We start from the raw sequence: 69,403 nt of genomic DNA, 5'->3' as shown, positions 1-69,403 counted from the left end.
AACTCCTGGCCCTGTGCAGGACAGCACAGCCATCCCACCGTGTGCCTGAGAGCGTTGTCCAAACGCTCCTTGAGCTCTGGCAGCCTTGGGGCCGTGACCACTGCCCTGGGCAGCCCGTTCCAGTGCCCGACCACCCTCCGGGGAAAGCACCAGGGCAGTTGAAGTCTCCACGAGAAGCAGGGACTGTGACCTGGAGGCTGCTTCAAGCTGCCTGTAGAGGTCTCCTCCCCATCTTGCTCCTGCTCAGGAGGCCTGGAGCAAACCCCCACAGCAGTGTGCCCATTCCCAGCCTGCCCGCCCTTTGATCCTGACCCATCAACTCCTGAGTGGCTCGCCATCCCCCCCAAGACAGAGGTCGAGACCTTCCGAGTGTCACCTCCCCGAGATCTACGGATGTCGTCTCCCTGGGCTCCTGTGAGGCCCCGCATGTGGTTGCCAGCGCATTCTTCCCTCTCCCTTATGGGCCCTGTCCAATGCAGCCCCAGGGCAGCCCGGAGGAACCCTGTCTGGGGCTGCGCTGGGGTGACCGGGGACACGGTGGGCTCACTGGGAGCAGCCTTCCAAAGCCCCAGAGCGGCAGGATGGTGCCCAGGCTCTGCTCAGGGCTGCTTTGGGCGTGGGGCCGTCTGCGCGAGTCCTGCACGGGACCCATGTGTCCTGGCTGCCACGCCAAAGGGCTGCTTCCCCAGGCGAAGGGGACAGGGGAGTGACCCTGCGTGAGAGCCTGCACCTCTGGCAGTGACTCAGGCCCGGGGTGCCCTTTGGGTGCCCTTGGTGCCCTTTGGGCCTTGCTGGATCTGCTTGCTGCCATTTGCTGGGGCCACCCTGCACTCCCTCCCCATTCCAGGCAGACACAGGCAGGTGTTGGAATAAAATCTTTTCTTCCGTAACCAGAAGAAAACTGTTAACTATATCTATGGAACGGCGGAGGGGGTCAGACAGAAATGCACACAAATCAACAGGATTGGCAAAAATGTCCGCTTTATTAGAGGACAGACAGCTCATATGCTGCCTGCGACACACAGACATGTGGTTCTTCCCCAGGTTACATTGGATACATAAGGCAAACATACTGTGGTGTACAGTACTAATTGGATATCAGCAGGTGTCCATAAGCCTTGTTTTCCTGCCAGAACAACTCCTCCTTCACCTTGGCACAAGGCCTGCGCCATAGAAGTGGCGCAGTATTTTTTACTCTCTGCACCCAGCCATGCCAAGGGGAAGGTCTCAGAAATGCAACTGAAATTGTTCACACAATTTCTGTCCACCGACATCTACGTCTACATCTATCTCTACATCTTCCCTACATCTCTATCTACATCTTCCCCACATAAACACCCTCCCTCCCTCCCGCTGGGATAGATCCCCAAACGATCTATCCCTCCAACTGGCATAGATCCCCAAACGATCTATGCCTCAACCTGGGATAGGTCCCCAAACGACCTATCCCTCAAACAGGGATAGGTCCCCAAACGACCTATCCCTTTAACAGGCCTAAGCCAATCTTCCTGCCCCAGCCCCGGCTGCGGGAGCCTTGATCTTGATGGCAGGCCCTGGCTCAGAGCCCCCCTTCCTCTTCGCCCCGCGCCTTTCCAGCTTGGTGTCTCCGCGGTCCGTGGGCGCGGGGACGCTGCTGCCACCATCCTGGCTGGTCCCTGCAGCCCCCGGGGAGGAAGCCAAGTGCCCCTGAGTCCCCTGCGGCAGGACCTTCCCACTCAGCAGAGCGCGGCTGGTTGGAGTCACCCCAGGCTCCCTGGTGGCTTGGAGCTGGGGTGCGGCTGAGGGGCTGGCGGTGGTGTGCCTGGGCGGGGAGGTGTCCTCCTCCATGGCGACATCGCTGGCCAGCGAGAGGTCGCAGCCTCGGGGGGCATCCTCCTCCATGGGGACGTCGGTGGCCAGTGAGAGGTCGCAGCTGCGGGGGGCGTCCTCCTCCATGGAGACGTCACTGGCCAGGCTGATGTTAAGTGCCGGGGTGACGTCCACATCCATGGGGGTACTCCCGTCTGGGGGGCTGCCACTGCCCAGGGGTGTCCCGGAGGGGTTGGCTGAGCTGGCAGGGCTGCGCTGGCTGTGCCGCGCTGCTGGGACCGGGGCTACTGCTCTCCCCTGATGGTGGTAGGGCTGCAGTTGACCCTGGGGGGCACGTTGGTCTGCCCCAGCCAGGGGCTTCCCACTGCCCTGGGGCCCCCCCCGGGCAGTGTTGGATGTTACAGCAACGCCAGGGCTGCTTGCCAGTGGGGCTGGTGGAGGCAGGTTGGCTGAGCCTGTGAGAAAGAGCAAAGCCTGGAAGTCACATCCCGAGCTGGGGCCGTCAGGCGCTTGGAGGACTGAGGAGGAGGAGGAGGAGGAGGGCGAGGTGCAGGGGAGGAAGGGCTGTGAATGTCCCCACCGTGCACTGCGGGGCTTTCGGGGTCAGGCTCTGTCCTCACCTTTGGTGCCGGAGCTTTGGGGGGAGCGGAAGAGCTGCACGAGCCGGGTCAGGGCTGATCTCCAGCTCACAGAGCGGCGCCACAGAGCTGACAGGGCCATGGTCCGTCACGCTCGGTGGCCGGTCGCTTCTGTTGACTGGACACAGGTCTGGATGCTCCTCTTGGAGCGTCTCCAGGGATGGAATGTCGGGCCTCCCATTGTGTCATAGAGACAGCAGTAATGCTGGGGCTTCCCTGAGGTGCTGTTCAAGGCACGAACCCCACTCTGACACGAACAAGTGCCAGAGCAGAATTACCGTTTATTCAAACTGCCCAGGTTTAAATACCACGCCTGAACATGTCACGTGACCCTCTAACCAATGACAATCAAATATTGTCTGAGAACCCGGGAGACCACAACTCCCATGGTTCATTGCTACATTCTTCCTGCCACATCTCCCTCCTCTTTTTATTAACAAGTTGAGAAACACTATGTTTTTAACATTCTTATTAGAACCAATCTTATTTCAACTAATTATAAAAAACAGGGCCTATCGTCACAAGGCCTTTATTGAACTGTTGACAACTTTATTGGTTCGTGCAATATTCAAGCAATCTCAAATTACCCAGGGTTTGTAGGTGTGGATAACCTTTTATCTGAGGGTGACTTTGTGTAATGGCATCATCTTTATTTAAAAGGGAAATGCGTTGGGTTGTAGATGTTGTGTCTGAGGTGGTGTTGTCTGAAGTAGTGTTTAAGATGTCTTGCTATAAAGTGTACTTGCTTTCACACACATATACATGCTTCCACTCAACTTTCTCATTCATACTCCGGTGGCCACCGTTTCATTCTCTCCTTACACATGCACTCTTAAACCCTTTATTGTGTTTGACTCATGGAGTTTTGGTTCTGTATTGGTTACTGTTTATGTGTTTCTTTTGGTTCTGCCTTGGTTACTGTTTATATGTTTCTTTTGGTTCTGTTGTATCATTTACTGCTTCTTTGTGATTATCCCTGTTTTAAGGAAATGTTAATGTAGATTTACACACATAGGGAACAGACCCATATCTCTTTTCCCCCTTTTTTTTTTTTTTTTTCTCCCCACTGTGTGATGTGTTTACTATTGTTGGTCGTGTTTCTTCTAATCCAAATCCTTCACTTATTTCTTCTGGTGGTTGCTCCTGTTGTGGTGGAGGGCTAATATAAGGCCTGACACATCTAGAAGGGACCCATTGTAATTTGGTACCCTTGGATACACAGGCATATCCCCTTCCCCATGTTATGAGATCTACTGGTCCTGACCATTGCCCAGATATTAGATCTTTGATCATAACTGGTGGTTTGGAAGATGAAAGTATTTGAGTTTTCTGTTGGCGTTCATACCTGCTATGGTCTGTATCATCACAGTTTAAGAAATTTAGAACATATGACGCTTTCCGTAAGCGTTCCTGGGGGCTATATACCGACTCCCCTCTTTTTTGTCTTTGAAGCATTTCTTTTAGTGTACGGTGAGCTCTTTCTACAATCGCTTGTCCTGTGGGTGAATGCGGTATACCTATGGAATGGAGTATTCCCCAATCTGTGAGAAATGTTTTGATTTTTTCAGAACAATAAGCAGGGCCATTGTCGGTTTTTATGGTTTTTGGAATTCCTAGGATTGCGAAACAACTGAGCCAGTGTCTGATAACGTCTTTGGCTTTTTCTCCCGTGTGTGCTGTTGCATTAATGTATCTGGAATACATGTCTACTGTAACATGGACATATTTTAGTTTACCGAATTCAGCTATATGTGTAAGGTCTGTCTGCCAGATTTCATTGGCTGTTATGCCCCTGGGATTAACCCCTTCCTTAGCTGGCATGGGGGTAATTCGCTGGCAGTCAGAGCATGACATAATTATGTCTCTGGTCTGGTTTATTGTAATTTGGAATTGTCTCTTTAATGAACGTGCATTTTGGTGGAAGAACTGGTGTGAGACTTTAGCCTGTTCCAGAATTTTGGGAACTGTAGTTGCCATAGCAGTTGCATCAGCTTTTTGATTGCCCTCTGCTATGGGTCCTGGAAGTTCTGTGTGTGACCGAGTGTGCATTATGTAAAAATCAAATTTTCTGTGGTTGATAAGAAACCATATGGTACGAATTTCTGTAAATAAGTGAGGATTAGTGACATCTCGAAGGAAGGAGGCTTCGAGACGTGAGACCAACCCTGCTGCATAGTGAGAATCTGTGACAACATTCATAGGTTGATCATGGAACAATTCAAATGCCATGCGGATAGCTGCTAGTTCTAAAACCTGTACAGAACCTTGGTCCAAGGTTTGTACCTTATTGTCCCATTGTCCTGTGGCAGGGTTCTTCCATGTCACGATGGCTTTTTTCGATCGTCCAGATGCATCAGTGAAGACTGTGACTCCATTTACTGGTCGTAGTTTGCAGCGACGCGTGGCCATCAGGGGTAGATTTCCTATTTCCGCCCAGAGTTTATGTTTCGGGAAGTGAATGGAAATATTACCGTGGAAGTCCGCTAATGCAGTCTGAAACCCAGCGTCCTCTGCAAGAAGCCAGTCTAAGTTGTCTTTTGTGGCTGGAATGTAGATCGTCTCAGGATCCCTTCCATCCATCTCCTGCAGATGTCCTCTACCTTTCATAATGAGCTTAGCAAGCATGTCATTAACGGTCCAAACAGTCTTAGGTGGAGAGTGGGGAAGAAATAACCATTCTAGAATTCTCAAAGGGTCAGATTCTGCCTGATCCCATTGGAAAAGGACAGCAAAAGGTTGGAACTTGCTGGATATGATGGCGAGGCGAATGTGCAGGTCAGGGGGTTGTCGTCTGCTTTGCCTGTTTTCGACAGCTTGGGAGCATACTTCCAGAGCTTGTTTTGCTTCTGGGGTGTACAAGTTTCGAGCTGGCTTCCTGCCAAGTCCCCCGAAACTCGACAACAAGGACCCGCCTCCCAGAGAGGGAAAAGAAGAAAAACCAAGCAGCCAAGGCTATAGCAAAAAATATGTATATATATATATGTATATTTATATATAAGACAGATACACGAAAGGGGAATACCACACACCTGGGGGGGGGGAAAGGGGGGGGAGGGGGAAAAGGGAGAAGGACAAAAAGGGGCAAGGACCGAACAAGTCAAACAGCCAGTCGAAGGCAAGCTAGCAAAAATCTCACCACTTCCCTTCGAACAGGCAGGATGGCCAGACACGGTCCTTGGCTCTCCCCTCACGCGTGGCTGATAACGGCAGTCACTGTAGGCCTCGGCTCCAGATAAGCCCAACCGAAACAGGGACCCACCGTTCTCGAACCTCGCCGGAGAGGAAAGAGGGCGAACTCTCTTATCAATGCCTTATTTATACCCTGGGTTACGTAAAGGAATAGCATGGAATACTTTCTTGGTCACCCTCCTAGTTCCTTCCTGGTTACAAGCTGGTTTCCAGGAAGGCCTAGACTGAAACCATCACATTCTCCACCCCTTATTCCATACTATTTCTTTACGTAACACCTGTATATTGTGTTTGTCTCTATCCCGCACATATACAAACATATATATATAATCCATGTTTATTTTTTTTCTCGAAGGCTGTCGTCTGTCATTGAAGATCAGCACCACCAGCAACTCGATTTGTGTTCTTGGCCCTTTCGTCATAATCACAGTTCCGGTTTAGGGCTGGCTCATTGGTTTGGGCTGTGTCATCATCGGCCATCCTTAGATTCTCGTATCAGCTTTGTTCGGGTCTTTTTTCCGTCTGGTGTCTGGTCTCCTGTAAAATACAACTCAAGGCACAGAATTAGTTTTTTCCCAGGCTTAGGTTTCCTTGAGGCACACATTGGACCTCTCCATCTTTCCTCATAACCCACCAAGTATATCCAGGCCCTTGAGCAAAGACAATCCCACGAATGGGTTTGTCTTGGCCTGAGGGAGGAGTGATCCAAACGGCCTTACCTAACATACCTTTTAGATGGATCGCTGGAACTTTGTCTCCATCTACAGTGTGGAGGGACTCTGCTTGGGCAGGACCAGCTCGGTTTACAGAGCCTCGAGTGTTGACTAGCCAGGTGGCCTTGGCTAAATTCTTGTCCCAATTTTTGTAAGTTCCCCCACCTAGTGCCTTTAGAGTCGTCTTCAACAGTCCATTACACCTTTCTACTTTTCCTGCAGCAGGTGCATGATATGGAATGTGATATACCCATTCAATACCATGCTCCTGTGCCCAAGTGGCCACTAGACTGTTTTTGAAATGAGTCCCGTTGTCTGACTCAATTCGCTCTGGAGTGCCATGTCTCCACAGGACCTGCTTCTCAAGGCCTAGGATGGTGTTTCGGGCTGTTGCATGCGGTACCGAATATGTTTCTAACCATCCGGTGGTTGCTTCCACCATGGTAAGCACATAGCGTTTACCTTGGTGGGTCTGTGGCAATGTGATGTAATCAATCTGCCAGGCCTCTCCATACTTATACTTCTCCCAACGTCCACCATACCACAGGGGCTTCAGTCTTTTCGCCTGCTTAATAGCGGCACAGGTCTCACAATCATGGATAACTTCAGAAATTATATCCATGGTTAAATCCACCCCTCGGTCTCGTGCCCATCTGTGGGTGGCATCTCGGCCTTGATGACCGGAAGCATCATGGGCCCATCGAGCCAGAAACAGCTCTCCCTTCTGCTGCCAGTCTAGGTCTACTTGTGACACCCCTATCTGTGCAGCTCGGTCCGCTTCTCTGTTGTTATTATGTTCTTCATTAGCTCGCTTCTTGGACACATGGGCATCTACATGGTGGACTCTCACATTCAGACTCTTCGCTCTGGCAGCGATGTCCTGCCACAAGTCAGCAGCCCAGATGGGTTTTCCTCCACGCCTCCAGTTCATCTTCTTCCATCGGTCTAACCATCCCCATAGAGCATTGGCTATCATCCACGAGTCTGTGTAGAGGTAGAGTCTCGGCCATCCTTCTCGTTCGGCGATGTCCAGGGCCAATTGGACGGCTTTGAGCTCTGCAAATTGACTCGACTCGCCTTGACCCTCAGTAGCTTCTGCCACTCGTCGGGTGGGACTCCAAGCGGCTGCTTTCCACTTCCGGTTCCTTCCTACAATACGGCAAGAACCATCAGTGAAAAGGGCATAACACCTTTCTTCATCTGGCAGCTGATCAAATGGCGGAGCTTCTTCAGCTCGGCTCACTGGCTCTTCTTCTTCTTCTGCCAGACTGAAGTTCCCACCTTCAGGCCAATTTGTGATAACCTCCAGAATTCCAGGGCGATTTGAGCTTCCCAATCGTACACGCTGCGTAATCAAGGCTATCCACTTGCTCCATGTGGCATCAGTGGCATGATGCGTAGGGGGCACCTTCCCTTTGAACATCCAGCTCAAGACTGGTAATCGGGGTGCCAGGAAGAGCTGTGCTTCAGTACCAATTACCTCTGAAGCTGCTCGTATACCTTCATACGCCGCTAAGATTTCCTTCTCCACAGGGGTGTAATTAGCCTCAGAACCTCTGTAGCTTCGGCTCCAGAAACCCAGTGGTCGCCCTCGCGTCTCACCAGGCACCTTTTGCCAGAGGCTCCAGGAGGGACCTTTATCTCCAGCTGCAGAGTAGAGTACATTCTTTACATCTGGTCCCGTTCTAACTGGTCCAAGAGCCACGGCATGTGCAATTTCTTGCTTGATCTGCCTGAAAGCTTGTTGTTGCTCAGGACCCCACTGGAAATTGTTCTTTTTACGGGTCACAAAGTAAAGAGGGCTCACAATCTGACTGTATTCTGGGATATGCATCCTCCAGAAACCTATTGCTCCCAGAAAAGCTTGGGTTTCTTTCTTGTTTGTGGGGGGAGCCATTGCTACAATCTTGTTGATTATGTCTGTTGGTATCTGGCGTCGTCCATCTTGCCATTTCACCCCTAGGAATTGGATCTCTCGGGCAGGTCCCTTGACTTTGCTCTTCTTGATAGCGAAACCGGCCTCGAGGAGAATCTGGATGATCGTCTGTCCTTTTTTGAAAACTTCTTCTGCTGTATCCCCCCATACAATGATGTCATCGATGTACTGGATGTGTTCGGGAGCCTTACCCTTCTCTAGTGTGGCCTGGATCAGTCCATGGCAGATGGTTGGACTGTGTTTCCACCCCTGGGGCAGTCGATTCCAGGTGTATTGAATGCCCCTCCAGGTGAAAGCAAACTGTGGCCTGCACTCTACCGCTAAAGGAATGGAGAAAAACGCATTGGCTATGTCGATGGTGGCGTACCACTTTGCTGTCTTGGACTCCAACTCGTATTGGAGCTCCAACATATCTGGCACGGCAGCACTCAACGGTGGCGTAACTTCATTTAAGCCACGATAGTCCACAGTCAGTCTCCACTCTCCATCGGATTTACGCACAGGCCAGATGGGGCTGTTGAAGGGTGAATGGGTTCTGCTGACCACCCCTTGGCTCTCCAACTTCCGGATCATTTTGTGGATAGGGATCACAGCATCTCGGTTTGTCCGATACTGTCGTCTGTGCACAGTTGTTGTGGCTATTGGCACTTCTTGATCTTTAACTTGGAGTAATCCTACAATGGAAGGGTCTTCTGAGAGGCCAGGAAGGGCAGACAATTGCTTGGACTCCTCTTCAATCACCGAGGCTATACCAAAAGCCCATCGGTACCCTTTTGGGTCCTTGAAGTATCCTCTCCTTAGGTAGTCCATACCAAGGATGCAAGGGGCTTCTGGCCCCGTCACAATGGGACGCTTTTCCCATTGGTCTCCCGTCAAGCTCATGTCTGCCTCTACTACTGACAGTTCTTGAGACCCTCCGGTCACTCCAGAAATAGTAACAGTCTCGGTACTCTTATACTCCGAAGGCATTACAGTACACTGGGCTCCAGTATCTATCAAGGCCTGGTATCTCTGAGGATCCGATGTGCCAGGCCATCGAACCCACACAGCCCAGTAAACTCGGTTATCCTCTTGGTCCCTCTCCTTCTCCTGGCAGAAGGCAGGGCCCCTCTACTGGTCTTGATCAGAGCATTCGTCATCAGAGTTTGACTTTGACTTCTTAGACTTTTTACCGTTGTCGAAGTGGACCTCCATCTTCTTGTGTTTCGGCGATCGCAGTTTCTCTTCTAAGAAATCTCCGTCTACTACATAGACAACTTTCTTGTCAGTCTTCTTTCGCTTCAACTCCCTCACTCTAGCTTCAAGCTTAAAAGTGGGTTCACCATCCCACTTCTTCATGTTTTCTCCTTTACTACGAAGGTATGCCCATAGTTGGTTACGTGGCCAACGCTTAGAGTTCTCTTTCCTTTGACTTGTGAATGACAGGGACCGTGAGCGAGATCGAGACCAGGATCGAGGTCTAGGCCGAGGTCGTCTTTGTCGGTCCCGCCATGATCTTCCCATTGGCCTTTCCTGGTAATCTCTATACCTTCTGTCCTCTCTGTCTCTAAGGTCGTCCTCATATCTGGAATATTCATAATCTCTCTCCATTCTTTCCCTATCATAGGGGTGTCGGTATAGAGGGTCGAAGGGGTCTTCCAGATTTTCCTCTATGCTCCTCATCCAAGCGCACATGGTGTCCACACTTGGTTCATCCATCTTTGGATGATATGCGGTTATCAAGCAATACCTGTACGGTTTAGGGGCACCTTGAATTACCTTCTTCCACATTGGTTGTGTGCAAGGAACACTCTCGGGAACTTGGATGTCATAATATTCTGGATCAGAATAGATGATCTCCAGCATGGCCAATTCCCGTAGGTATTGGATGCCTTCTTCCGCAGTCCTCCACCTTCTCGAAGAACTCTTCAGGGACTCCTTAAACGGGTATTTCGCCCTCACAGCATGAAGAATTCGGAGCCAAAGACTGGATGCTGTTTTCTCCCTTCCCATTTCTTGTTCTATCTTAGGGTCTCGGGCAATGGATCCCAGTTGTCGTGCTTCGTCACCTTCAATTATGTGACTATCAGCTCCCTTGTCCCAGCATCGCACCAGCCAGGCGAGGATTTGTTCACCAGGCAAGCGCATATAATCTCTCCGTAAATCTCTAAGCTCTCTTGTGGTCAGTGATTGTATAATTTCGCTTTCTCGCATTATTTCTTGTCCATCTCTCCCACGTAGAATCTTTTCTACCTCCCTCTTTACTCTTCCGCTCTTACGTGGAACCGCTCCTGCCTCCTCTCTGTATCTCTCACGTGGAGGTGGAGACTGGGCATGCCATGGGGATAAGCTTCTATGTTGTTCATGGCGTGGAGATGGACTTCTACGCCGTTCATACCGTGGAGATGGACTTCTACGCCTTTCATACCGTGGGGACGGACTCCTAAGTCGTTCACGCCGCGGAGATGAACTTCTACGTCGTTCACGCCGTGGAGATGGACTTCTACGTCGTTCACGCCGTGGAGATGGACTTCTACGTCGTTCACGATACCCAGCCGGTGGAGGTAGCGAGTAGTCTCTCGGGTGCCAAGATAAGGGCTTCTTCCAATCATCCACACCTCCAAGAGAAGGTTGGGTCTGGAGGGGTAGAGATAATTCCCCCTCCAATTGAGGGGGATGCTTTGGCTCCTTCTTTGCGTCCTTTGTAACACTGAATTTGTAGTCAGGATATAAATCATCAAGCGACAATATACCACCGGCCGTTTGTACTGTTGCTTTCTTTCCTCTTGGTGCTGTTCTGTATTCCTTTGGGCGTGCCCCTAGTTCTCTTGGACGTGCTCCTTCCCGTGTAGCCATTTCTTCCTTCTCTGTTAGCTTCTTCTCTTCCAATCGCTCCTTCCTCAGTCACAACCACTTCTTCCTCTCTCGCAGTCGCGCCTTCATCACTTGCTGTTGCTCCTTCTCCCATTGCTGCCGCTCCTTCGTTCACTACGTCCTCTGTTCCTTCTTCTTCTTCTTCTTCTTCTCTTTCTTCTGTGCGTTCTGGTTGTGGAGATGGGTCCGTAAGTTCCTCGATCTCCCTTACCCACGTCTTCTTCTTCTTTATAGGGGCAATGATGATCTTCCGGTTCTTAGCTTGAGTCCCGGTTCTAGTGGACTTAGTAGAAATGTCATTGACTTCAAGTTGTGTTTGGACCCCAACTTCTGTGGACCTAATAGGGACATCACTGGTTTCAAGTGGCGTGGTTTGGGTCTCTGTGTCGACCTTAGCCCTCTGAAGGTGGTCTATGGCAGCTCGATAAGCATTAGCCAGGCCCCAGCACAAAGCGGAGAATTGCATATTCGGATCTTTGTAGGAAAAACACCCTTCTGCCAAACAGTGGGCCATCTCACCAGAATCAAACATTTGTTCTGGTGTGAACTCCCAATTAATGGGGGGTGACACATGTCCTACTAATCTACCGAAATCTCCCCAAGCTCCATGCCACCCGGGGACTGGCCTGTCTGCAGCCCTTTCCAAAGTTCCAGCGAGTCCCTTTGAGGTGTGATCTTTCCTACAAGAGGGAGAACAACGGAACCCCATTCTTCCAAGTTTAAGGAGCATTTCCAGTACCTTTATCAATGACAGTACTGTTGCAATAAGATTTATATAGTAATTAGAGCCGATTTTAACCATGGGGATCTCCTTTACCAAACCTTCGATGTCAAAATTAAAGGATGGAAGCAATTCGTTCCATCCATCCTCAAGGTCTGGACGTCTCCCTATAGAGTAGCCTAACGCAAGTGTAAAGACAGCTAGAATTATAAGACAAATTAATGAAATAGCCATTGCTTTTTGTTATTATTTCTTCTTGATCCCAAAACAAACTTTTGTTTTATATAAACAAAGTTTCCTTTGCTGCTTTCCCAGACTCTGGCAGTGTTCCCAGACCTGTTCCCAAAACAATAGATTGGCTTGCAAAACAACACCGAGCTTAGCTGTCTTCCTGGAAAATGTTTATCAAAACAAGCCAAACTTAACCAAAATATCCCACTTCTGACACCAAAAATGTTGTACAAGTTTCGAGCTGGCTTCCTGCCAAGTCCCCCGAAACTCGACAACAAGGACCCGCCTCCCAGAGAGGGAAAAGAAGAAAAACCAAGCAGTCAAGGCTATAGCAAAAAATATGTATATATATATATGTATATTTATATATAAGACAGATACACGAAAGGGGAATACCACACACCGGGGGGGGGGGGAAGGGGGGGGAGGGGGAAAAGGGAGAAGGACAAAAAGGGGCAAGGACCGAACAAGTCAAACAGCCAGTCGAAGGCAAGCTAGCAAAAATCTCACCACTTCCCTTCGAACAGGCAGGATGGCCAGACACGGTCCTTGGCTCTCCCCTCACGCGTGGCAGATAACGGCAGTCACTGTAGGCCTCGGCTCCAGATAAGCCCAACCGAAACAGGGACCCACCGTTCTCGAACCTCGTCGGAGAGGAAAGAGGGCGAACTCTCTTATCAATGCCTTATTTATACCCTGGGTTACGTAAAGGAATAGCATGGAATACTTCCTTGGTCACCCTCCTAGTTCCTTCCTGGTTACAAGCTGATTTCCAGGAAGGCCTAGACTGAAACCATCACATGGGGTTAGGGATCGAATAGATGTGAGAGTTGGGTCACCTTTAAGTAGCTCGAAGAGGGGGTGCAATTCCTCTGTTGTGATGCCCAAGACAGGCCTCAGCCAGTTAATGGCTCCTAAAAGCCCTTGCAAATCATTCAGGGTCATAGTGTCCGTTACTTTGAAAGTCACTGGTTGTGGCATGATTTCCTGTTGAGTGATCCTCCATCCGAGGTAGGTCCAAGGTTGGGTGCGTTGAATTTTTTCTGGGGCAAGCTGCAGACCTGCTTTTTGGATGGCGTCAGTTAAGGCAGTCAAGGTGGATTGTAGTTCAGTCCCGTGTTTTGCTGCTATCAGGATGTTTGATATTCCTGTCTTTGCCTCCCATTCTAATTGTTCAATTTGGGTATAGGTCAATTTATGCATGTTTGTGTTTTGAGTAGATCTAGAGGTGTGTATTGCTGTATGTTGCAACTTTGTGGAGCATCTTTGGGCTTGTGTTGTATGAAGGTTTTGTTTGTTTTGCTTTCTCAAGGCTCTTGCAGTGACTGTGTATAAAGAGTTATGTGTTTCTGCAGTTGAAATTGTAACTGGTTGTTTGTTTGCTACTTGTTTAAGTTTGGCTTTCCATGTTGTGTATGGCATCTTGTCTAACAGCATTTTAAAATAGTGAGAAGTAAATACTTGATTTGGGGCCCCTCTTATTATTATTCTTACCCTCTGTAACACAAAAGAACTTTTTATAATAGCAGATCATCTGTCAATTAGTAAAGTTGCCCTTCTGTGACTTAGAAAATTAAACATGGTAGTTGATAGCTGTATGTCTGCTGTGTTTTGCAATGCTACCTCTAGGTTGTTGGTTCTGTCAGGAGGTGGATGGTGTTGTCCCAGCTGAAATTCTCGCAGTACAAAACCAACCACTGTCATTGCCAGCAACGCCGTCAGTACACGTGCTGTCCACTTCAATGTTGGTAGCTTTGACTTTGCTGATGGTCTGGGCTTGGGTAGGCAGATGTTCTGTGTGCTTTCCCAGTCTACATCTTCTTCCTCGAGCTGAAGTAGTAGCCGTAGCCATGTTTGCTGTTCTTCCTCTTTTGCAGGATTCAAAACTGCTTGTCCTTTTTCTGGTTCTCTTGTCTCACTGAATTCAGTTTGCCACAGCTCAGCTAAGCTTTCTAGGGAGTCAATATCTCTTCTTCCTCCTCCATCAGGCCATCTTCGGCATAGAAGCTGTTCTGAGGCTGGTGAGGGCTGTGGGTTGGTTTCTGGGTAGGAGAGCCACAGTGATGCTTTAACTGTTGTGCATTTGTTGTGAGTTGGTTGAACTGGTGGTGACGGAAGAGGCACTTTCACTTCCGCCTCACGGCCGGAGTAAGCTTGCTGCATCCATGTTGCTGCGTGGTTGTTCTGCAGCGGTCTCATGGCCACTGCGCAGCCAAAGGGTGTTAGTGGAGCGCCCTGGCTAAAGGGAGCTAGCAGATTCTCTTCTGTGTCCTCTATAGACTCGCTGTCTATTTGTCCGTCACAGTCATCCTCCCCCCTTCCCGGCGAAATGCCTGAACCTGGGGGTGGCGGCTTCACTTCCGGCACACGGCAGGGGCAACATGGCGGTGCCTCCGGTGCCACTCTCCTTCAAGGGGGTGCCAGTGCCCAGCCTGCCCGGGCCCTTTGCTGTGCCCTGCCAGCAGCAGCCTCCCCGTGCTGTGCCCAGGCTGCTCCTTTCAGCTGCGGGCACAGACAGGGCCCAGCTGTGCCTGCTGCTGTCCCATCCTGCGCTCAGCACGAGGGACGGGGCAGCCCAAAGAGAAGCCCCGTTGCTGGAGGGAGCCCAGGCCCTCAGGCACAGGGGATCTCCCAGGGCCTGTGCCAGCCAGGGGCCTTGTGCTGGGCTGTCACAGGCCAGGGCAGGGGCAGCTGGAGAGCCCCTGGCCCAGCCCTGAGTCACGGGCTGAGCCATCAGCTCCTGCAGAGAGAAGGGACCTCACAGGCCCTTCCCCAGCTTGAGGGCAGAAATGTTCCTCACAGGAACTGCTGTGTTTATCCTGCTGCATTTGACAGCTGCACTTCTGCCTCTCTCTCACTTGGGCCTTCAAAGAGCTCTCCACGGAAAAGCTTCATTGAGTCCCAGAATACCAGAGGCTGGCAGAGCCCCCTGAGCAGCCCTGCCCTGGCTGTGGCTGGGCTGCAGTTCCCTTTGCCCAGAGCAGCCCCTGTCCTGCTGGGTTGGTGCTCGTGGCTGCAGCGCTGTTGGTCCCAGCCCAAGGTTTTGGCTGTCCCTGGGCAGTGCTGGCCCCGCAGGAAGCGTCTCTGCAACCACCCCCACCCAATGGGCTCTGCTGGGCAAGTGTTTCACAGGGGACATGGCTGGGACGGCTGGGCTGGACTGACCCAAGGGATATTCCATTCCATGGGATGGCATGATCAGCAATAAACTGAGAGAAAGGAAGGCAGAAAGGAAGGTGGGCAGGGGGCAGACGTGGATGTCCTTCATTAATACATTTGTCTTCCAAAGAAACCTCTCCATGGACTGAATTCTTGCCTCCCAGGGGTTTTCTTGGTTTCTGCATGTGGCCTTTGCTTTTTGCTTTCCTCTCTCCAGTTAATCTCCCTTTCTGTTGACCAAGGATTTCTTCACCTGCTTTTCTCCTGTTGTCTGACTGAGGAGGGGAAGGGAGAGAGCAACTTGGCTGTCCCTGGATGGCCAGACAGGTTTAACCACAGTCACCTTGCCCAAAGCTTCTCTTCTAGGCACCCCCAGAAATGTCAGGTGTCCACACCTGAGCTTGGTTATGCCCTGCTCACCCCCTCCCCCAGGGCGGTCAAGTGCAGAACCCACGTGGATCTCTGCAGTGACAGGGGGATGCCAGGAATTATCAGGGTTGGAGGTTGAAGGGAGTTGAACAGGGGACAATTGGGAAAAGCCCCCCATGGGGACTGGCCCAGAGCATGCGCAGTCCCTCAGCACCTTCCCGGCCACAGCTCCTCATTGGCTGCCCGTCCGCTCGGGGTCCCATTGGCTGGCTATTGGCTACACTTGGCTCCATCGCACTCTCCCATTGGCTGGCCCTTCGCGCCACCACGCAGCTTCCCCATTGGTTGCCTCTGGGCAGCTCCCCATTGGCTGCTCCCCGGCAACAGGGCTGCTCTCTTAGCAACAGCACCGACCCTTCAACCTGCACTTTAATTCAACTGGACCAGTTCCAGGGCAACTCCACATCCTCCCCATCCACCGCAGCTTCACATTTTCCCTTAGCAATAGCAGTGGAACATTGGCCCAACAGCAACTTCACCTTTTCCCTTAGCAGAGTTCCAAAGCCTTGGTGCCACAGCCGGGCTGCTGCAGGAGCCGAGCTCCTTGCAAAAGCTCCAGGAGGCACCCATCAAGCCAGCAGAGGCAGGCAGAGGAGCAAACAAGAGAAAAACTTGTTACAATCAAAAAATGGGAGAAGGTGTACCAGGCGGATCTCGCTTGGAGACCGGGGAACCAGCCAAGGGACACTCGGGGCCCATCTCGGTGCCAGGAGACCTTTGCTTGGATCCTGGTGAACGGGCCAGGGGGCATCCAGGGGTCCCACGGCGAGGGGATTTAAGGCCGTGCCCGGGGACTGTGGGGAGCTGTTGCAGGACTGCTGCGGGAGCTGCTGCCACCCCCTTCCCCTGCGGGTTGGGTTTGTTCCTCGGAGGCTACAAGGCGACCAGGGCAGAAGCCCAGCAGAGATCTACCAGCTTGCAAGGCAGCGGCACTTCCTGGTGCTGCTAACTCCTGTCCTGTGCTTTTAACAGTTCCCCTTAGCTTGTCCCACTGCCCTATCTCCCTTCTTTCTCTCTGCTCTTTTGTGTTCCAAAACAAAGTGGAATTCTCGTTTTGGGATCCAGCATCTGGCCTCGTTTGTGCCTTAACCTGGCTTATGGGAGTGTTTTAGAACCTGGTTCCCCTCTGCATCGAAGCGGATCGGAACAGCTGGGGTCCCCAAATGGAGAAGGAGGGGGGTGGGACCCACAAAACTGAGAGAAAGGGGGAGGTAGGACTCCCAGATTTAGTGGGAGCAACTGGGGCAGCTGGAGTTTGGGGGTCTGATGGGAAAGGGGTGGGAGAGGGGGGAAAAGGGACGAGCTTTGCATCGTCAAAGTGAGTGAGAAGGGGCTGAGACCTTGAACTGAGCAGGGGGGGGAGGGGGCCACCCCCAAACCGAGCTGTGGGGGGAGTAGAGGATTGCAGGGAGGGTGGGAAACAGGTGGGACAGTGAGGGAAAGGGTGAGAAAGGGCATAGGGGGTCCCATGGGGGTCCTGTAGCAGGATGCTCTGCCTGGAACGGGGTAAAACAACTCCAACAAGGCCCTGTTTGCAAAACCCCCGGCAGGAAATGAAGAAGGGGAGTCACGCTGCTTTTGGGTTGAATAATGCTGAAACCAGCCTGACTCCTCAATTCCAAAGGGAAACATCCTGAGAGAGAGGGGAAGATGTGGCAGAGCTGGGAAAATCCCCGGGCAAAGGAACAAACAGGTGACACCCCTGAGAACTTCTCCAAGGCTGCTGGGCTGGCACAGCCTGGACACACCTGACTGACAGTCCAGCACTTTATACGAGAAAAGCCCCACATTTTAAGGACAGGGTCTTGTGACGTGTCCCATCAGACCCCCAGGGATGGACAGGGACTCCCCCAGTGTGGATCCAACCCCCCTGAGCTCCAGGGAATCCCTCCAAGCCTCATGTGATGGGGGACACAAAGGGACCCCTCGACCTTCTGTCCCACCTCCCTCTTCCCCCCTCTCCTTCCTCTTTCCCAACGTCCCCCCAATCTCCAGACCCTCCGTGCTCAACCGGGGGCTCCCAACCCCTCCCACTTAGGCTGGGGGTCGCAACCCCCCTCACACTCAGTTTTGGGGATCCCACCCCTTTTCCCTTCTCTCCCACCCCTTTCTGATCATCCCGTCAAACCACAGCTTCCCCGTGCTCTGCTCTGGGGGTCCCACCCCCTCAACCGCTCAGCTGAAGGGGTCTCACCCCCTTTTCCCACCTTTTCTCCCCTTTCCCCTCCCTTTTCCCTGTCACCCCCTGTTGCCGGTGGCAGTGGAAGGCTTAGACAAAGTTCATTAAAGAAGTCCTGCCCTTGAGTCCCGAGGTGCAGAAAGGACTCCCTGGCTCTCTAAACTCCTGCTCAGAGAGGAGCCTGGGGGCAGCTGGATCCAATCTCAGCCCCGGATTATGCCAAGGGTTGGAATTTAAGGAATTACAGAGCTGTGATTGAACCACTTTTGTCCTGCAGGTTTTAATGATGGAAAATCAGATATACTGATATAAAATGAACTATTCATTATCACAGATGAACAGACAAAAGATTTTAATCAGAATTATTTACTACACAATCTAAACACTAAAACTACCAGTAGTACAGGATAAGTACAACATAATTGAAGGAATTATACTAAAGCTGGCAAAAAATGAATAACTATTAAGTTGACATTTGATGTAACTCCCCCAGACCAAGGCTCCTGGGGAGATCTCTTTTGCTCACCCTCGAGGACTGACCTTGGGGGGGGTTCCCCAGCCAAGGGGGGAATCTCCAACCATACACCCCAAGAAGGGTTATGTTGGAAGAACCTGCCCCTGGGAAAGGGGACTGGAACTTTATAGTATAAAGTGATGGACTGACAGCCCTTGGACTCCAGGGGTTGCCTCACCATCAGGATGTTAATTCAGGGTTGAACCCAGACTGGTTCCAACATCTCCTGGCCTGGCCTGGGCCCCTCTCAGCCCAGCACTGATACATTTGCAAATAGGGCATTGTCTTGGTCCCATTCCAGGGGGGAATGTCCTGCCACAGTGTCCCAGTGTGCCTGTAATTCCATCAGGCCCTGCAGTGTCACAATGGTCCCTTGATTCCACAACTTCCCAAATGTTTCCAGGTTCCTTTGGTTCCATGAGGCCCCCATGTCACAAAGGCCCCTGGATTCCAGGAGTTTCCACAGTGTCTCAGGGTCCCTTTTTTCCAGGAGGCCCTGCAGGCTCCCAATTGTCCCTTGATTGCAGGAGGTTCCCAAATGTCTCAGGGTTCTTTGGTTCCAGGAGGCCCTGCAGTGTCACCTTGGCCCCTTCATTCCATGCAGGCCCAGGCAGAGGAACCCCAGCACGGAGCCCCCGACCCCCGTCAGCATCTTGGGGGGCGGCGTCCGACGGCAGCTCAGGGTGGGGGGGCAGCTGGGGGCAACTGGGATATACTGGGAGAGACCAGGGCTGACTGGGGTCATCCTGGGACTGACTGGGATCATCCTGGGACTGACTGGGATCATCCTGGGACTGACTGGGCCCTGTGGAACACCCTGAAAGTTCTGGAGGGGCTGTTTTAAGTGAGCTCTGGAAAACTGTCCTGGCTGTGCAGGGCAGGAAATGCTGATGTTCTGCAGGCCCCCAGCTCTGCTCTCTGGCTCCTGGTTTCCCTCGTGCTGGGCAGTTGGAGCCCAGGCAGGGGCAGCCCTACAGGAGGTTGTGGTGCTGCAGGGCCCAGGGGCTGCACCCCGAGGAGCTCCTGCCCCAGGGGCTCAGGGACCTGGCAGTCTGTGCTGCTGGGGGCAGGATCGTGCCCCGGGCTGTGGCTCCTGGGTGCAGAGGAGGAAGGAGAAGCACAGCTTTGGTCCCCACTCTTGTGGCCGGAGGTGCAATAGGCTGGGCTGGGGGTGGTGGCCTGGCTGGTCTCTCTTTGGCCTCGGTTGTGGGGTCTGCAGGGCCAAGTTTTGCCCTGCCCTGTTTGCAGCCTGGTGCTGACCCACTGCTGGGGCCCCCGGGCAGGTGGGTGTTTCTGCCCTGGGCTGTTCTCACTCACACCACATGTATGTGAGGGGGCACTAAGGTGTGTTCTCCTGCCCTGGGACAAATAGCTCTCATTAAAATTTCGGAGATGGCCAAATAAGTGAAACAAAGAACTTTATTAACAGCGTTGGGTGCACCCAACTCGTGACCAGGTTCCAGCACCCCCAGGATGGGAGGGACGAGCCCTTTTAAGAGCCTTCGATTTGCAGAACCACTCCCTCGCTCCTCCCATGCCAGGCCTCGCTCTTTTCTTCCTTCACAGGCCATCTTTGCTTGCTGCTGCAGTCCCTTGGTTGTCCCCATCCCCCTGTCAGGTTGTTTCCCTGCCCCGGCCGCACGGTCCCTTGGCAGTGAGCCCAGGCTGCTCCCACCACCTCACGTTCTTCCCGGCTCACCTTGGCACTGCAGCAGTGAGGAAGCAGAACTGTCAGGAGCAGTAGGCAACAATGAGCAGCAATGGGCAACCCCAACAGAGCTGTGTGGAGCAGCAGGTAGGCAGGACTGTAAGCAGCAGCAATCAGGAACTTTAAGCAGAACCACAAGCAGCCCACCAGTCCCTGACCACAAAATGGCTCCTCAGCTTTCCAAACAAAATGGCCCCCAAGTGTCTGCGCACGAGGCAGCCCTGGAAACCCCTGCTTGTGATAAAACCTCCTCCCTGGAGCACAAACTGGGCCATTTGCAGTGGGACCTGCTGGGGGACCTGCCCTGGTCCCCGTGGCTCTGCTCTCTGGGGACAGGGAGCCTTTGGGGACTCTCTCACAAGCCACCCCCACTCATGTCCCGCTGGTCACCCAGGTGGCCCTGGCAGTGCTTGGGAACATGACTGGGATGGGGGGTGTGCCCACCCGTGCCAGCAGGGAAGGGCACAAGTTCCAGGGGGGATGTCCAGGGAGACAGGACACTGCAGAGGAAGGGCCTGGGGGGTGCAGAGTGACAATAGAGAGGGGAGGGCGGATCTTTGGCATCCCCTCCTCTGCTTGCTTCAGGCTTCAAGAAGACACCACAAGGAGAAATCACATGGAGAAATATTTATTGATCAAAGACTATTAAAAGCCTCAGAAACAGGGGGGAAAACGTCCTTCCTGGGGGACACCAGTCCAAGGAAACTCCTGGTTTCTGTCCAGGCAGGAGCAGGTGCCCGTGGGCTCCAGGGGGTCAATGCAGATAAAATCACTGGGGGGGCTCCTTCAGCAGCAGCATTTAATGCATTTGGACAGGCCAGGGACCATCTCCATGTCCTGCACAGAAGGGCTTCACCCTCCTCAGGATCCCTGAGTGACACAATGACACCAAAACCCAGGAATGACAGAGCAGCTGCACCGAAAAACTTGGATTTTTCCTTTTTCAAATGTCATTTAACTCACTAAATACATCTCTTGCCTAGGAATGGTACAGCACAGTCAGGCACATAAAGAATTTGAAGGGCCAACACCCATTTACCAATTCCAAATTTTAACGGTTGAAAGAAAGGCCCATTTTCCTTTTGCCCTGTGCCACCAACAACAGGAATCGTTTCTGACTAAATTGTCCTTTCCTCCTCTTTCAAACCCAACACGCCACTCCAGGATCTCCCAAGAAATCCATGTTCTCCCTCCCCAGTGTCCATGGAGCAGAGGTTCAGCTGGGGATGACACCTCTGGGCCCCCACACACCTTCCAAGGGCAGGAGCCTTCCTGCCTGGCCGGGAGCCCTGGGGGGAGTCCAGGCTGTGGCAGCTCCTGTTTGTCCCTTCCCCACGCACATTCCAAATCCCTGCTCTCACACTAAACCCTCCAAAGCTTTCCAAACCCAAATCCTTTCCTCTGCTCCTCTCTCACTGGGACCATTTCTGCCTCCTTCCCCTGCAGCTGGAGGAACCTCCCCAGCTGCTGCTGCTCCCTGGCATCAAACCACACCTTCCCAAACCCTGACTATTGCTCAGTTCAAAGAACAAATCTAGAGATTTCAGTTCACTTCTCTTTTCTCTGACAAAACAACAGCAACTGAAAAACCGTATTATAATCCACAAACTGAATCTCTAATTCACTAATCACTAATTGAATATCGGCACAATTAACACAAATCCAACCCTTACAAACACCAAAGCTGACACTAAAGAATGCTCTGAACACACAATCCCAGCTTAACAGCTGCTGTGGCAATTTACCTTCCTTCAAATATTTAATGTGCACCAAATGCTTTAAAATGCACACAGGAACAAACTATTGCATTTAACACTCTACAGCAAGTGAATTTTCCTTTTTTATATCTATTATGGGCATCCCCGAGTCAGACAGGATTCTAATACTATAACACACACTCCCAGTAACACACACTCCCCAAACACTTCACTTTCTCCAGCACTGACCATTGGGTTTGACAAACACAGTTCCCTGAGCAAAGCCCTCCCCAAAGCAGCTCTATGGGCAAGAGCTCTGTGTGTGACTGATCTGTGGGCAAAGCACACGTGGGGCCTGGAACCCACCCCCTGACCCACACCTGGGGCCTGGAACCCACCCCCTGACCCACACCTGGGGCCTGGAACCCACCCCCTGACCCACACCTGGGGCCTGGAACCCACCCCCTGAACCACACCTGGGGCCTGGAACCCACCCCCTGACCCACACCTGGGGCCTGGAACCCACCCCCTGACCCACACCTGGGGCCTGGAACCCACCCCCTGAACCACACCTGGGGCCTGGAACCCACCCCCTGACCCACACCTGGGGCCTGGAACCCACCCCTTTCACTCAGTCAGTAGGGATTTCTTCTCATAAGCCAAATATCACACTCCTCCTTTTACAGTTTTATCATCACTTTCACAACACAATTCTATTCTATTCTGTTCTAGAGCTCCATTTCTAGGATGCTTAGGTATACCTTTTATACGCTCAGCAATGCCTTAATAAAATTCCAGGGATCTTGCTTTGAACTCACCAGATCCAGGGACTGAGATCTCCCAGAAGAATATTTTCACTGCTCGCTGGAGTCCTCAGGGTCCCGGAATCCCTGGAGGGTCGACAGCATTGTCCCACCTGGCTCACCAAGAATTGTCCCTGAAAAGCGTTGGGAAGAAATGAAACCCTCCAACGCCCCTGGGAAGTGTTGGTGAGCCAGGCACTGCTTTGTTCTGGCTCCCAGAGACAGGGAGCCAATCATTCCAGCCCCACCTGTCCCTTTCCAGACTTTTCACACATTTCTACATTTGAACAAACAAACAAATTCATGTTCATTGCTTCTAATTTACCCCAATTAATGAACTAATGAATTCTCTTCATTAATTAAGACTCTAATTAGTAGTCTATCCTTAACTGGCTAATTTGGTCCACGTTCTTTGGTCCTCTTAGCACTCCTCCTCAGACACAGAGTCTCCAACTCTCAGGCTGCAATGTCTTTGTTAATCCCCTCTGGACCTTCTGGTTCCTCCAACAGGTCCTTGAAGGACCAGGAATTTAAGATCCCAGATGTCCAATCTTCAGCTCCCTCAGGCTTTGTTTATGGAAGCTCATCAGAGCCAGTGCAGAGAAACTCCAAGTTTGGGTGCTTTAAAGATCAAAGCGACAAGAGCCCGTGAAAAGAAACCCGGTCAGCTGCTGCCACTGACGAAAATTTGAGGCAAGTTGGATCATTTCCAACAAGACCAACCCCCACCGCGGGGGGGACCCCGCATCCCCCCGCCCACCGCCGGGGCTCTGCCGGGAACCGCCACCGGGACACCCCCAAAACCAAATCCCCTCCCGCGGACCCCCCACGATCCCCCCCAGGGGCATTTGCGGCTCAGCTTTGGAGTCCTTCCAGCTCCAAATATCTTCCCTGCAAAGAACCCCCTTTCCTGCAGCCCCACCCCCAAAGCAGTGCTCAGCCAATCCGAGCGCGCAGCGCTGATGACTCATCAGTTGCCAGCCAGACCCGCAGCGCCCAGCGCTCCCCGGACCCCCCCAGGGTCCCCCCTCGGCCCCAGCGCCCCCCGGGACGGGAATTTGGGCAAAGGGGAGGTGGGGGGTGCCCAGGCCGGGCCCCCCCGCGCCGTCCCGGCCGTGGCGGCTGCGGCGGGGGCCGAGTGCGGGCGGGAGCGGCCAAGAGCCCAGCGCTGCCCCATCCCGACCTGCCCCAGCTCCCACGGGAATGGGAGGAGTGGGAATAGGAGGGGAGGAGAAAGAGAAGGAGGGAGAGGAGGAGGGAGAGGGGGAGGAGGGGAAGGAGGAGGAGGAGAAAGAACGCACGTGGATGCACCGCCCGCTGTATCCGCAGCCCCCGCGTCCCGGGAGCATCGCCCCCCGCATCCCGCAGGTGACCGGGGAGGGGGAGCTCGCCCCAAATATCTTGAGGGGGATGTTTGGATCTTGCAGGACCCCAAAGCTGAGCCGCAAATGCCCCTTGGGGGGATATTGGGGATCCCCGGGAGGTGTTTTTTGGGGTCCCGGGGTGGGTTCCCGGCACAGCCCCGACGATGAGCAGGGGGATGTTGGGTCCCCGGAGCCACGTGGCGATCGCCGGATACCGGCGGGGAGTGGGGGGGACACGGGACAAACCCACCGGCTTTGGGGACCCCTGGGACAGGCGGGGGTTGGAATCTGAAACGGGGGCCCGGAGAGGGGGAACTCCCGGCAGTCTGGAGAGGAGGGGGGGAGCAGCGAGGGCGGTGGGGGGAGCCGGGACCCCCGGCAGCCTGGAGAGAGGGCTGGACACCTTGGGATCGCCAGCACCTCGAAGGCGAGAGTCAGGGGAGAAGGGACCCTGGGACCCCGAAAGCCCCCGACCACCCTAAAAGGGACCCCGGAGAGGGGAGCCCCCGGGACCCCCGGGACCCCCAGCAGCCCAGAGAAGGGGGATCCCCAGAATGGCAAAGTGAGGAGCCCATAAAGGAAGGACCCCTGGGATTCCCGGGATCTCCGGCAGCCCAGAGAGGGCGGGAACCCTGGAGAGGGGGTTCCCCAATACATGTGAGACCTCCAGCAGCCCACCAAGGAGGGACCCCAGAACCCCAAAGTGGATGGACCAGCGAGGGGGAACTCCACTGCTGAGAGGGTTGTTTTGGGCTGAATCTTGGTGGTTTGGAGGTGATTCCTGGTGATTCCAGGTGACTTCTAGAGATGGAGCTGGGCAGGAGGGTGTCAGAGACTGGAACAGTTAAGGACTTCTGCATTCTAAGAGACTTCTGCAGGCTTTTGACTTTCTGATGGGCAACTGGGCCCATCCCCCCTCCTCCAGTGCAGAAGATGTCAAGCCCCGAAAAGAAAAGGTGGGAAGAGACCACGAACTCCGCGCCAAAAAGGGAGACAGCACCCTATGGAAACAACTCCCCGCCTTGGGGGAGCTGCAAAGGATATAGATACTGACTGGTGACTTTGGGGGTTTTGGCGGGGTTTTTCTTCTTCTTCTCCCCCCACCGCCTGCGGATCAAGACGTCGCTGGATCCAGTGGGTGGTGATTATACCACTCTCACCTTTCCTTTTTTTTCTCTTGCTCTCCCTTACTCTTACCCTGTCTTTCTCTGCCCTAGGCATTTGTTTTCCTCCTCCCCCGAAAGGTTATGACAGCACCCAAAATGTTAACATCCCTATTGATACAAAATTGTGAAAATAAATCTTGTCAATATATGTTTTCAGACACCGATTATTTAGTGTCGTTTCGCTTTAATCCACCCCAAAGGAATTATTGATAAAACCTGGGTTACCCCCCCTCTTTTCCTGGGGTGGGTTGTAACAGAGGGACCGCCAACCCAATGCACCCACACCTTGTTTTCCCTCCTAAACCAGGAAAAATTCATCCCTTTGGGAAGTCTGTCTCTAAACTCTATGGCATGAGCCTGTAAGTCTGATATATGTGTATTAGTTTGAGTTACTCTGGGCAGAAGGGAATGAGTTTACATAGAATAATTCCTTCCCAAAGCTTGGCCAGATGGAGGAGGAGGCTGCGAGGAAGAGGAAGATGCCCCAGGACCCCCAGGCAGGTGAGGAGGAAGTCAGTGCCCCTTTGCCCTGTCTTGTCCTGTATCTCCCAGCTGAGCATCGCCCCCGGCTGCAGGACAACCCCGCTGCCGCCGCCGTCCTGCCGGGGCCGGAGTTGGGGGGATGTCCTTGGCCTTCCCTCTGGGCCGGAGGCAAATCCCCTCCCTGTCCTTCTTCCCTCCTGCCCCAGGCCCCGAGCTGAGGACGGAGAGCCCGGAGGACAAATCCCCCCGGCAGAGCCTGGTGGGAGAGGCCGTTTTGAAGGGCTCCACGGCGCAGGAAGGCAGCAGGGAGGGAAAGCCACGAAGGTACCCCAGGAGGAGGGTCTCCAAAGCCAGCCCAGGATGCTCTGAGGAGGAAAGACCCACCCTGTGCCGGGAAGGGGACGAGAGCTTGAGCCAGAGCCCTGACCTGGACGTCCATGAGCAGCTTCACACTAGGAAAAAGCCCTTCAAGTGCTTGGACTGTTGGAAGAGCTTCAGCCAGAGCTCCCACCTGATCTGCCACCAGCGCATCCACACTGGAGAACGGCCCTACAGGTGCTTGGAATGCAAGAAGAGGTTTCAGACCAGCGGGAATCTCCTCCTGCATGAGCGGACACACACAGGGGAGAGGCCCTTCCTCTGCACCCACTGTGGGAAGGGCTTCATCCAGAACTCCCACCTCGTCAGCCACCGGCACATCCACAGCGGGGAGAGGCCCTACAAGTGTGGGGAGTGTGGGAAGAGCTTCAGCCAGAGCTCTGCCTTGACCTCACACCAACGGACCCACCAGTAAGGGAAGCACTAAAGGTGCCTTGACTGTGGGAAGAGCTTTGTCTGCTGCTCCAACTCCATCACCCACTGGAGAAGTGATGTCTTCCCACATTGGGAAGACACCTGGCTGGTGGTCTCCACATCCTCCTGGTTCCCCACAGGCACCTGGGTGAACACAGTGGGAGAAACATCCATGGGGTCACAAACTGACCTGGGAAATTCAGTGGGAAGAGCTGATTTGTTGAATTTAAAACAAAGACATTCAACAAAGACATCTAAAGCCCCACCATTTTACTGGGATTTGGGGTCATTTGGAGATCCAGGGGAATATTTGGGAGGATTTGTTGTTTCTGGTGGGATGTGGGGGAGATTACCCCAAAATGGGGGGTTCCCAGGCCGGGCAAACGGGGCCACATTGTCGTAGTTGTGCCAGCAGTTCATGTCCCCTGATCCTGTCTGTTCTCCAGGAACTCCCCTTGGCTGTTCCAGTGCCTGGCCTGGATCTCCCCACACGGGGTGTCCCCCCCAGGTGCCCAAATCTCTGCTGAAGTGCCTGAGCTGCTCCCAGTTGGAGATGTACCCGGGCAGGAACCTCTCCCGGTCGGGGCCGTTCACTCGGCTTTTCCCAGGACCTGGAACAGCCCTGGGTGTGCAGGGACACAGGGCAGGGGGTGCCCCCCCAGCAGCCCTCAGCCCCCACAGCAGGTTGGGAGATCAGGGGGCCACCCCGGACCCCCCTTTCCCACCCCCCTCTGCCCCACAGCTGCTGCAGCACCAGTTACTGGGTGGGGGAGTCCCCCCATCAGCCCCCCAGGGACGGACAGGGGGCTTGGGCACCTGTGCACAATCGTCACCAGAGCAAGCACACAAAGGGTTACAGAAGCAGTGGACATTCCCAGGGCGGATCGGCCCCCTCCCAGAGCCCCAGGGAACCGCTCCAGGGCTCAAGTGATGGGGGGCAGGGGAGACCCATGTGGGAACCCCCTGCCCTCTGTCCCCCTGCCCACTGTCCAACACCCCTTTTCTCCCCTCTCTCACCCCTTTCCCACCATCCCCACCGTCCCCAGCTCCCCCCCAGCTCGGTTTGGGGGTGTTTCTTCCCCGTGCCCTGCTCGGTTTCACAGTCTCAGCCCCCTCCTCGCTCACTTTGGAGGTCCCAGCCCCCCTTTTCTCCCGTTCTCCCCCCTTTTCCCATTGTCCCCTGAAAGGCAGCTGTTAAATATTGGGTGCTGAAAAAGCTGCTCCATCGTGTCCATTCCAAATTAAGCCTGCATTTCTTAGGAGGGACTGGCATCCAAAGGGCAGCAAGAAGAGTCTTCTAATTCTCTTCTGCTTAATCCTCTGTGCAGCTGCCCATTTTCCCTCAAACCAGGCGGGAAAACAGGAAGAGCCCTGGTGTGGTCGGGGAGCAGCGCTGACCCCAAAGGGCTGCATTTCCCCTGCCGATGCTCCTGCTCTGCCCTCCCCCGGGGCTGGCTCTGCCTGGCGCTGGCCGGACGTGCCGGGGCTCCTCACTGAGCAAAGCCCTTGCCAAAGTTGAGGGGCAAGTGCCGAGCCCGGCTGGCCTGGGAGGAAGCGACAGCAGCGCAGGCCGAGCGGGCGGGATGGGGTCCGAGCAGCGGCGGGAAGTTGCAAACTTGGCAGCCAAGAAGTTGAACTAAAGTGAAGCAGCTCCAAAAGGCCGTGGTCTTGGCGTGGGGCGGGAGGAAGGGGAGCTCCGTGACTGCGGCCGGGGCTGGTTGGGAGCGGAGCGGCCGGGGCTGCCCCCGGGGCTCGCGGGGGCCAACGGGGAACGGACAAACGGACCAACGGACCAACGGCCCCTGCGCTTCGGCAGCAGCAGCGGCAGCAGCAGCGACTGTAGCGACGCGCTCTCGCTCTGACTCTTGTTCGGGCTCTCCTTGCTCGAGCTCTTCGTCCTCCTCTCCCTCTCCCGGTGTCCCGCTGTCCCAGTGTCCCTGTGCCGGTGTCCCATTGCCGGTGTCCCTGTGCCAGTGTCCCACTCCCGCTGTCCCTGTCCCATTGCCGGTGTCCCCCTCCCCTTGCCGGCCCGGGCCATGGCCCCGGCCGTTCCCCTGTGCCGGGCGGGGCCGCCCCGTCCCCGGCCCTGGGCGGCCCGGCGCGGTCTCGCCCTCGCCCGGCTCCCGGCGCGCCGGCTGTGGCGCTGCTGGGCGCTCCTGTGGGGCTGGCTGTGGGACGGGCTCGGCCTCGCCGCCCCTTGGCTCCGCCTGGCTCGAGCCCGGCGCCTGCCGGGGCCGGCGGGGGCCGCGGGCGCCGCGGCCGCTGCCGCCTCCTCGGCGGCTTCCCCGGCCAGAGCTCCGCCGCTCGCCAGCCCGGCCGCCGGCAGCGAGCCGCCGCTGCCCGCTGCGGCTGGGGAAGCCCGGCCCGGGCCGCTTGAGGGGCGCTCGGGGGCCGTGCCGGGCCCCGGCCCCAACGCTGACGGCCACGTCTCGCCCGCACCGAAGGCCAAGGAGCCGCTGCACGAGCGCTACCGGCTGCATTCGCTGCTGGGCAGCGGCGGCTTCGGCCGCGTCTACGCGGGGACCTGCCTGGCGGACGGAGCCCCGGTGAGTGCAGCAGGAGGAGGAGGAGGAGGAGGAGGAGGAGGAGGAGGAGGAGGAGGAGGAGGAGGAGGAGGAGGAGGAGGGCGGGACGGGAGAGCTCAACCCGCCCTTCCCCTTGGCTTGCAGGTGGCCATCAAAGCCGTGTCCCGGGATGGCATCCGGCGCTGGGGCGAGCTGGTGAGCGAGCGGGGCCAGCGGCAGAAAGCGGGGCGGGACGGGCGGGGACGAGCCGAGGCCCGGCAGGGTGGAAGCCGCCGGGACACCTGGAGGGAGAGTGGCCGTGGGCTCGGTGGGGGACGGGGAGCATCCAGGGCTGGCCGAGGGGGAGCAGGCAGACAGGCACGGCATCAGCCCCACTGACGACCCCGTGGTCCCCCCGCAGCCCGACGGCACCCGGGCCCCCCTGGAGATCGTGCTGCTGGACAAGGTGTCCAATGGCTTCCCTGGGGTCATCCAGCTGCTGGAGTGGTTCGAGCTCCCCAACGGGTTCCTGTTGGTGATGGAGCATCCGGAGCCGTCTCAGGACCTCTCTCGCTTACTGAGGGCGTGGGGGTTCCTGCCGGAGGAGATGGCGTGGGGGCTGTTCCGCCAGGTGCTGCAGGCCGTGCGGCACTGCACCAGCTGCGGCGTCCTGCACCGGGACATCAAGCCCCAGAACATCCTCCTCCACCTGGCCACCGGCGAGGCCAAGCTCCTCGACTTTGGATGTGGCACCTTCCTTAAGGACACGGTCTACACCCAGTTTGCAGGTGAGCCCACAGCCGGGGGATGCTCCTGGTGCCGGGCATCGCATGGCCATGCCCGGGTGTGGCAGTGGAGATTGCCCCTTTGGCCGAGGGGGAACAGGATTAGTTCTTCAGCCAAGTTGCTTTTGGATGGGGCTGGGGGGTTACTGTGAGACAGGCCCCGGCCTTGGCGACAGCCTGTGCCACCCACCCTGTCCCGGGCTGGGTCTGGGGCAGGGGGGAGCCAGCCTGACCAAAACCCCCGTGAGGGTAGCAGAGAAGGGGGTCAGAACTGTGCACCAGCTGGCTTGGTGTGCAGGCGAGGAAGGGCTTGGGCTGCTCCGCTCGCCTTGTTTGCCTTGGCTTATGATGAATTGTTGGGGGCAGTGCAGTGGGGCGGGGAGAAGGCACGGCTTTTCCCCACCACTGGGTTGGTTTTTCCCTTGCATGAAATGGTTGGGCCTTGCCAGGGCTTCCGCTGCCCTCTTGGACACCAGCGGCTTCTTCTCCAACCCAGAGTTTGTAACCAAGAGTCAGGGGCCGGCGAGAAGGCAGTGGGTCACAGCGTGTGCCACTGGGGCAGGCCCCACATTGCCAGGGCTGCTGGGGTGAGGCTCTGGGAGCAGGCAGCATCCACCTGCTGAACTGCGTCTGTATTCCGTAGGAACACTGTCATACAGCCCGCCAGAGTGGATCTACCTCAAGCGCTACCACGGCGAGGAGGCGACCATCTGGTCCCTGGGCATCCTGCTCTACCAGATGGTCTGCGGGAAGCACCCTTTCCGCAAAGGCCCCAACACCATCTGGGCCCAGCTCCCGTTCCCAGCACGGGTCTCTCCAGGTGGATACCAATCTTTGTGGCACGGGGGGAATAACGGTGTTGGGAGAGGGCAGCGGGCTCACGAGGACGCCGCTCTTGAAGCTGTTTGTGTCCCATGGGTGGCTGGAGGAGGTGGCCTGTGTCCTGCCATCCTGCTCTCCTCCAAAAGGGAGAATCGATGGAGAAGTTTGGGCACAGCTCTGAGCACAGCCAGCACAGCCTGGGCACGTGGACAGTGGGACAGAGGGGACAGGATCCTTCTCCAACTGACCGGCCATTTTCCCCCCAGGCTGCCAGCACCTTATCAGGTGGTGTTTGTCCATCCGCCCCTCGGACAGGCCAGCACTGGAAGACCTGTTGTGCCATCCTTGGGTGCAGGGCATTCCCCTGCCCTAGAAGACGGGAGAGATCCACGTGCTCCCTTTGATCCCGGGGCCTGGCAGGTAACACCTCCACACATCTCTTGGCAATAAGAAGCAAAGGAAACCAGACTTTTTTGTCAGCCTGTAGCACTGGGGGAGGGTCATCCCATGGGAACACGCCCCTCTTTGTGCTGGAGCTGGGCTGCAGACCCGGTCTCCCAAGTGCTGGTGGCCACCATCCAACCTGGTTTTGCTCGTCCCGCTTCACAGACAGCTGGGCCCTCGGCAGAACGCTGACAGCCTGGTCTGGCCCCCAGGGAAGGAGAAGGGGCCTCTGCAGAAGCTGTGCCGGGTGGGCCTGCTGCTGGAGACATCGAGGACGACGTCAGGGATGACAAGCTCTCAGTTGACCTGGACGCCGGCGAGCTGAAGAGGATGGACTTTGATTCTGGCCCCTTCCTCCAAGCCGTGCTCCACACGCCGTTTGCAGATGAGTCCACACCCAGGGGGTGCTCCCGGACACGGGCATTGCTCAGCCTGGCTGGGCACCGAAGGTTCCCCCTTTGCTGATGGGGAACCTGAGGAATTCTTCAGCCGGCTGCCAAGCTGCTTCTTGGCAGGAGGGCGGGCGGGTGCTCTGGGCTGGGTGTGAAATGGGAGCCCGGCTCTGCCCCCAGCCTCTGCCACTGCCCCTTTGCTGGGCGGGGCTGGGGCAGGGGCAGCCAGCCTGCCAAAAACAAACCCCCGTGGGGGGAGCAAAGGCGGGGCTGCAGAACACCAGCTGCTTTGGGCTGCAGGCCAGGAAAGGCTTGGGCTGCCTGCCTTGGCTTAGGAGCCTTTCTTTGGGCCAGTGCTGCAGGGCAGGGAGAAGGCCTGGGTTTTCCTCAGCTGGAGGAGGTGGGGTTTTCCTTTGGCCTGCAGGGCTTGGGCCTTCCTCAGAACCCTGACAGAAGGTTAACATTTTACCTTTTTTTCTTGTTTCCACTTTTGGTTTGTAATCTCTGTTCATGAATTTGTTGTTTGTTTTCCAGGGAAGAGTTGGAGCTGGTGCCCAGTCCGGGTTGGGAAGGGCTGGGACCATCCCTGGAGAGGATCTGACGTCCCCTCTGAGAAGGCTGAGGACATCCTTTGGGACACGCTCTTCTTGCGGCAGCAGATCTTGGGAGGTAGATGCTCATCTTGCCCATCTTGTCAGCAGCAGTGGGATAATGGCTTTGGGGAGATGGCAGCAGGTACATGAACATCCCGCTCTTGCAGCTGCTGAGGAGGTTGATCTCCTGGGCTTGGCTGGAGGAGGTGGCACCTGTGTTGAGTAATTGCTGAAATCCAATCGATCTGGGATGACCCCAAATGACAGTTTAGTTTTCAGCTTGCTCGAGCTGTATCTCAGCTGTTCTCTGAACACTTCTCTCCCCCACCTGCCTAGTACTTCCCAACTGCTCCCTCCTGTCCCTGCAATGAGTTCCCAGCTCCTCATGGTCTCCATCAAACCACTGAGAGAAGAAATAGAAACTCACAGTCCCCCGAGTGCCCAAATGAGGAACAATGTAATCCTGGAGAAGTCCTAGAGAATTAGATAAGGGATGTCCCAAACCAGCAGGATGCAAACTAAGCTCTGGGTACCCAGATAATGAAAGAACAAACTTTATTTTTGGTGGTGAAACACAATGGTGCTGTGCTGCTCAAGAACTGAGGTCAGGATGACAGAGAAGGCCCGGAAGGCCCAGAAAAGGACTTCCAATAGGGGTGTGGCTGTGTAAAGCAAAGTACTGAATCTGTATTAAGTAAGCCAGACTATTGAATGCACATGTAAACAGTGTGTGTAATAAACAGCCCTGTCTGTCCTTTGGCACGGTGCATTAGAGGAGCTCTCCTCTGAACGCCCAGCATGCTGAATAAAGAAGAATGCTCTTTTTAACATCTCCAAATTGGGGTGAAGAAGTTTGTTTCTGCTGCTTTTCAGTGTCATTTTTGGCCCCCAGACAGGACACCTCTGCCTGATCTCCCGCGGATCCGAGGGATCTCTGGATCTTCACGCCAGCACCAGGACTTTGCTGCAGAAGAGCACAGATCCCCAGCCCAGTCTGGGACACAGGTAAGATCCCAGTGGATAACAAGGCATTCTTTTGGGGAATCCTGCCCATGTCAAACGTATGGATCTTTCAGCGCACTGGGGGGTTCTTTGGTATTTTGGGAATCCTGCTCATCTGAGACCTGTGGATCTTCGAGCCCTTTGGGTGGGTCCTTTGGTATTCTGGAATTTGGTCTTTGGCTTTGTTTTATTGATCACTATTGTTCTGTACTTGTATTTGTTTCTGTATTGTACCATTTTGGGTCTACTGTTTAGAGCTGGGAAGTGGGCAATCTGAAGGGGGAATTTGGAAGAAGTCCCCCCTTGGTTGCATTTTGCAATATTGGATGAAGATTGGCGGCCCCCCCGGAGGAACAGCTCCCAGGGAGAATTTAATGGAGTGTTGGAATCAATGGATGGCTGTTCTGGAACACTGAATTAGAATCCATTGTTCCAGTTGATGCTGTTTGAGAAGGGGAACAGAAGTGGAAGGAGGTTATGTCTGGTGCTGTGTTTTTCCCTTTGCAGAACCTGTGAAAGGGCAGAAAGATTGTGGTGTGAATGCAGCGCCCTCAGAGCCCTTGGTGTGAGCCCGGAAAGGAAAATCAAGCTGAGGGACAAGATCAGTCTAATTTGGGGACATTGTTGGAGGTTGGAGTTGCAGTTCTGGAAGAAATCCCTGAGGAAATGGTGCCCCCGGGGAGAGGAAGAGGACGAGAGCGTGGGCAGCCTGCTTCAAACATCCCCCCAGGAGACTTGGGAGCAGTCCCTGTGCATCCTGTAAGAAAGATGGACACTGGAAATGGGATTGTCCGCAACTGAAACTTCAGAACCCTCCGAACCCTCTCGTGGCATCACTGATGACAACTGAGGGGGCACCAGAGGATTCTTCCCCATCAGAACATCTGGTTCCAGCCAAGCTAAGCACAATTGTTTGTGGCTGTGGGAACTTGTTCCTCTGTGTTAAATCCAGGGAAATGAAACTCAAGGGACAATTCTAGAACAATTGTCTGGTGTGCCAGGGAATTGGGAAACTGGGCCATTTTTAATGCTGTGGCTTTGAAATTGGGAAAACAGTGGTTGGCTCCCCAGTTTTTGTATTTCCCCAATTCCCCAAAGCCTCTGCTTGGGAGGGATCTCTTGGCAAAATGAAATGCCACAATCCAATTGAAAAATGGTCCAATATAGGTTATTATTGCAGAGCCTAATTCTGTGCAAGTTTCTAGTTTTGCATGAGAGTCTCCCAAAGCAGAAGTAATCCATCTGCCACCATCACTTGGGGATGCAGTGGTTCCAACAGGATGGGCTGGAGAGGTGCCTCCATGATCCAAGAGAGCAGAACCCGTGAGAATTCCAGAGAAACCTGGAGTGGGGTTGGTGGGGCCAAAGCAATGTCCTTTGCAAATAGAAAGTTGTAAGGGATTCTCACCCTTTGTAGAACAATTGATGAAATTTTGCTTGTGAAAAGAATGTGAATCTAAATGGAATGCTCCAGTTTTGCCAGTCAAGCAGGCAAATGGAAGGCTATGCCAGTTAGTCCAAGACCTTAGAGCTGTAAAGAACAGAGTAGAAGATATACAAGCAGTCATAGTGAATCCTTACACTTTGCTAACTCCCCTAAATGAAAGTTTAATATGTTTCACAGGATTAGATTGGAAAGCTGCCTTTTTGTGTCTCCCTTTGAGTTGGGAAAGTCAAGAGCTTTTTGCTTTCCAATGGGAAAATGCAAAGCTGGGGAGGAAAACCCATCTGACTTTGGTGGTCCTCTTGCAGGGGTTTAAAAATAGCCCCCCAATATCTGGAACTCAATTGGCAAAGGGACTGGAGGAATGGAGAAGTCCAAACCCACCCTCTTGGAGCCTTATTGCAGTGTGGGGATGATCTTTTGATGCCACTGATGCTGAGCAGCAACGTTGGGGTCAGACTGTGGCCCTGTGGAATTTCCTTGGGCTGAGTGGATATGGGGTATCCCAAACACAAAGTGCAAGTAGTCCAGAGCCCAGGAGCCTCCGTGGGCTTTGGAATTCTCCAAGGACAAGGGAGGCTGGGCCAGGAAGGAAAGAAGCAACCTGTCAACTGCCCCAGCCCCAGCAAAGGAAGCCCAGAGCGGGATTGCTTCCAGACTAGAGGAGAAGTGTATTGGGGCAGAGCTGACTTAGGAGACAGCCCCTTGGAAAGTCCTGGTTGGGAATTGTTTCCCAGTGGGGGCAGCTTTGTCCGGCATGGAAAACAATTCTCTGGATGCACAGAACTCCCCACCACCAGGTCAGAGATCCTGACAGAGATCCTTCTCCCAGTAGAAGAAAATGAGTCTAGTGCTAAGGATTGTCAACTCCTTGAAACCTTAGAGCAAACTTTGCTCCAGGAGGCTGGGCAGTTCCCCCAAGTGGGCAAATAATAGTCCCTGAGCCAATCTCCTGTGACCTGGTGGATGGGGAACATGAGGGGATTCCTTGGAGTGAAGCAAATTATTGAAACATTTGCCCAAGTGGGTTCTTGGTCCAAAACTGACCCCAGTTGTACAAGCAGTGAGTCAGCAGTGTGGTGTGTGGAAGAGAAATAATCCAAACCCTGCCACTGGAGTGGGAACAGGTGATGGAAAATGCAGAAATGCTGCAGGTGAATGTTGGCAGATGGATGTGACTGAATTGCCCAGACAAGGGGGGTGTAAAGATCTCCTGGTCTTGGGGGATACCTTCTCTGGGTGGCCAGAGGCTGTTCCTTGTTGCACTAAGCAGGTTGGGAAAGAGACTGCAATCCTGTTCAGTGCAATCCTCCCTGTATTTGGGATGCCTTTGGGAATGTCATCAGACAGAGGTTCCCACTTGACTGCAGAAACAAAATGCTTCACTCTTGTTTTGCTCTTCTGACAACAGTTCAAACACTGTTGACGTGGGAGGAAAATTTACATGTCTTTTTAGTGCCAAAGGTGATCCAAGTGTTGCCCACAAGTGTCTGTATTAAGTAAGCAAGACTCTGTAAGGAATCTGGAAACTGTGTGTGTAATGTAAAGCCCTGTGTGGCTGTCACTGAAGTGCTGAGGCTGAACAACAGCCCCTGAGCCAAAGCTGAGCTCTAGATGAACCTTCCAACCTAATGGGCTGTGTCTCCATGTATCTGCTCCTGAGCTAAAACTGGGTCTATTTGTTGGTACAAATGTGGTGGGATGGGACTCCACCTGTGTATCTGCTCCTGAACCAAACAGGTGTGCTTCTTAGGAAGATCTGTTAGTCTGGGCTCATCAGTGAATCCTGTTTGTATCTGTTCCTTAACAAAAGATGTCTGATTGTGAGCAAAATCTGATCTTTCTCTTTCTGTATCTGGAGAGTGGTGGAGGCCATGGCAGTCGATGTCTGGCCTTGTTTGGCAGTGGCTGGTGCAGGGGGAGCCTTGGTTTGGGAGAAGTAGAACATTGCTCCCAAGATTCTGCTCTGGCCAAATAAGGAACAACAGAATCTTAGAGAAGTCCTGGAGAATTGGATCAGGGCTGGAACTCAAGCAAACAGGATGTGAGCTGAGCTCTGGGGACCCAGAGAAGATCAAACCAAACATGACGGTCTCTGTGGGGAAAAGCAGTGATGCTGAGAACCGAGGTCAAGAAGCAGACACCTGAGCTTTGGGGGGCACCAGATGCCAAAAAACCCACCAGAGACCCCCAGAGAAGACCCCAAATGACCAAGTAGGGACTTGCAATAGGGGTGTGACTGTGTAAAGCACAGTAATGGACATGTGTTCAGTAAGGGGGAATATCCAATGCCTCTGGAATCAGTGGGTGTAATCCCAAGCCCTGCCTGTGTCCCTGAGCAGGCTGGATTAGAAGAACTCTCCTGCAGGCGTCCAGCACGCTGCCCTAAAGAATGCCTGCTTCTTAACACCTCCCAGCTGGGGTTAAGGACTTGCTTTCTGCTGCTTTGGGGCACCATTTCTGGCCCCAGATGGGACCCTCTGCCTGATCTCCCGTGGATCCGAGGGATCTCTGGATCTTCACGCCGGCCCCAGGACTTTCCTGGAGAAGACTACAGATCCCCGGACTGGTCTGGGATGGGGGAAGATCCCACTGGCTAATAAGGCATTCTTTTGGGGAATCCTGTCCCTCTAAGACGTGTGGATCTTCCAGCTCTTTGGGTGGGTTATTTGGTGTTCCCCCATTTGGTCTCTGGCTTTGTTTTCTCCACTGATCCTTGTTTTGTGTTTGTATTTGTTTCTGCACTGTAACATTTGTCCAAGTGGGTTCTTGGTCCAAAACTGACCCCAGCTGTACAAGCAGTGAGTCAGCAGTGTGGTGTGTGGTAGAGAAATAATCCAAACCCTGCCACTGGAGTGGGAACAGGTGATGGAAAATGTAGAAATGCTGCAGGTGAATGTTGGCAGATGGATGTGACTGAATTGCCCAGAAAAGGAGGGTGTAAAGATCTCCTAGTCTTGGGGGATACCTTCTCTGGGTGGCCAGAGGCTGTTCCTTGTCACACCAACCGGGCTGGGGAAGTGAGTGGAATACTGTTGAATCCAAGAATCCCTGGATTCGAGGTACATTTGGGAATGTCATCAGACAGAGGTGCCCACTTGATTGTAGAAGTGGTACAACAAGTCAAATCAGGGATGCATTATTGCAGAATTCCAAAGGCCAGAGCCCCTTGGGTAATTGAGAGGTTGTCTGAGAAGAAACCAAATGCTTAAGTCTGCTTTGGCTCTCCTGACAATAGTTAATTGGGTCTTGACTTGGGAGCAAAATTTACATCTCCTTTTAGTCTCAAACGTGACCCAAGTGTTGCCTCCAAGGGATTGCTGGGTGTGCACTCCTTTACCTGAAAAGACAAGGAAGCCATTCACCATTTCTGCCTTCCCTGTTCTGGCAGAAATGATTCCTGGTCACTGGGTGAGCACTTGTGTTCCCCAAAAAGTAGACCAGCAGTCAGTGTGCAAGTACCCCCCACCACCTCTGACAATCCTGCCTGTGTCCAAAGCTGTGACCCCCACTAAAGGAACAGGACAAGTGGATTGTGTTAATGAGAGGGGCCCGTTTGTGGGAAATCACCCCAATGTCCTCAAACCCTTCCTGCTGGGGAAATGACTGATCCTTGGCCGGTCCCCAAAGGAACGGGGTGGGATTGGTGTGTGGAAATAACACCTGGGAAGGGTTGCCCCAAAGCTGGAAGGGCATTTGTATTTCAGCTTGCATCAGGATTCAGTGCTGTAGCTGTTCTAATGCCTTGAGCTGTAAAATGAAATAAAGCTCCTAAGACACTCTATCCCTTCAGGAGCTTAGTCTGAAAAAAGGGGGATTTGATGTGGGATATAGAAGACTGCTCCCAACATTTCTCTATGGCCAATCTTGGAGAGGTCCTGGAGAACTGGATCAGGGATGTAACTAAGCAAACAGGATGGAAGCTGAGCTCTGTGGGCCCAGAGAAGATCAAACCCAAACGTTCCAGTCTTTGTGGTGAAAGGTAATGACACTGTGTCTGCTCAGAACCGAGGTCAAGAAGTGGACACCTCAACTTTGGGGGGCACCAGATACCAAAAAACCCACCAGAGAGCCCTGAAGGAGACCCCAAAGGACCAACTAAGGACTTGCAATAGGGGGGCTGACTGTGTAAAGCAAAGTAACATCTATGTCTTAAGTAAGGGAGAATATCTAATGAATCTGGAAACTGTGTGTGTCATGTAAAGCCCTGTGTGGCTGTCACTGAAGTGCTGAGGCTGAACAACAGGCCCTGAGCCAAAGCTGAGCTCTAGATGAACCTTCCAACCTAACAGTCTGTTTATCCCTGTATTTGCTCCTTAGCTAAAACTGTGTATGTTTGTTGGTCAAAGATGTAGTGTGGAAAGACTCCCCGTGTACCTGCCCCTGAACAAAATAAATGTGCTTCTTAGTGAGATCTGTGAGTCTCAGCTCATTAGTGAATGATATTTGAATGTGTTCCTTAATCAAATCTTATGTCTGATTGTGAGCAAAATGTGATCTTTATCTTCCTGTGTTTAGAGAGTGGTCAAGGCCCTGGCAGTGGATGTGTGGCCTTGTTTGGCAGCAGATGGGGCAGGTTGACTGCCTGGGTTTTCCCCTTAAGCCCTGGCCAGGCTGTGGGTGGAACCCAGGAGGAGAAGGGAGCCAGATGGTTTTGCACACTCGTAGCTCTGTGAGCTTGTTTCTGCAAGGCCAGAAAAGCTGGACCCCCTCCCAGCACAGATGGAGCCCTCCCCTACGAGTGGACGCCCTGGGTGGGATTTCCCGGGCCCGGGAGGGGTTCTCCAACCCTTGGCTGCGACCGGGGCTCCCCCGCTGCCGGGCGGGCCTGGCTGAGGGGAACAGATGAGGGCAACTGGGCAGGGAGCTTTTCTACTCACTCCAGGCACTCTTGGTAGGAAGGATGAGGTGCGTTACTGAGCTCAGCCTTTTGTCATTCTTTGCTGCTCTGCACTGCAGGAAAATTACACACTTGTTCTCCAAAGTTGGTGTCGGTGTCTCTTGTGCTGACCCTCGTCGCAGGCAAAAGAGTTCCCTGGGGCCCTGCAGTGTCACAATGGTCCCCTGATTCCATGGGACAACATTCCTAATTCACTGTCTAGACTGGAGGAAAATCCCAGGAAGAGCCGTGGTTTGTTAGGACTTGCTTTATCTGAATGAGCCCCGGGGGGCTTTTGGTGCTGAGTCCTTGAACCTCAGGTACTGAGGGGAGATTGCACAAACCTGTCCAGAAGTGAAAGTCAGAAGGAGAACCCAAAGTATCTCAGAGCATTAATGGATCCCACTGAGGGCCATTCCCAAGACAGGCTCCTCATGGACTGGTTGGAGGAGAGGATTGGAGGCCATGATTGCACAAAGCTCTCAAAGGCTCAGTTTCCAAAGGAAATCCCAAAGCTCCTTAAAAACCCTGGAGGACCTACTGACAAAGCCTCTCCAGGGACTAATTAAAGCAGAGAATTGGAGACCATGATTGATCAAACCTCTCCTAGACTCAGAGTCAAAAGGAAAGGCAAAGGACCTGAATAAACCTTTAGTCCCTTCAAGCATTAACGAGCCCCATTGAGGGCCCTTCCTGACCAAGCCTCTTCAGGGACTCATTAGAGCAGAGAACTGGAGGTCAGGGTTGCACAAACTTCTGCGAGATTCCAAAGCAAAAGCCAAAGGCCTTGGAAAACCCTGCAGTCCCTTGAAGCCTTCAGGAGCCCCCCAAGGGCCATTCCTGACAAAGCCTCCCCAGGGACTCTCCAGCAGATCCTTGGGGGCCGTGAGTGCAGGGAGGCAAAGGCTCTGTGCAGGCAGCTGAGATGTTGAGCACAGCCTGGCTTGGTTGGAGGCAGCAGAAAGGCCCAGCCCTGACCCCCAGCCCGGGGAAGGCAGATCCTGTCCCTCCCGCCTGGCTCAGGGCTCTGCCGGGGGCACTGCCTTGGGGGGGTGACGCTGAGGGAAGGACAAGGGGGTGCCAGTGCCCAGCCTGCCCGGGCCCTTTGCTGTGCCCTGCCAGCAGCAGCCTCCCCGTGCTGTGCCCAGGCTGCTCCTTTCAGCTGCGGGCACAGACAGGGCCCAGCTGTGCCTGCTGCTGTCCCATCCTGCGCTCAGCACGAGGGACGGGGCAGCCCAAAGAGAAGCCCCGTTGCTGGAGGGAGCCCAGGCCCTCAGGCACAGGGGATCTCCCAGGGCCTGTGCCAGCCAGGGGCCTTGTGCTGGGCTGTCACAGGCCAGGGCAGGGGCAGCTGGAGAGCCCCTGGCCCAGCCCTGAGTCACGGGCTGAGCCATCAGCTCCTGCAGAGAGAAGGGACCTCACAGGCCCTTCCCCAGCTTGAGGGCAGAAATGTTCCTCACAGGAACTGCTGTGTTTATCCTGCTGCATTTGACAGCTGCACTTCTGCCTCTCTCTCACTTGGGCCTTCAAAGAGCTCTCCAAGGAAAAGCTTCATTGAGTCCCAGAATACCAGAGGCTGGCAGAGCCCCCTGAGCAGCCCTGCCCTGGCTGTGGCTGGGCTGCAGTTCCCTTTGCCCAGAGCAGCCCCTGTCCTGCTGGGTTGGTGCTCGTGGCTGCAGCGCTGTTGGTCCCAGCCCAAGGCTTTGGCTGTCCCTGGGCAGTGCTGGCCCCACAGGGAGCGTCTCTGCAACCACCCCCACCCAATGGGCTCTGCTGGGCAAGTGTTTCACAGGGGACATGGCTGGGACGGCTGGGCTGGACTGACCCAAGGGATATTCCATTCCATGGGATGGCATGATCAGCAATACACTGAGAGAAAGGAAGGCAGAAAGGAAGGTGGGCAGGGGGCAGACGTGGATGTCCTTCATTAATACATTTGTCTTCCAAGGAAACCTCTCCATGGACTGAATTCTTGCCTCCCAGGGGTTTTCTTGGTTTCTGCATGTGGCCTTTGCTTTTTGCTTTCCTCTCTCCAGTTAATCTCCCTTTCTGTTGACCAAGGATTTCTTCACCTGCTTTTCTCCTCTTGTCTGACTGAGGAGGGAAAGTGAGAGAGCAACTTGGCTGTCCCTGGATGGCCAGACAGGTTTAACCACAGTCACCTTGCCCAAAGCTTCTCTTCTAGGTACCCCCAGAAATGTCAGGTGTCCACACCTGAGCTTGGTTATGCCCTGCTCACCCCCTCCCCCAGGGCGGTCAAGTGCAGAACCCACGTGGATCTCTGCAGTGACAGGGGGATGCCAGGAATTATCAGGGTTGGAGGCTGAAGGGAGTTGAACAGGGGACAATTGGGAAAAGCCCCCCACGGGGACTGGCCCAGAGCATGCGCAGTCCCTCAGCACCTTCCCGGCCACAGCTCCTCATTGGCTGCCCGTCCGCTCGGGGTCCCATTGGCTGGCTATTGGCTACACTTGGCTCCATCGCACTCTCCCATTGGCTGGCCCTTTGCGCCACCACGCAGCTTCCCCATTGGCTGCCTCTGGGCAGCTCCCCATTGGCTGCTCCCCGGCAACAGGGCTGCTCTCTTAGCAACAGCACCGACCCTTCAACCTGCACTTTAATTCAACTGGGCCAGTTCCAGGGCAACTCCACATCCTCCCCATCCACCGCAGCTTCACATTTTCCCTTAGCAGTAGCAGTGGAACATTGGCCCAACAGCAACTTCACCTTTTCCCTTAGCAGAGTTCCAAAGCCTTGGTGCCACAGCCGGGCTGCTGCAGGAGCCGAGCTCCTTGCAAAAGGCCCAGGAGGCACCCAGCAAGCCAGCAGAGGCAGGCAGAGGAGCAAACAAGAGAAAAACTTGTGACAATCAAAAAATGGGGGAAGGTGTGCCCGGCGGATCTCGCTTGGAGACCGGGGAACCAGCCAAGGGACACTCGGGGCCCATCTCGGTGCCAGGAGACCTTTGCTTGGATCCTGGTGAACGGGCCAGGGGGCATCCAGGGGTCCCACGGCGAGGGGATTTAAGGCCGTGCCCGGGGACTGTGGGGAGCTGTTGCAGGACTGCTGCGGGAGCTGCTGCCACCCCCTTCCCCTGCGGGTTGGGTTCGTTCCTCGGAGGCTACAAGGCGACCAGGGCAGAAGCCCAGCAGAGATCTACCAGCTTGCAAGGCAGCGGCACTTCCTGGTGCTGCTAACTCCTGTCCTGTGCTTTTAACAGTTCCCCTTAGCTTGTCCCACTGCCCTATCTCCCTTCTTTCTCTCTGCTCTTTTGTGTTCCAAAACAAAGTGGAATTCTCGTTTTGGGATCCAGCATCTGGCCTCGTTTGTGCCTTAACCTGGCTTATGGGAGTGTTTTAGAACCTGGTTCCCCTCTGCATCGAAGCGGATCGGAACAGCTGGGGTCCCCAAATGGAGAAGGAGGGGGGTGGGACCCACAAAACTGAGAGAAAGGGGGAGGTAGGACTCCCAGATTTAGTGGGAGCAACTGGGGCAGCTGGAGTTTGGGGGTCTGACGGGAAAGGGGTGGGAGAGGGGGGAAAAGGGACGCTTTGCATCGTCAAAGTGAGTGAGAAGGGGCTGAGACCTTGAACTGAGCAGGGTGGGGGAGGGGGCCACCCCCAAACCGAGCTGTGGGGGGAGCAGGGGATTGCAGGGAGGGTGAGAAACAGGTGGGACAGTGAGGGAAAGGGTGAGACAGGGCGTAGGGGGTCCCATGGGGGTCCTGTAGCAGGATGCTTTGCCTGGAATGGGGTAAAACAACTCCAACAAGGCCCTGTTTGCAAAACCCCCGGCAGGAAATGAAGAAGGGGAGTCGCGCTGCTTTTGGGTTGAATAATGCTGAAACCAGCCTGACTCCTCAATTCCAAAGGGAAACATCCTGAGAGAGAGGGGAAGATGTGGCAGAGCTGGGAAAATCCCCGGGCAAAGGAACAAACAGGTGACACCCCTGAGAACTTCTCCAAGGCTGCTGGGCTGGCACAGCCTGGACACACCTGACTGACAGTCCAGCACTTTATACGAGAAAAGCCCCAGCTTTTAAGGGCAGGGTCTTGTGACGTGTCCCATCAGACCCCCAGGGATGGACAGGGACTCCCCCAGTGTGTATCCAACCCCCCTGAGCTCCAGGGAATCCCTCCAAGCCTCATGTGATGGGGGACACAAAGGGACCCCTCGACCTTCTGTCCCACCTCCCTCTTCCCCCCTCTCCCTCCTCTTTCCCAACGTCCCCCCAATTTCCAGACCCTCCGTGCTCAGCCAGGGGCTCCCAACCCCTCCCACTTAGGCTGGGGGTCGCAACCCCCCTCACACTCAGTTTTGGGGATCCCACCCCTTTTCCCTTCTCTCCCACCCCTTTCTGATCATCCCATCAAACCACAGCTTCCCCGTGCTCTGCTCTGGGGGTCCCACCCCCTCAACCGCTCAGCTGAAGGGGTCTCACCCCCTTTTCCCACCTTTTCTCCCCTTTCCCCTCCCTTTTCCCTGTCATCCCCTGTTGCCGGTGGCAGTGGAAGGCTTAGACAAAGTTCATTAAAGAAGTCCTGCCCTTGAGTCCCGAGGTGCAGAAAGGACTCCCTGGCTTTCTAAACTCCTGCTCAGAGAGGAGCCTGGGGGCGGCTGGATCCAATCTCAGCCCTGGATTATGCCAAGGGTTGGAATTTAAGGAATTACAGAGCTGTGATTGAACCACTTTTGTCCTGCAGGTTTTAATGATGGAAAATCAGATATACTGATATAAAATGAACTATTCATTATCACAGATGAACAGACAAAAGATTTTAATCAGAATTATTTACTACACAATAAAACACTAAAACTACCAGTAGTACAGGATAAGTACAATATAATTGAAGGAATTATACTAAAACTGGCAAAAAATTAATAACTATTAAGTAGACATTTGATAATTCCCGCAGGCCAAGGCTCCTGGGGAGATCTCTTTTGCTCACCCTCGAGGACTGACCTTGGGGGGGTTCCCCAGCCAAGGGGGGAATCTCCAACCATACACCCCAAGAGGGGTTATGTTGGAAGAACCTGCCCCTGGGAAAGGGGACTGGAACTTTATAGTATAAAGTGATGGACTGACAACCCTTGGACTCCAGGGGTTGCCTCACCATCAGGATGTTAATTCAGGGTTGAACCCAGACTGGTTCCAACATCTCCTGGCCTGGCCTGGGCCCCTCTCAGCTCAGCACTGATACATTTGCAAATAGGGCATTGTCTTGGTCCCATTCCAGGGGGGAATGTCCTGCCACAGTGTCCCAGTGTGCCTGTAATTCCATCAGGCCCTGCAGTGTCACAATGGTCCCTTGATTCCACAACTTCCCAAATGTTTCCAGGTTCCTTTGGTTCCATGAGGCCCCCATGTCACAAAGGCCCCTGGATTCCAGGAGTTTCCACAGTGTCTCAGGGTCCCTTTTTTCCAGGAGGCCCTGCAGGCTCCCAATTGTCCCTTGATTGCAGGAGGTTCCCAAATGTCTCAGGGTTCTTTGGTTCCAGGAGGCCCTGCAGTGTCACCTTGGCCCCTTCATTCCATGCAGGCCCAGGCAGAGGAACCCCAGCACGGAGCCCCCGACCCCCGTCAGCATCTTGGGGGGCGGCGTCCGACGGCAGCTCGGGGTGGGGGGGCAGCTGGGGGCAACTGGGATATACTGGGAGAGACCAGGAGTGACTGGGATCATCCTGGGACTGACTGGGATCATCCTGGGACTGACTGGGCCCTGTGGAACACCCTGAAAGTTCTGGAGGGGCTGTTTTAAGTGAGCTCTGGAAAACTGTCCTGGCTGTGCAGGGCAGGGAATGCTGATGTTCTGCAGGCCCCCAGCTCTGCTCTCTGGCTCCTGGTTTCCCTCGTGCTGGGCAGTTGGAGCCCAGGCAGGGGCAGCCCTACAGGAGGTTGTGGTGCTGCAGGGCCCAGGGGCTGCACCCCGAGGAGCTCCTGCCCCAGGGGCTCAGGGACCTGGCAGTCTGTGCTGCTGGGGGCAAGATCGTGCCCCGGGCTGTGGCTCCTGGGTGCAGAGGAGGAAGGAGAAGCACAGCTTTGGTCCCCACTCTTGTGGCCGGAGGTGCAATAGGCTGGGCTGGGGGTGGTGGCCTGGCTGGTCTCTCTTTGGCCTCGGTTGTGGGGTCTGCAGGGCCAAGTTTTGCCCTGCCCTGTTTGCAGCCTGGTGCTGACCCACTGCTGGGGCCCCCGGGCAAGTGGGTGTTTCTGCCCTGGGCTGTTCTCACTCACACCACATGTATGTGAGGGGGCACTAAGGTGTGTTCTCCTGCCCTGGGAGAAATAGCTCTCATTAAAATTTCGGAGATGGCCAAATAAGTGAAACAAAGAACTTTATTAACAGCGTTGGGTGCACCCAACTCGTGACCAGGTTCCAGCACCCCCAGGATGGGAGGGACGAGCCCTTTTAAGACCCTTCGATTTGCAGAACCACTCCCTCGCTCCTCCCATGCCAGGCCTCGCTCTTTTCTTCCTTCACAGGCCATCTTTGCTTGCTGCTGCAGTCCCTTGGTTGTCCCCATCCCCCTGTCAGGTTGTTTCCCTGCCCCGGCCGCACGGTCCCTTGGCAGTGAGCCCAGGCTGCTCCCACCACCTCACGTTCTTCCTGGCTCACCTTGGCACTGCAGCAGTGAGGAAGCAGAACTGTCAGTAGCAGTCGGCAACAATGAGCAGCAATGGGCAACCCCAGCAGAGCTGTGTGGAGCAGCAGGTAGGCAGGACTGTAAGCAGCAGCAATCAGGAACTTTAAGCAGAACCACAAGCAGCCCACCAGTCCCTGACCACAAAATGGCTCCTCAGCTTTCCAAACAAAATGGCCCCCAGGTGTCTGCGCACGAGGCAGCCCTGGAAACCCCTGCTTGTGATAAAACCTCCTCCCTGGAGCACAAACTGGGCCATTTGCAGTGGGACCTGCTGGGGGACCTGCCCTGGTCCCCGTGGCTCTGCTCTCTGGGGACAGGGAGCCTTTGGGGACTCTCTCACAAGCCACCCCCACTCATGTCCTGCTGGTCACCCAGGTGGCCCTGGCAGTGCTTGGGAACATGACTGGGATGGGGGGTGTGCCCACCCGTGCCAGCAGGGAAGGGCACAAGTTCCAGGGGGGATGTCCAGGGAGACAGGACACTGCAGAGGAAGGGCCTGGGGGGTGCAGAGTGACAATAGAGAGGGGAGGGCGGATCTTTGGCATCCCCTCCTCTGCTTGCTTCAGGCTTCAAGAAGACACCACAAGGAGAAATCACATGGAGAAATATTTATTGATCAAAGACTATTAAAAGCCTCAGAAACAGGGGGGAAAACGTCCTTCCTGGGGGACACCAGTCCAAGGAAACTCCTGGTTTCTGTCCAGGCAGGAGCAGGTGCCCGTGGGCTCCAGGGGGTCAATGCAGATAAAATCACTGGGGGGGCTCCTTCAGCAGCAGCATTTAATGCATTTGGACAAGCCAGGGACCATCTCCATGTCCTGCACAGAAGGGCTTCACCCTCCTCAGGATCCCTGAGTGACACAGTGACACCAAAACCCAGGAATGACAGAGCAGCTGCACCCACTAACTTGGATTTTCCCTTTTTCAAATGTCATTTAACTCACTAAATCCATCTCTTGCCTAGGAATGGTACAGCACAGTCAGGCACAGAAAGAATTTGAAGGGCCAACACCCATTTACCAATTCCAAATTTTAATGGTTGAAAGAAAGGCCCATTTTCCTTTTGCCCTGTGCCACCAACAACAGGAATCGTTTCTGACTAAATTGTCCTTTCCTCCTCTTTCAAACCCAACATGCCACTCCAGGATCTCCCAAGAAATCCATGTTCTCCCTCCCCAGTGTCCATGGAGCAGAGGTTCAGCTGGGGATGACACCTCTGGGCCCCCACACACCTTCCAAGGGCAGGAGCCTTCCTGCCTGGCCGGGAGCCCTGGGGGGAGTCCAGGCTGTGGCAGCTCCTGTTTGTCCCTTCCCCACGCACATTCCAAATCCCTGCTCTCACACTAAACCCTCCAAAGCTTTCCAAACCCAAATCCTTTCCTCTGCTCCTCTCTCACTGGGACCATTTCTGCCTCCTTCCCCTGCAGCTGGAGGAACCTCCCCAGCTGCTGCTGCTCCCTGGCATCAAACCACACCTTCCCAAACCCTGACTATTGCTCAGTTCAAAGAACAAATCTAGAGATTTCAGTTCACTTCTCTTTTCTCTGACAAAACAACAGCAACTGAAAAACCGTATTATAATCCACAAACTGAATCTCTAATTCACTAATCACTAATTGAATATTGGCACAATTAACACAAATCCAACCCCTGCAAACACTAAAGCTGACACTAAAGAATGCTCTGAACACACAATCCCAGCTTAACAGCTGCTGTGGCAATTTACCTTCCTTCAAATATTTAATGTGCATCAAATGCTTTAAAATGCACACAAGAACAAACTACTGCATTTAACACTTACAGCAAGTGAATTTTCCTTTTTTATATCTATTATGGGCATCCCTGAGTCAGACAGGATTCTAATACTATAACACACACTCCCAGTAACACACACTCCCCAAACACTTCACTTTCTCCAGCACTGACCATTGGGTTTGACAAACACAGTTCCCTGAGCAAAGCCCTCCCCAAAGCAGCTCTATGGGCAAGAGCTCTGTGTGTGACTGATCTGTGGGCAAAGCACACGGGGGGCCTGGAACCCACCCCCTGAACCACACCTGGGGCCTGGAACCCACCCCCTGAACCACACCTGGGGCCTGGAACCCACCCCCTGAACCACACCTGGGGCCTGGAACCCACCCCCTGACCCACACCTGGGGCCTGGAACCCACCCCCTGACCCACACCTGGGGCCTGGAACCCACCCCCTGAACCACACCTGGGGCCTGGAACCCACCCCTTTCACTCAGTCAGTAGGGATTTCTTCTCATAAGCCAAATATCACACTCCTTCTTTTACAGTTCTAGCATCACTTTCACAACCCAATTCTATTCTATTCTGTTCTAGAGCTCCATTTCTAGGATGCTTAGGTATACCTTTTCTATGCTCAGCAATGCCTTAATAAAATTCCAGGGATCTTGCTTTGAATTCACCAGATCCAGGGACTGAGATCTCCCAGAAGAATATTTTCACTGCTCGCTGGAGTCCTCAGGGTCCTGGAATCCCTGGAGGGTCGACAGCATTGTCCCACCTGGCTCACCAAGAATTGTCCCTGAAAATCGTTGGGAAGAAATGAAACCCTCCAACGCCCCTGGGAAGTGTTGGTGAGCCAGGCACTGCTTTGTTCTGGCTCCCAGAGACAGGGAGCCAATCATTCCAGCCACACCTGTCCCTTTCCAGACTTTTCACACATTTCTACATTTGAACAAACAAACAAATTCATGTTCATTGCTTCTAATTTACCCCAATTAATGAACTAATGAATTCTCTTCATTAATTAAGACTCTAATTAGTAGTCTATCCTTAACTGGCTAATTTGGTCCACGTTCTTTGGTCCTGTTAGCACTCCTCCTCAGACACAGAGTCAGCTTTGGAGTCCTTCCAGCTCCAAATGTCTTCCCCTGCAAAGAACCCCCTTTCCTGCAGCCCCACCCCCAAAGCAGTGCTCAGCCAATCCGAGCGCGCAGCGCTGATGACTCATCAGTTGCCGGCCAGACCCGCAGCGCCCAGCGCTCCCCGGACCCCCCCAGGGTCCCCCCTCGGCCCCAGCGCCCCCCGGGACGGGAATTTGGGCAAAGGGGAGGTGGGGGGTGCCCAGGCCGGGCCCCCCCGCGCCGTCCCGGCCGTGGCGGCTGCGGCGGGGGCCGAGTGCGGGCGGGAGCGGCCAAGAGCCCAGCGCTGCCCCATCCCGACCTGCCCCAGCTCCCACGGGAATGGGAGGAGTGGGAATAGGAGGGGAGGAGAAAGAGAGGGAGGGAGAGGAGGAGGGAGAGGGGAAGGAGGGGAAGGAGGAGGAGGAGAAAGAACGCACGTGGATGCACGGCCCGCTGTATCCGCAGCCCCCGCGTCCCGGGAGCATCGCCCCCCGCATCCCGCAGGTGACCGGGGAGGGGGAGCTCGCCCCAAATATCTTGAGGCACTCTGGGATTTTTTTTGGGCTGCAGGGGGATGTTTGGGTCTTGCAGGATCCCAAAGCTGAGCCGCAAATGCCCCTTGGGGGGATATTGGGGATCCCCGGGAGGTGTTTTTTGGGGGTCCCGGGGTGGGTTCCTGGCACAGCCCCGACGATGAGCAGGGGGATGTTGGGTCCCCGGAGCCACGTGGCGATCGCCGGATACCGGCGGGGAGTGGGGGGGACACGGGACAAACCCACCGGCTTTGGGGACCCCTGGGACAGGCGGGGGTTGGAATCTGAAACGGGGGCCCGGAGAGGGGGAACTCCCGGCAGTCTGGAGAGGAGGGGGGAGCAGCGAGGGCGGTGGGGGGAGCCGGGACCCCCGGCAGCCTGGAGAGAGGGCTGGACACCTTGGGATCGCCAGCACCCCGAAGGCGAGAGTCAGGGGAGAAGGGACCCTGGGACCCCGAAAGCCCCCGACCACCCTAAAAGGGCCCCCGGAGAGGGGAGCCCCCGGGACCCCCGGGACCCCCAGCAGCCCAGAGAAGGGGGATCCCCAGAATGGCAAAGTGAGGAGCCCATAAAGGAAGGACCCCTGGGATTCCCGGGATCTCCGGCAGCCCAGAGAGGGCGGGAACCCTGGAGAGGGGGTTCCCCAATACATGTGAGACCTCCAGCAGCCCACACAGCAAGGACCCCAGAACCCCAAAGTGGATGGACCAGCGAGGGGGAACTCCACTGCTGAGAGGGTTGTTTTGGGCTGAATCTTGGTGGTTTGGAGGTTTTCTTGGCCAGAAGCCGCCCAGTAACATCTAGAGATGGCCTTGGGCAGGAGGAACCCACAAGCCAATGCACTCACACTTTGTTTTTCCCCACACAGCAGGATTTCTCCTTCCCAAACCTTGGCCAGATGGAGGAGGAGGCTGCGAGGAAGAGGAAGATGCCCCAGGACCCCCAGGCAGGTGAGGAGGAAGTCAGTGCCCCTTTTCCCCCTGTCTTGTCCTGTATCTCCCAGCTGAGCATCGCCCCCGGCTGCAGGACAACCCCGCTGCTGCCGCCGTCCTGCCGGGGCCGGAGTTGGGGGGATGTCCTTGGCCTTCCCTCTGGGCCGGAGGCAAATCCCCTCCCTGTCCTTCTTCCCTCCTGCCCCAGGCCCCGAGCTGAGGACGGAGAGCCCGGAGGACAAATCCCCCCGGCAGAGCCTGGTGGGAGAGGCCGTTTTGAAGGGCTCCACGGCGCAGGAAGGCAGCGGGGAGGGAAAGCCACGAAGGTACCCCAGGAGGAGGGTCTCCAAAGCCAGCCCAGGGTGCTCTGAGGAGGAAAGACCCACCCTGTGCCGGGAAGGCGACGAGGGCTTGAGCCAGAGCCCTGACCTGGATGTCCATGAGCAGCCTCACACCAGGAAAAAGCCCTCCAAGTGCTTGGACTGTTGGAAGAGCTTCAGCCAGAGCTCCCACCTGATCTGCCACCAGCGCACCCACAGCGGGGAATGGCCCTACATGTGTGGGGAATGTGGGAAGAGCTTCATCTGCAGCTCCAACCTGATCTGCCACCAGCGCACCCACACTGGAGAACGGCCCTACAAGAGCTTGGAATGCAAGAAGAGGTTTCAGACCAGCGGGAATCTCCTCCTGCATGAAAGGACACACACAGGGGAGAGGCCCTTCCTCTGCACCCACTGTGGGAAGGGCTTCATCCAGAACTCCCACCTCGTCAGGCACCGGCACATCCACAGCGGGGAGAGGCCCTACAAGTGTGGGGAGTGTGGGAAGAGCTTCAGCCAGAGCTCTGCCTTGACCTCACACCAACGGACCCACCAGTAAGGGAAGCCCTAAAGGTCCCTCCACTGTGGGAAGAGCTTTGTCTGCTGCTCCAACTCCATCACCCACTGGAGGAGTGATGTCTTCCCACATTGGGAAGACACCTGGCTGGTGGTCTCCACATCCTCCTGGTTCCCCACAGGCACCTGGGTGAACACAGTGGGAGAAACATCCATGGGGTCACAAACTGACCTGGGAAATTCAGTGGGAAGAGCTGATTTGTTGAATTTAAAACAAAGACATTCAACAAAGACATCTAAAGCCCCACCATTTTACTGGCATTTGGGGTCATTTGGAGATCCAGGGGAATATTTGGGAGGATTTGGAGTTTCTGGTGGGATGTGGGGGAGATTACCCCAAAAATGAGGGTTCCCAGGCCGGGCAAACAGGGCCACATTGTCGTAGTTGTGCCAGCAGTTCATGTCCCCCTGATCCTGTCTGTTCTCCAGGAACTCCCCTTGGCTGTTCCAGTGCCTGGCCTGGGTCTCCCCACACGGGGTGTCCCCCCCAGGTGCCCAAATCTCTGCTGAAGTGCCTGAGCTGCTCCCAGTTGGAGATGTACCCGGGCAGGAACCTCTCCCGGTCGGGGCCGTTCACTCGGCTTTTCCCAGGACCTGGAACAGCCCTGGGTGTGCAGGGACACAGGTCAGGGGGTGCCCCCCCAGCAGCCCTCAGCCCCCCCAGCAGGTTGGGAGCTCAGGGGGCCACCCCGGACCCCCCTTTCCCACCCTCATCTGCCCCACAGCTGCTGCAGCACCAGTTACTGGGTGGGGGAGTCCCCCCATCAGCCCCCCAGGGACGGACAGGGGGCTTGGGCACCTGTGCACAATTGTCACCAGAGCAAGCACACAAAGGGTTACAGAAGCAGTGGACATTCCCAGGGCGGATCTGCCCCCTCCCAGAGCCCCAGGGAACCGCTCCAGGGCTCAAGTGATGGGGGACAGGGGAGACCCATGTGGGAACCCCCTGCCCTCTGTCCCCCTGCCCACTGTCCAACACCCCTTTTCTCCCCTCTCCCACCCCTTTCCCATCATCCCCACCGTCCCCAGCTCCCCCCCAGCTCGGTTTGGGGGTGTTTCTTCCCCGTGCCCTGCTCGGTTTCGCAGTCTCAGCCCCCTCCTCGCTCACTTTGGAGGTCCCAGCCCCCCTTTTCTCCCGTTCTCCCTCTTTTCCCATTGTCCCCTGAAAGGCAGCTGTTAAGTATTGGGTGCTGAAAAAGCTGCTCCATCGTGTCCATTCCAAATTAAGCCTGCATTTCTTAGGAGGGACTGGCATCCAAAGGGCAGCAAGAAGAGTCTTCTAATTCTCTTCTGCTTGATCCTCTCTGCAGCCGCCGATTTTCCCTCAAACCAGGCGGGAAAACAGGACCAGCCCTGGTGTGGTCGGGGAGCAGCGCTGACCCCAAAGGGCTGCATTTCCCCTGCCGATCGTCCTGCTCTGCCCTCCCCCGGGGCTGGCTCTGCCTGGCGCTGGCCGGACGTGCCGGGGCTCCTCACTGAGCAAAGCCCTTGCCAAAGTTGAGGGGCAAGTGCCGAGCCCGGCTGGCCTGGGAGGAAGCGACAGCAGCGCGGGCCGAGCGGGCGGGATGGGGTCCGAGCAGCGGCGGGAAGTTGCAAACTTGGCAGCCAAGAAGTTGAACTAAAGTGAAGCAGCTCCAAAAGGCCGTGGTCTTGGCGTGGGGGCGGGAGGAAGGGGAGCTCCGTGACTGCGGCCGGGGCTGGTTGGGAGCGGAGCGGCCGGGGCTGCCCCCGGGGCTCGCGGGGGCCAACGGGGAACGGACAAACGGACCAACGGACCAACGGCCCCTGCGCTTCGGCAGCAGCAGCGGCAGCAGCAGCGACTGTAGCGACGCGCTCTCGCTCTGACTCTTGTTCGGGCTCTCCTTGCTCGAGCTCTTCGTCCTCCTCTCCCTCTCCCGGTGTCCCGCTGTCCCAGTGTCCCTGTGCCGGTGTCCCATTGCCGGTGTCCCTGTGCCAGTGTCCCACTCCCGCTGTCCCTGTCCCGTTCCCGGTCCCCCCTCCCCTTGCCGGCCCGGGCCATGGCCCCGGCCGTTCCCCTGTGCCGGGCGGGGCCGCCCCGTCCCCGGCCCTGGGCGGCCCGGCGCGGTCTCGCCCTCGCCCGGCTCCCGGCGCGCCGGCTGTGGCGCTGCTGGGCGCTCCTGTGGGGCTGGCTGTGGGACGGGCTCGGCCTCGCCGCCCCTTGGCTCCGCCTGGCTCGAGCCCGGCGCCTGCCGGGGCCGGCGGGGGCCGCGGGCGCCGCGGCCGCTGCCGCCTCCTCGGCGGCTTCCCCGGCCAGAGCTCCGCCGCTCGCCAGCCCGGCCGCCGGCAGCGAGCCGCCGCTGCCCGCTGCGGCTGGGGAAGCCCGGCCCGGGCCGCTTGAGGGGCGCTCGGGGGCCGTGCCGGGCCCCGGCCCCAACGCTGACGGCCACGTCTCGCCCGCACCGAAGGCCAAGGAGCCGCTGCACGAGCGCTACCGGCTGCATTCGCTGCTGGGCAGCGGCGGCTTCGGCCGCGTCTACGCGGGGACCTGCCTGGCGGACGGAGCCCCGGTGAGTGCAGCAGGAGGAGGAGGAGGAGGAGGAGGAGGGCGGGACGGGCGGCGAGCTCAATCCGCCCTTCCCCTCGGCTTGCAGGTGGCCATCAAAGCCGTGTCCCGGGATGGCATCCGGCGCTGGGGCGAGCTGGTGAGCGAGCGGGGCCAGCGGCAGAAAGCGGGGCGGGACGGGCGGGGACGAGCCGAGGCCCGGCAGGGTGGAAGCCGCCGGGACACCTGGAGGGAGAGTGGCCGTGGGCTCGGTGGGGGACGGGGAGCATCCAGGGCTGGCCGAGGGGGAGCAGGCAGACAGGCACGGCATCAGCCCCACTGACGACCCCGTGGTCCCCCCGCAGCCCAACGGCACCCGGGCCCCCCTGGAGATCGTGCTGCTGGACAAGGTGTCCAATGGCTTCCCTGGGGTCATCCAGCTGCTGGAGTGGTTCGAGCTCCCCAACGGGTTCCTGTTGGTGATGGAGCATCCGGAGCCGTCTCAGGACCTCTCTCGCTTACTGAGGGCGTGGGGGTTCCTGCCGGAGGAGATGGCGTGGGGGCTGTTCCGCCAGGTGCTGCAGGCCGTGCGGCACTGCACCAGCTGCGGCGTCCTGCACCGGGACATCAAGCCCCAGAACATCCTCCTCCACCTGGCCAGCGGCGAGGCCAAGCTCCTCGACTTTGGATGTGGCACCTTCCTTAAGGACACGGTCTACACGCAGTTTGCAGGTGAGCCCACAGCCGGGGGATGCTCCTGGTGCCGGGCATCGCATGGCCATGCCCGGGTGTGGCAGTGGAGATTGCCCCTTTGGCCGAGGGGGAACAGGATTAGTTCTTCAGCCAAGTTGCTTTTGGATGGGGCTGGGGGTTACTGTGAGACAGGCCCCGGCCTTGGCGACAGCCTGTGCCACCCACCCTGTCCCGGGCTGGGTCTGGGGCAGGGGGGAGCCAGCCTGACCAAAACCCCCGTGAGGGTAGCAGAGAAGGGGGTCAGAACTGTGCACCAGCTGGCTTGGTGTGCAGGCGAGGAAGGGCTTGGGCTGCTCCGCTCGCCTTGTTTGCCTTGGCTTATGATGAATTGTTGGGGGCAGTGCAGTGGGGCGGGGAGAAGGCACGGCTTTTCCCCACCACTGGGTGGGTTTTTCCCTTGCATGAAATGGTTGGGCCTTGCCAGGGCTTCCGCTGCCCTCTTGGACACCAGCGGCTTCTTCTCCAACCCAGAGTTTGTAACCAAGAGTCAGGGGCCGGCGAGAAGGCAGTGGGTCCCAGCGTGTGCCACTGGGGCAGGCCCCACATTGCCAGGGCTGCTGGGGTGAGGCTCTGGGAGCAGGCAGCATCCACCTGCTGAACTGCGTCTGTATTCCATAGGAACACTGTCATACAGCCCGCCAGAGTGGATCTACCTCAAGCGCTACCACGGCGAGGAGGCGACCATCTGGTCCCTGGGCATCCTGCTCTACCAGATGGTCTGCGGGAAGCACCCTTTCCGCAAAGGCCCCAACACCATCTGGGACCAGCTCCCGTTCCCAGCACGGGTCTCTCCAGGTGGATACCAATCTTTGTGGCACGGGGGGAATAACGGTGTTGGGAGAGGGCAGCGGGCTCACGAGGACGCCGCTCTTGAAGCTGTTTGTGTCTCATGGGTGGCTGGAGGAGGTGGCCTGTGTCCTGCCATCCTGCTCTCCTCCAAAAGGGAGAATCGATGGAGAAGTTTGGGCACAGCTCTGAGCACAGCCAGCACAGCCTGGGCACGTGGACAGTGGGACAGAGGGGACAGGATCCTTCTCCAACTGACCGGCCATTTTCCCCCCAGGCTGCCAGCACCTTATCAGGTGGTGTTTGTCCATCCGCCCCTCGGACAGGCCAGCACTGGAAGACCTGTTGTGCCATCCTTGGGTGCAGGACATTCCCCGGCCCTAGAAGACGGGAGAGATCCACGTGCTCCCTTTGATCCAGGGGCCTGGCAGGTAACACCTCCACACATCTCTTGGCAATAAGAAGCAAAGGAAACCAGACTTTTTTGTCAGCCTGTAGCACTGGGGGGGGGTCATCCCACGGGAACACGCCCCTCTTTGTGCTGGAGCTGGGCTGCAGACCCGGTCTCCCAAGTGCTGGTGGCCACCATCCAACCTGGTTTTGCTCGTCCCGCTTCACAGACAGCTGGGCCCTCGGCAGAACGCTGACAGCCTGGTCTGGCCCCCAGGGAAGGAGAAGGGGCCTCTGCAGAAGCTGTGCCGGGTGGGCCTGCTGCTGGAGACATCGAGGACGATGTCAGGGATGACAAGCTCTCAGCTGACCTGGACGCCGGCGAGCTGAAGAGGATGGACTTTGATTCTGGCCCCTTCCTCCAAGCCGTGCTCCACACGCCGTTTGCAGATGAGTCCACACCCAGGGGGTGCTCCCGGACACGGGCATTGCTCAGCCTGGCTGGGCACCGAAGGTTCCCCCTTTGCTGATGGGGAACCTGAGGAATTCTTCAGCCGGCTGCCAAGCTGCTTCTTGGCAGGAGGGCGGGCGGGTGCTCTGGGCTGGGTGTGAAATGGGAGCCCGGCTCTGCCCCCAGCCTCTGCCACTGCCCCTTTGCTGGGCGGGGCTGGGGCAGGGGCAGCCAGCCTGCCAAAAACAAACCCCCGTGGGGGGAGCAAAGGCGGGGCTGCAGAACACCAGCTGCTTTGGGCTGCAGGCCAGGAAAGGCTTGGGCTGCCTTGGCTTAGGAGCCTTTCTTTGGGCCAGTGCAGCAGGGCAGGGAGAAGGCCTGGGTTTTCCTCAGCTGGAGGAGGGGGGGTTTTCCTTTGGCCTGCAGGGCTTGGGCCTTCCTCAGAACCCTGACAGAAGGTTAACATTTTACCTTTTTTTCTTGTTTCCACTTTTGGTTTGTAATCTCTGTTCATGAATTTGTTGTTTGTTTTCCAGGGAAGAGTTGGAGCTGGTGCCCAGTCCGGGTTGGGAAGGGCTGGGACCATCCCTGGAGAGGATCTGACGTCCCCTCTGAGAAGGCTGAGGACATCCTTTGGGACACGCTCTTCTTGCGGCAGCAGATCTTGGGAGGTAGATGCTCATCTTGCCCATCTTGTCAGCAGCAGTGGGATAATGGCTTTGGGGAGATGGCAGCAGGCACATGAACATCCCGCTCTTGCAGCTGCTGAGGAGGTTGATCTCCTGGGCTTGGCTGGAGGAGGTGGCACCTGTGTTGAGTAATTGCTGAAATCCAATCGATCTGGGATGACCCCAAATGACAGTTTAGTTTTCAGCTTGCTCGAGCTGTATCTCAGCAGCTTTTGGGTATCATTTTTGGCCCCCAGACAGGACACCTCTGCCTGATCTCCCGCGGATCCGAGGGATCTCTGGATCTTCACGCCAGCACCAGGACTTTGCTGCAGAAGAGCACAGATCCCCAGCCCAGTCTGGGACACAGGTAAGATCCCAGTGGATAACAAGGCATTCTTTTGGGGAATCCTGCCCATGTCAAACGTATGGATCTTTCAGTGCACTGGGGGTTCTTTGGTATTTTGGGAATCCTGCTCATCTGAGACCTGTGGATCTTCCAGCCCTTTGGGTGGGTTCTTTGGAATTCTGGAATTTGGTCTTTGGCTTTGTTTTATCAATCACTATTGTTCTGTACTTGTAAATTCTCCCAGGGAGAATTTAATGGGGTGTTGGAATCAATGGGTGGCTGTTCTGGAACACTGAATTAGAATCCATTGTTGCAGTTGATGCTGTTTGAGAAGGGGAACAGAAGTGGAAGGAGGTTATGTCTGGTGCTGTGTTTTTCCCTTTGCAGAACCTGTGAAAGGGCAGAAAGATTGTGGTGTGAATGCAGCGCCCTCAGAGCCCTTGGTGTGAGCCCGGAAAGGAAAATCCAGCTGAGGGACAAGATCAGTCTAATTTGGGGACATTGTTGGAGGTTGGAGTTGCAGTTCTGGAAGAAATCCCTGAGGAAATGGTGCCCCAGGGAGAGGAAGAGGATGAGAGCGTGGGCAGCCTGCTTCAAACATCCCCCCAGGAGACTTGGGATCAGTCCCTGTGCATCCTGTAAGAAAGATGGACACTGGAAATGGGATTGTCCGCAACTGAAACTTCAGAACCCTCCGAACCCTCTCGTGGCATCACTGAAGACGACTGAGGGGGCACCAGAGGATTCTTCCCCATCAGAACATCTGGTTCCAGCCAAGCTAAGCACAATTGTTTGTGGCTGTGGGAACTTGTTCCTCTGTGTTAAATCCAGGGAAATGAAACTCAAGGGACAATTCTAGAACAATTGTCTGGTGTGCCAGGGAATTGGGAAACTGGGCCATTTTTAATGCTGTGGCTTTGAAATTGGGAAAACAGTGGTTGGCTCCCCAGTTTTTGTATTTCCCCAATTCCCCAAAGCCTCTGCTTGGGAGAGATCTCTTGGCAAAATGAAATGCCACAATCCAATTGAAAAATGGTCCAATATAGGTTATTATTGCAGAGCCTAATTCTGTGCAAGTTTCTAGTTTTGCATGAGAGTCTCTCAAAGCAGAAGTAATCCATCTGCCACCATCACTTGGGGATGCAGTGGTTCCAACAGGATGGGCTGGAGAGGTGCCTCCATGATCCAAGAGAGCAGAACCCGTGAGAATTCCAGAGAAACCTGGAGTGGGGTTGGTGAGGCCAAAGCAATGTCCTTTGCAAATAGAAAGTTGTAAGGGATTCTCACCCTTTGTAGAACAATTGATGAAATTTTGCTTGTGAAAAGAAGGTGAATCTAAATGGAATGCTCCAGTTTTGCCAGTCAAGCAGGCAAATGGAAGGCTATGCCAGTTAGTCCAAGACCTTAGAGCTGTAAAGAACAGAGTAGAAGATATACAAGCAGTCATAGTGAATCCTTACACTTTGCTAACTCCCCTAAATGAGGGTTTAATATGTTTCACAGCATTAGGTTTGAAAACTGCCTTTTTGTGTCTCCCTTTGAGTTGGGAAAGTCAAGAGCTTTTTGCTTTCCAATGGGAAAATGCAAAGCTGGGGAGGAAAACCCATCTGACTTTGGTGGTCCTCTTGCAGGGGTTTAAAAATAGCCCCCCAATATCTGGAACTCAATTGGCAAAGGGACTGGAGGAATGGAGAAGTCCAAACCCACCCTCTTGGAGCCTTATTGCAGTGTGGGGATGATCTTTTGATGCCACTGATGCTGAGCAGCAACGTTGGGGTCAGACTGTGGCCCTGTGGAATTTCCTTGGGCTGAGTGGATATGGGGTATCCCAAACACAAAGTGCAAGTAGTCCAGAGCCCAGGAGCCTCCGTGGGCTTTGGAATTCTCCAAGGACAAGGGAGGCTGGGCCAGGAAGGAAAGAAGCAACCTGTCAACTGCCCCAGCCCCAGCAAAGGAAGCCCAGAGCGGGATTGCTTCCAGACTAGAGGAGAAGTGTATTGGGGCAGAGCTGACTTAGGAGACAGCCCCTTGGAAAGTCCTGGTTGGGAATTGTTTCCCAGTGGGGGCAGCTTTGTCCGGCATGGAAAACAATTCTCTGGATGCACAGAACTCCCCACCACCAGGTCAGAGATCCTGACAGAGATCCTTCTCCCAGTAGAAGAAAATGAGTCTAGTGCTAAGGATTGTCAACTCCTTGAAACCTTAGAGCAAACTTTGCTCCAGGAGGCTGGGCAGTTCCCCCAAGTGGGCAAATAATAGTCCCTGAGCCAATCTCCTGTGACCTGGTGGATGGGGAACATGAGGGGATTCCTTGGAGTGAAGCAAATTATTGAAACATTTGCCCAAGTGGGTTCTTGGTCCAAAACTGACCCCAGTTGTACAAGCAGTGAGTCAGCAGTGTGGTGTGTGGAAGAGAAATAATCCAAACCCTGCCACTGGAGTGGGAACAGGTGATGGAAAATGCAGAAATGCTGCAGGTGAATGTTGGCAGATGGATGTGACTGAATTGCCCAGACAAGGGGGGTGTAAAGATCTCCTGGTCTTGGGGGATACCTTCTCTGGGTGGCCAGAGGCTGTTCCTTGTTGCACTAAGCAGGTTGGGAAAGAGACTGCAATCCTGTTCAGTGCAATCCTCCCTGTATTTGGGATGCCTTTGGGAATGTCATCAGACAGAGGTTCCCACTTGACTGCAGAAACAAAATGCTTCACTCTTGTTTTGCTCTTCTGACAACAGTTCAAACACTGTTGACGTGGGAGGAAAATTTACATGTCTTTTTAGTGCCAAAGGTGATCCAAGTGTTGCCCACAAGTGTCTGTATTAAGTAAGCAAGACTCTGTAAGGAATCTGGAAACTGTGTGTGTAATGTAAAGCCCTGTGTGGCTGTCACTGAAGTGCTGAGGCTGAACAACAGCCCCTGAGCCAAAGCTGAGCTCTAGATGAACCTTCCAACCTAATGGGCTGTGTCTCCATGTATCTGCTCCTGAGCTAAAACTGGGTCTATTTGTTGGTACAAATGTGGTGGGATGGGACTCCACCTGTGTATCTGCTCCTGAACCAAACAGGTGTGCTTCTTAGGAAGATCTGTTAGTCTGGGCTCATCAGTGAATCCTGTTTGTATCTGTTCCTTAACAAAAGATGTCTGATTGTGAGCAAAATCTGATCTTTCTCTTTCTGTATCTGGAGAGTGGTGGAGGCCATGGCAGTCGATGTCTGGCCTTGTTTGGCAGTGGCTGGTGCAGGGGGAGCCTTGGTTTGGGAGAAGTAGAACATTGCTCCCAAGATTCTGCTCTGGCCAAATAAGGAACAACAGAATCTTAGAGAAGTCCTGGAGAATTGGATCAGGGCTGGAACTCAAGCAAACAGGATGTGAGCTGAGCTCTGGGGACCCAGAGAAGATCAAACCAAACATGACGGTCTCTGTGGGGAAAAGCAGTGATGCTGAGAACCGAGGTCAAGAAGCAGACACCTGAGCTTTGGGGGGCACCAGATGCCAAAAAACCCACCAGAGACCCCCAGAGAAGACCCCAAATGACCAAGTAGGGACTTGCAATAGGGGTGTGACTGTGTAAAGCACAGTAATGGACATGTGTTCAGTAAGGGGGAATATCCAATGCCTCTGGAATCAGTGTGTGTAATCCCAAGCCCTGCCTGTGTCCCTGAGCAGGCTGGATTAGAAGAACTCTCCTGCAGGCGTCCAGCACGCTGCCCTAAAGAATGCCTGCTTCTTAACACCTCCCAGCTGGGGTTAAGGACTTGCTTTCTGCTGCTTTTGGGCACCATTTCTGGCCCCAGATGGGACCCTCTGCCTGATCTCCCGTGGATCCGAGGGATCTCTGGATCTTCACGCCGGCCCCAGGACTTTCCTGGAGAAGACCACAGATCCCTGGACTGGTCTGGGATGGGGGAAGATCCCATTGGATAATAAGGCATTCTTTTGGGGAATCCTGTCCCTCTAAGACATGTGGATCTTCCAGCTCTTTGGGTGGGTTATTTGGTGTTCCCCCATTTGGTCTCTGGCTTTGTTTTCTCCACTGATCCTTGTTTTGTGTTTGTATTTGTTTCTGCACTGTAACATTTGTCCAAGTGGGTTCTTGGTCCAAAACTGACCCCAGCTGTACAAGCAGTGAGTCAGCAGTGTGGTGTGTGGAAGAGAAATAATCCAAACCCTGCCACTGGAGTGGGAACAGGTGATGGAAAATGTAGAAATGCTGCAGGTGAATGTTGGCAGATGGATGTGACTGAATTGCCCAGAAAATGGGGGTGTAAAGATCTCCTGGTCTTGGGGGATACCTTCTCTGGGTGGCCAGAGGCTGTTCCTTGTCACACCAACTGGGCTGGGGAAGTGAGTGGAATACTGTTGAATCCAAGAATCCCTGGATTCGAGGTACATTTGGGAATGTCATCAGACAGAGGAGCTCACTTGATTGTAGAAGTGGTACAGCAAGTCAAATCAGGGATGCATTATTGCAGAATTCCAAAGGCCAGAGCCCCTTGGGTAATTGAGAGGTTGTCTGAGAAGAAACCAAATGCTTAAGTCTGCTTTGGCTCTCCTGACAATAGTTAATTGGGTCTTGACTTGGGAGCAAAATTTACATCTCCTTTCAGTCTCAAACGTGACCCAAGTGTTGCCTCCAAGGGATTGCTGGGTGTGCACTCCTTTACCTGAAAAGACAAGGAAGCCATTCACCATTTCTGCCTTCCCTGTTCTGGCAGAAATGATTCCTGGTCACTGGGTGAGCACTTGTGTTCCCCAAAAAGTAGACCAGCAGTCAGTGTGCAAGTACCCCCCACCACCTCTGACAATCCTGCCTGTGTCCAAAGCTGTAACCCCCACTAAAGGAACAGGACAAGTGGATTGTGTTAATGAGAGTGGCCCGTTTGTGGGAAATCACCCCAATGTCCTCAAACCCTTCCTGCTGGGGAAATGACTGATCCTTGGCCGGTCCCCAAAGGAACGGGGTGGGATTGGTGTGTGGAAATAACACCTGGGAAGGGTTGCCCCAAAGCTGGAAGGGCATTTGTATTTCAGCTTGCATCAGGATTCAGTGCTGTAGCTGTTCTAATGCCTTGAGCTGTAAAATGAAATAAAGCTCCTAAGACACTCCATCCCTTCAGGAGCTTAGTCTGAAAAAAGGGGGATTTGATGTGGGATATAGAAGACTGCTCCCAACATTTCTCTATGGCCAAGGAAGGAGAACTGTAATCTTGGAGAGGTCCTGGAGAATTGGATCAGGGATGTAACTAAGCAAACAGGATGGAAGCTGAGCTCTGTGGGCCCAGAGAAGATCAAACCCAAACGTTCCAGTCTTTGTGGTGAAAGGTAATGACACTGTGTCTGCTCAGAACCGAGGTCAAGAAGTGGACACCTCAACTTTGGGGGGCACCAGATGCCAAAAAACCCACCAGAGAGCCCTGAAGGAGACCCCAAAGGACCAACTAAGGACTTGCAATAGGGGGGGTGATTGTGTAAAGCAAAGTAACATCTATGTCTTAAGTAAGGGAGAATATCTAATGAATCTGGAAACTGTGTGTGTCATGTAAAGCCCTGTGTGGCTGTCACTGAAGTGCTGAGGCTGAACAACAGGCCCTGAGCCAAAGCTGAGCTCTAGATGAACCTTCCAACCTAACAGTCTGTTTATCCCTGTATTTGCTCCTTAGCTAAAACTGTGTATGTTTGTTGGTCAAAGATGTAGTGTGGAAAGACTCCCCATGTACCTGCCCCTGAACAAAATAAATGTGCTTATTAGTGAGATCTGTGAGTCTCAGCTCATTAGTGAATGATATTTGTATGTGTTCCTTAATCAAATCTTATGTCTGATTGTGAGCAAAATGTGATCTTTATCTTCCTGTCTTTAGAGAGTGGTCAAGGCCCTGGCAGTGGATGTGTGGCCTTGTTTGGCAGCAGATGGGGCAGGTTGACTGCCTGGGTTTTCCCCTTAAGCCCTGGCCAGGCTGTGGGTGGAACCCAGGAGGAGAAGGGAGCCAGATGGTTTTGCACACTCGTAGCTCTGTGAGCTTGTTTCTGCAAGGCCAGAAAAGCTGGACCCCCTCCCAGCAGAGGTGGAGCCCTCCCCTATGAGTGGACGCCCTGGGTGGGATTTCCCGTGCCCGGGAGGGGTTCTCCAACCCTTGGCTGCGACCGGGGCTCCCCCGCTGCCGGGCGGGCCTGGCTGAGGGGAACAGATGAGGGCAACTGGGCAGGGAGCTTTTCTACTCACTCCAGGCACTCTTGGTAGGAACGATGAGGTGCGTTACTGAGCTCAGCCTTTTGTCATTCTTTGCTGCTCTGCACTGCAGGAAAATTACACACTTGTTCTCCAAAGTTGGTGTCGGTGTCTCTTGTGCTGACCCTCGTCGCAGGCAAAAGAGTTCCCTGGGGCCCTGCAGTGTCACAACGGTCCCCTAATTCCATGGGACAACATTCCTAATTCACCCCTGAGAACTTCTCCAAGGCTGCTGGGCTGGCACAGCCTGGACACACCTGACTGACAGTCCAGCACTTTATACGAGAAAAGCCCCACATTTTAAGGGCAGGGTCTTGTGACGTGTCCCATCAGACCCCCAGGGATGGACAGGGACACCCCCAGTGTGGATCCAACCCCCCCGAGCTCCAGGGAATCCCTCCAAGCCTCATGTGATGGGGGACACAAAGGGACCCCTCGACCTTCTGTCCCACCTCCCTCTTCCCCACTCTCCCTCCTCTTTCCCAACGTCCCCCCAGTTTCCAGACCCCCTCCGTGCTCAGCCAGGGGCTCCCAACCCCTCCCACTTAGGCTGGGGGTCGCAACCCCCCTCACACTCAGTTTTGGGGATCCCACCCCTTTTCCCTTCTCTCCCACCCCTTTCTGATCATCCCATCAAACCACAGCTTCCCCGTGCTCTGCTCTGGGGGTCCCACCCCCTCAACCGCTCAGCTGAAGGGGTCCCACCCCCTTTTCCCACCTTTTCTCCCCTTTCCCCTCCCTTTTCCCTGTCATCCCCTGTTGCCGGGGGGAGTGGAAGGCTTAGACAAAGTTCATTAAAGAAGTCCTGCCCTTGAGTCCCGAGGTGCAGAAAGGACTCCCTGGCTTTCTAAACTCCTGCTCAGAGAGGAGCCTGGGGGCGGCTGGATCCAATCTCAGTCCTGGATTATGCCAAGGGTTGGAATTTAAGGAATTACAGAGCTGTGATTGAACCACTTTTGTCCTGCAGGTTTTAATGATGGAAAATCAGATATATTGATATAAAATGAACTCATCATTATCACAGATGAACAGACAAAAAATTTTAATCAGAATTATTTACTACACAATATAAACACTAAAACTACCAGTAGTACAGGATAAGTACAATATAATTGAAGGAATTATACTAAAACTGGCAAAAAATAAATGATTATTAAGTAGACATGTGATGTAACTCCCCCAGACCAAGGCTCCTGGGGAGATCTCTTTTGCTCACCCTCGAGGACTGACCTTGAGGGGGGTTCCCCAGCCAAGGGGGGAATCTCCAACCATACACCCCAAGAGGGGTTATGTTGGAAGAACCTGCCCCTGGGAAAGGGGACTGGAACTTTATAGTATAAAGTGATGGACTGACAGCCCTTGGACTCCAGGGGTTGCCTCACCATCAGGATGTTAATTCAGGGTTGAACCCAGACTGGTTCCAACATCTCCTGGCCTGGCCTGGGCCCCTCTCAGCTCAGCACTGATACATTTGCAAATAGGGCATTGTCTTGGTCCCATTCCAGGGGGGAATGTCCTGCCACAGTGTCCCAGTGTGCCTGTAATTCCATCAGGCCCTGCAGTGTCACAATGGTCCCTTGATTCCACAACTTCCCAAATGTTTCCAGGTTCCTTTGGTTCCATGAGGCCCCCATGTCACAAAGGCCCCTGGATTCCAGGAGTTTCCACAGTGTCTCAGGGTCCCTTTTTTCCAGGAGGCCCTGCAGGCTCCCAATTGTCCCTTGATTGCAGGAGGTTCCCAAATGTCTCAGGGTTCTTTGGTTCCAGGAGGCCCTGCAGTGTCACCTTGGCCCCTTCATTCCATGCAGGCCCAGGCAGAGGAACCCCAGCACGGAGCCCCCGACCCCCGTCAGCATCTTGGGGGGCGGCGTCCGACGGCAGCTCGGGGTGGGGGGGCAGCTGGGGGCAACTGGGATATACTGGGAGAGACCAGGAGTGACTGGGGTCATCCTGGGACTGACTGGGATCATCCTGGGACTGACTGGGCCCTGTGGAACACCCTGAAAGTTCTGGAGGGGCTGTTTTAAGTGAGCTCTGGAAAACTGTCCTGGCTGTGCAGGGCAGGGAATGCTGATGTTCTGCAGGCCCCCAGCTCTGCTCTCTGGCTCCTGGTTTCCCTCGTGCTGGGCAGTTGGAGCCCAGGCAGGGGCAGCCCTACAGGAGGTTGTGGTGCTGCAGGGCCCAGGGGCTGCACCCCGAGGAGCTCCTGCCCCAGGGGCTCAGGGACCTGGCAGTCTGTGCTGCTGGGGGCAGGATCGTGCCCCGGGCTGTGGCTCCTGGGTGCAGAGGAGGAAGGAGAAGCACAGCTTTGGTCCCCACTCTTGTGGCCGGAGGTGCAATAGGCTGGGCTGGGGGTGGTGGCCTGGCTGGTCTCTCTTTGGCCTCAGTTGTGGGGTCTGCAGGGCCAAGTTTTGCCCTGCCCTGTTTGCAGCCTGGTGCTGACCCACTGCTGGGGCCCCCGGGCAGGTGGGTGTTTCTGCCCTGGGCTGTTCTCACTCACACCACATGTATGTGAGGGGGCACTAAGGTGTGTTCCTGCCCCAAATCCTGTGTCTTGGACCCTCTTGGTCCTTTCCTGGAGCATCTTCTCCCAAGCTGGGTCCTTGCCTGTTCCTCCCTGGAGCACAAACCAGGCCATTTGCAGTGGGACCTGCTGGGGGACCTGCCCTGGTCCCCGTGGCTCTGCTCTCTGGGGACAGGGAGAGTTTGGGGACTCCCTCACAAGCCACCCCCACTCATGTCCTGCTGGTCACCCAGGTGGCCCTGGCAGCGCTTGGGAACATGACTGGATGGGGGGTGTGCCCACCCGTGCCAGCAGGGAAGGGCACAAGTTCCAGGGGGGATGTCCAGGGAGACAGGACACTGCAGAGGAAGGGCCTGGGGGGTGCAGAGTGACAATAGAGAGGGGAGGGCGGATCTTTGGCATCCCCTCCTCTGCTTGTTTCAGGCTTCAAGAAGACACCACAGGAGAAATCACATGGAGAAATATTTATTGATCAAAGACTATTAAAAGCCTCAGAAACAGGGGGGAAAACGTCCTTCCTGGGGGACACCAGTCCAAGGAAACTCCTGGTTTCTGTCCAGGCAGGAGCAGGTGCCCGTGGGCTCCAGGGGGTCAATGCAGATAAAATCACTGGGGGGGCTCCTTCAGCAGCAGCATTTAATGCATTTGGACAAGCCAGGGACCATCTCCATGTCCTGCACAGAAGGGCTTCACCCTCCTCAGGATCCCTGAGTGACACAGTGACACCAAAACCCAGGAATGACAGAGCAGCTGCACCCACTAACTTGGATTTTCCCTTTTTCAAATGTCATTTAACTCACTAAATCCATCTCTTGCCTAGGAATGGTACAGCACAGTCAGGCACAGAAAGAATTTGAAGGGCCAACACCCATTTACCAATTCCAAATTTTAATGGTTGAAAGAAAGGCCCATTTTCCTTTTGCCCTGTGCCACCAACAACAGGAATCGTTTCTGACTAAATTGTCCTTTCCTCCTCTTTCAAACCCAACATGCCACTCCAGGATCTCCCAAGAAATCCATGTTCTCCCTCCCCAGTGTCCATGGAGCAGAGGTTCAGCTGGGGATGACACCTCTGGGCCCCCACACACCTTCCAAGGGCAGGAGCCTTCCTGCCTGGCCGGGAGCCCTGGGGGGAGTCCAGGCTGTGGCAGCTCCTGTTTGTCCCTTCCCCACGCACATTCCAAATCCCTGCTCTCACACTAAACCCTCCAAAGCTTTCCAAACCCAAATCCTTTCCTCTGCTCCTCTCTCACTGGGACCATTTCTGCCTCCTTCCCCTGCAGCTGGAGGAACCTCCCCAGCTGCTGCTGCTCCCTGGCATCAAACCACACCTTCCCAAACCCTGACTATTGCTCAGTTCAAAGAACAAATCTAGAGATTTCAGTTCACTTCTCTTTTCTCTGACAAAACAACAGCAACTGAAAAAACGTATTATAATCCACAAACTGAATCTCTAATTCACTAATCACTAATTGGATATCGGCACAATTAACACAAATCCAACCCCTGCAAACACTAAAGCTGACACTAAAGAATGCTCTGAACACACAATCCCAGCTTAACAGCTGCTGTGGCAATTTACCTTCCTTCAAATATTTAATGTGCACCAAATGCTTTAAAATGCACCCAAGAACAAACTACTGCATTTAACACTCTACAACAAGTGAATTTTTTCTTTTTTATATCTATTATGGGCATCCCCGAGTCAGACAGGATTCTAATACTATAACACACACTCCCAGTAACACACACTCCCCAAACACTTCACTTTCTCCAGCACTGACCATTGGCTTTGACAAACACAGTTCCCTGAGCAAAGCCCTCCCCAAAGCAGCTCTATGGGCAAGAGCTCTGTGTGTGACTGATCTGTGGGCAAAGCACACCTGGGGCCTGGAACCCACCCCCTGACCCACACCTGGGGCCTGGAACCCACCCCCTGAACCACACCTGGGGCCTGGAACCCACCCCCTGAACCACACCTGGGGCCTGGAACCCACCCCCTGAACCACACCTGGGGCCTGGAACCCACCCCCTGACCCACACCTGGGGCCTGGAACCCACCCCCTGAACCACACCTGGGGCCTGGAACCCACCCCCTGACCCACACCTGGGGCCTGGAACCCACCCCTTTCACTCAGTCAGTAGGGATTTCTTCTCATAAGCCAAATATCACACTCCTCCTTTTACAGTTCTAGCATCACTTTCACAACCCAATTCTATTCTATTCTGTTCTAGAGCTCCATTTCTAGGATGCTTAGGTATACCTTTTCTATGCTCAGCAATGCCTTAATAAAATTCCAGGGATCTTGCTTTGAACTCACCAGATCCAGGGACTGAGATCTCCCAGAAGAATATTTTCACTGCTCGCTGGAGTCCTCAGGGTCCTGGAATCCCTGGAGGGTCGACAGCATTGTCCCACCTGGCTCACCAAGAATTGTCCCTGAAAAGCGTTGGGAAGAAATGAAACCCTCCAACGCCCCTGGGAAGTGTTGGTGAGCCAGGCACTGCTTTGTTCTGGCTCCCAGAGACAGGGAGCCAATCATTCCAGCCCCACCTGTCCCTTTCCAGACTTTTCACACATTTCTACATTTGAACAAACAAACAAATTCATGTTCATTGCTTCTAATTTACCCCAATTAATGAACTAATGAATTCTCTTCATTAATTAAGACTCTAATTAGTAGTCTATCCTTAACTGGCTAATTTGGTCCACCTTCTTTGGTCCTCTTAGCACTCCTCCTCAGACACAGAGTCTCCAACTCTCAGGCTGCAATGTCTTTGTTAATCCCCTTTGGACCTTCTGGTTCCTCCAACAGGTCCTTGAAGGACCAGGAATTTAAGATCCCAGATGTCCAATCTTCAGCTCCCTCGGGCTTTGTTTATGGAAGCTCATCAGAGCCAGTGCAGAGAAACTCCAAGTTTGGGTGCTTTAAAGATCAAAGCGACAAGAGCCCGTGAAAAGAAACCCGGTCAGCTGCTGCCACTGACGAAAATTTTGGGCAAGTTGGATCATTTCCAACAAGACCAACCCCCACCGCGGGGGGGACCCCGCATCCCCCCGCCCACCGCCGGGGCTCTGCCGGGAACCGCCACCGGGACACCCCCAAAACCAAATCCCCTCCCACGGACCCCCCCCGATCCCCACCAGGGGCATTTGCGGCTCAGCTTTGGAGTCCTTCCAGCTCCAAATATCTTCCCCTGCAAAGAACCCCCTTTCCTGCAGCCCCACCCCCAAAGCAGTGCTCAGCCAATCCGAGCGCGCAGCGCTGATGACTCATCAGTTGCCAGCCAGACCCGCAGCGCCCAGCGCTCCCCCCGGACCCCCCCAGGGTCCCCCCTCGGCCCCAGCGCCCCCCGGGACGGGAATTTGGGCAAAGGGGAGGTGGGGGGTGCCCAGGCCGGGCCCCCCCGCGCCGTCCCGGCCGTGGCGGCTGCGGCGGGGGCCGAGTGCGGGCGGGAGCGGCCAAGAGCCCAGCGCTGCCCCATCCCGACCTGCCCCAGCTCCCACGGGAATGGGAGGAGTGGGAATAGGAGGGGAGGAGAAAGAGAAGGAGGGAGAGGAGGAGGGAGAGGGGGAGGAGGGGAAGGAGGAGGAGGAGAAAGAACGCACGTGGATGCACGGCCCGCTGT

The 69,403-nt window shown here is 55.0% G+C and overlaps 2 protein-coding genes and 2 long non-coding RNA genes across 4 annotated transcripts; all 4 read left to right on the top strand.

The window, feature by feature from the left end:
- Window positions 1–28,252: 28,252 nt before the first annotated feature.
- Window positions 28,253–31,648, top strand: LOC135404892 (serine/threonine-protein kinase pim-1-like; the record flags this gene model as incomplete). The annotated part of the gene is made up of 6 exons (XM_064639620.1): window positions 28,253–28,930; window positions 29,054–29,104; window positions 29,310–29,676; window positions 30,317–30,493; window positions 30,762–30,915; window positions 31,105–31,648. Coding segments are annotated over 5 exons (1,380 nt in total), but the record flags the coding sequence as incomplete, so codon positions are not given.
- Window positions 31,649–32,387: 739 nt separating this feature from the next.
- On the top strand, window positions 32,388–38,784 carry LOC135406442 (uncharacterized). The gene is made up of 2 exons (XR_010426252.1): window positions 32,388–32,929; window positions 33,434–38,784. It is a non-coding gene; the product is annotated as an uncharacterized LOC135406442 (long non-coding RNA).
- Window positions 38,785–53,054: 14,270 nt separating this feature from the next.
- On the top strand, window positions 53,055–54,462 carry LOC135404891 (serine/threonine-protein kinase pim-1-like). The gene is made up of 3 exons (XM_064639619.1): window positions 53,055–53,787; window positions 53,993–54,359; window positions 54,425–54,462. The coding sequence occupies exons 1-3, from the start codon at window positions 53,143–53,145 to the stop codon at window positions 54,460–54,462; spliced, it is 1,050 nt and encodes a 349-aa protein (XP_064495689.1). The 5' UTR covers window positions 53,055–53,142.
- A 540-nt stretch (window positions 54,463–55,002) lies between these two features.
- On the top strand, window positions 55,003–62,777 carry LOC135406441 (uncharacterized). The gene is made up of 4 exons (XR_010426251.1): window positions 55,003–55,175; window positions 55,444–55,597; window positions 55,787–57,045; window positions 57,412–62,777. It is a non-coding gene; the product is annotated as an uncharacterized LOC135406441 (long non-coding RNA).
- Window positions 62,778–69,403: the final 6,626 nt, after the last annotated feature.

Source organism: Pseudopipra pipra, chromosome W (assembly GCF_036250125.1).
Source record: "Pseudopipra pipra isolate bDixPip1 chromosome W, bDixPip1.hap1, whole genome shotgun sequence".
Taxonomy (NCBI): Eukaryota; Metazoa; Chordata; class Aves; order Passeriformes; family Pipridae; genus Pseudopipra; species Pseudopipra pipra.
Note: the sequence above shows the minus strand (reverse complement) of the source record. Positions and strands in the feature narration are given on the sequence as shown.

Coding starts and splice junctions, on each gene's coding strand:
- LOC135404891 (XM_064639619.1), top strand. CDS start 53,143: ATGGCCCCGGCCGTTCCCCTGTGCCGGGCGGGGCCGCCCCGTCCCCGG. Junction 53,788..53,992: donor TCCGGCGCTGGGGCGAGCTG/GTGAGCGAGCGG, acceptor GTCCCCCCGCAG/CCCAACGGCACCCGGGCCCC. Junction 54,360..54,424: donor GGTCTACACGCAGTTTGCAG/GTGAGCCCACAG, acceptor CGGGTGTGGCAG/TGGAGATTGCCCCTTTGGCC.